The sequence below is a fragment of the Ammodytes marinus genome, assembly GCF_949987685.1.
Source record: "Ammodytes marinus genome assembly, chromosome: 25".
Classification (NCBI taxonomy): Eukaryota; Metazoa; Chordata; class Actinopteri; order Uranoscopiformes; family Ammodytidae; genus Ammodytes; species Ammodytes marinus.
In genome coordinates this window covers 1,667,756-1,739,844 of record NC_137229.1, presented here as the reverse complement: position 1 = coordinate 1,739,844, position 72,089 = coordinate 1,667,756, and the positions used below count along the sequence as shown (strand labels likewise).

The window sequence follows — 72,089 nt, the reverse complement described above, 5'->3', positions numbered from 1 at the left end:
TTATCAACCTCTTATGTTGAACGAGGGTTTCGGCTTCAGGCTCTGTGCGCGTCCCCATGAAAGGGGGCGTTTGACCCGTCATTTGACTCTGCTTCCGCACAGACTGGACTGATCTTGTGCTGCTAACTTTACACAAACGGACTGATTGCGAGCAGCTGAGTAAAAAAAAAAAAAAACTGCGTCGCTAACTTCACGTAAGAGGAAGAGTATGTCAGTCTGAATGATCACAGAACAGCAGAAAACAGAGAGCCGAAAAAAACTCTTACTGCAAATAAGGAGAGTGGAATGTTGTCAGAAATTTGGGATTCATTTATTTTACAGATCGTTCTCGCAGTGCGTAACGTGACATTATAAAGCAATTAAAGGTTGAACTCGGATTTAAACAGTACACCATTTAGCCTAGTTGATAATCCTACACTTAAGAATCTGATTTAAGTCTGACATTGTCCCCTAATGAATAGCATAGCCTATGTGGAAAATCACTTTAGTTTTGGGCCACTGTCCACATTAAAATGAATAAAATTTAGATTTAGGCTAATAGCCCTTTATTTGCATCTTATAAATACCATTAAAATAAATAGCCTATATACAAAACCTGTAGTCTGTATTTTCCGGACAAATATGAATCTACTGTGAGAAGCTTAACCTGCGAGTCTGCAGCGATGTCCGAACTGTGACAGCTGTCACCTGTCACGTCCCAACTGTAATCGCCACCGATAAAAAGAAAGAAGCCTACAGTGGAATAATGTTGCAACCTGTGATTTTATAGAACGCTTCATTAAGAGCCAGTGTGTGTAGATCGCCAGGTAAAATCATTTGAGGTGAGAGCATAGAGTGGCGCTGCATACAGTAGGTCTAGGCTATTTTACATTTTCTGCATCAATAACTATGTGGCAGCGCAATGTTACAGTTCACTCTAATGTAAGCCTTATGTCACGGCTTCGTTTCGTTCATTAACTTGCTGATCAATAAGTTTACTGATTTAACTAGTTTACTCGCTCAGACATTATAGTCAGGTCCGCGGGATTTCAAAATGTGTAGTTTCCTTAAAGGGCAGCGCTCTAAGAGCTGAATTTAAGCTCAAACTCTGAAACAAAAACTGGTCTGGGCAGGTTAGCCGTGCAGCCTCTGTTACCACGGTGATCTAGCCAGGTAGAAAGAGAGCCACCTTTCGTGATACTGAAAACTAAGGCTTTAGACTCAACAGACCACGCTCAGCCCTTAATCTCGCTTCGTAGTATACCCCTCTGGTGGAAACACTGAGCTCACATAGGAAACAGTTGATTTAGACTTAGTTTTCTTCTCAAAGTGCACCAGATTGATAGCCTGGAAATCCAGACCCTGATATCTTGAACGATAGAGGGTCTGGCCACGATCAATAGTAATTTCCAACTCAAGGGGCGGCTCCTACTCGTGCATTTCAAATGCCACTGCACGCAATTGGATAGCACTACAACCAATCAGAGCGATGCACAAGGTGATGTATTAAGCCCCATTTGTTTAGCCAACAGCGGTTTAACTGTTAAATTCCATCTTTGATGTTTACTATTAAGGCTTCGACGGTGCATGCACGTCACTGTCGTCATCCGGTTACGGCCGCCCCAGAGCACCATACAAAGGGCTCTGGCGCGCCCATATCAGATAGAACTATTTGATTTGTAGCTCAGGATTTCATGACATATTTAATGAGCTTCAATGGAGAGTTCCCAGACCAACAGGCGCAGCAAATTTAATTTGCCGGCGCCTAATGGCAGGTCTGGAAATGCCAGGCTACCAGATTGATGAATTTTACTTTAAAATGTTCAAATGTTCCCCCGGACCCCTCTGGAAGGTTTAGGGTCACCGACAGAGTCTCCCAAATTCTGTGCTTGGTTATTGAGAGTCATTAGACAAGGGGTTGTGTTCATGTACAAGTAACAATGTGTTAATTCATCAAGAGAAACATTGGGGTGTTATCTGGCTCAGAGAGGGACCAGTCACTCATATGAGACAAACATAGTTTTCATATGTTTGTATTGCAAGACTGGTGCTGTGTCTGAAATTGCGCACTTACACTGAGTGCACTTCATTATCCCTACAGTGCACTTACTTTGAGGCGCAGTGCTCTCATTTCTACAGTGCACTGTGTCTAAACTGCCGTCGCGCACCTACCGGAAATGAGTTTGACAGTTTAACGGTTCTTCTTCGGTGGTATTTTTTTTTTCTGCTTGATCATCTCTAATAATTCGCCCATCATTTTAATAGCTTTACATTTAAAATATAATCAATCAATTTCTATCGATTTTATCTATTTTTTTAGCGCTGTATAGTAGCATACTAATCAAAACTGTAAATATTTAGATTTTTTTTCAATACTACATAGTGTATATATATATAATTGATGTCCGAACTCCGAAAGGATGTTGAGACGGCGACGCTTTCTTCTCCTCCTCCTGGTGGAAAACGGCAAGTTTATTTACATATTAAATAAATAAGACATATTCATTTACATATTCAATATTATTTTACATGTACACCGAGTCCCACCGAGTGTATTTGGTGACCACTTCAATTTGATGCTCCAATCCAATCTAATAAAACACTTCTCAAACCTGTCAAGATAGGCGATGTATGCCTATTTCAGTATTCATAGTACCAATCAGTACAAGGTCAACTCACTATTGTTAACACAAACTTCCTAAATAATAATGTCTTATAAATGTAAATGTATTTTCAAAACAATATAGTGACAATTTAACAGTTAAAGCAGAGGATAGTTACAGACAGAATAAATAGTTTGATTTCTATTATGTAGCTATGGATCATTTGATTTAATTTAAATATATTATGGCCTGGCTCTTGGCCACAATATGGAGACACAGAGACATTAAGTGTTAAAATAATGATAATTTATTGTAACAAAAGTCAAACAACTAATAAGGACCTGCAAGAGAAGAGAGGAGAAAGACTGTTAGTAACAAATAGGTAATGTTTTTCTTGATTTCTGTTCTTTCTTCAGCATCCAAACCTTGGTCGGTACTGTGAGGTTAATGCTACAGTGCCAGTACTGGCACTGTACTTTGACGAGGTGAGTGACCTGAGGGTGGACTTCCGCCTGTCTAGGGGGACCTTCTAGTCCCTGATGGCCTACCTTGGCACTGCCCTGGACCACGGCTTGGCAAGTTGCACTTCTTACCGGGTGGTGTGCAGAGCCTTTGCCATGCCCAGGTCCACCGTGCACATGCTGGTTCACAGGACCAGCAAGAGAGTGGTCGCCCTCCTGCCTCAGGTCGTCAGGCTGCCAGCTGAGGGGGATTTGGGTCGCCTGGGAGCTGGCTTTGAGCGTTTGGCTGGGTCAGCAGCCTTCTCCAGGGTGGTTGGCAGCATTGACAGCTGCCACGTGAGGGTGAAGCCGCCCAAGGAAGACGCAGCCTGTTATTTAAATAGGAAACTATTTTATTCTGTTCAATTCCAGGCTGTGGTTGACAACACAGCAACCTTCTTTGACGTGTTTATCGGGTTCCCTGGATCAGCACACGATCCTCGGGTGCTGAAACACAGCCCGATCTATTATCGGCAGCAGTACCCTCCACCAGGCTACTGTATCATCGGAACGTTCCTGGAACAGCTGATAAACCTAATGACGCCATTCAGGATGCCTGCCAACTAGCTACAGGTGCGGTTTAACAGTCATCTGTCGAGGGCGAGATGCGTTGTGGAGAGGGCATTCGGCATCTTAAAGACCAGGTGGAGGTCCATCTTCTTGAAGGCGCTGGAGGTGGACGTGCTCTATGTGCCGGAGGTCATCGCCTTCTGTGCTGTCCTGCACAACCTCTGCCTCACCAACCTGCTGGAGCCGCAAGATGTGGAGGAGGGACCTGCTGAGGACAACCAGCACCGCAAGACGCTGTCTGTGGAGCAGAGGAAAGACAGAGGATGGCGAGGCTCTGTTTGGCATGACTATGCTTAGTTAGTATGCTTTAGTTGTTGAATCAGTTCATTAGTTGTTAAATCAGTTCCTCTTTTTTATAATTATCAATACTGTATTTTAGATGTTAAGTTTACAATGTTCACATGTTCATAAAATGTTAAATGAAAATTGTATTAATCTATTCATTCATCAAAATGTAAATCCAGTTGACTGCATATCGCACATTGTAAATATTTTCCATTTGTTTTCTTACCTGTTTGCCATTAGAGGAAAGCACAATTATGCCATATGTTCAATCACTTTGGGTACTCTGAAAAGCGTATTGCAAATAAAATATATTATTATCCAGGGGAGTTCATTATTTATGGTACTAAACATCACCTTTAAACCTAGACCAACAACAAAATGATATCTTAAAAGAAGACAGAATCATTACCTTAACATTTAATTCATTTATTCACAAATTTTTCTAAAATGCTGAAAAACCTGTCGTCCCTCCTCTCCAGCTCTCGCTCTCTTCTTTCCTCTCTCTCCTATCAGCTCCCTAAATAGACTCTCCTCCCTATCCACCGCCTCCCGACACCTCCGCTCCTCTCTCTCCACTGCCTCCTCTCTCTCCATCACCTCTCTGTACCTTCTTTCCTCTCTCTCTCCACCGCTTCGATCCACCACCTCCTCTCCTCCCTCTCCAACACCACCTCCTCAAACTTCTGATGCTCTGAAAGCAGATCCATCACATCGACCCTCCGTCTTCTCGGGGTCGATGTGCTGGATCGCTCGGGCGTTAGCGGGGGAGGTGGGGGGTGGTGGCAGCAACATCTTGGGAGGATGAGGCAATGAGGACCACTGATGGCCGGCCCCCTATTGCCTCATCCATTAAGTTGTACCACTTCCAAGATGTGGCAGTGGTCTCACCCCCCTCTGTGCTAACCCCCGTTCTGGGGCATTTCAGTTCCTAAGGAGGAAGAAAAGCAGGAACAGAAAAACACACTGGTTTAGACCATGTGATATTAGTCCTGTCACATTCATTATTGTTTTAAGTGTATGCCCATGATTTACGTTCAGCAGCAGTGCTGTTGTGAAGTGCTGTTGTGCTATGTATAAATTGTAAATAGGACCAACTATATAACAGTTCACATCCATAAAAAAATAAAACAAATATGTGTAATTGTACTTACATTTGTACAGCGCGTCGGTGTCAACGGTCTCACTCTCCGCCATTTTCAGATTTGAAATTCCCGCCCCGCCCCTCCGCTACGTAGACAAGATGGCGGCCGTTGAGCGTGGAAAGTGTTCATTGGTCCGCACTCAAGTTTTAGACCGTTTTGGCGCACTAAGCGTTTTTTGTAAAGTGCAATCAAAAAAGCAAGTGTAAGTTTAGAAGTGTGCGATTTCAGACAGCATTACTCTCAGGGGGGCCATCAGGACTTCCTGTATAGGGGCCCAGAATTTGGTGCAACGCCCCTGCGTGGGACAGTGGCGGCTCGCCCATAGAGGGCGATAGGGCGACGCCCTCCTTGAGCCATATCAGCAAAAAACAAAAATATAATAATGATGATTTTTTTTTTTTTGTATTAATAATCATAATTTATGATTTCAATACAGTTTTTACCTGCATCTAAGTCTGAATATCATTGTACAATCAGCGTCTGTGCTCTGTTCCGTCACTCTGGGGCGATGTCGGGCTGGTTGAAAATCGCCCCCAGCGCTCAATGTAAAACTTTTTTTTTTCAAACTGCAAGCCTCGCAATGCAATCTCTATGGGTTCCGGGGGTGCTCGCCCTAACGTGTTGTCGTCATACGTACAGTAAACAATAAACCAATTACAGTGACTGATACAGTCACATGTCCAGTATGCAACCCAGAGCGGTCATATTCAAGACCAACACAACTTTATATCAACTCAGGCTAGGCTGGCAAGCTACTTACTTGATCGGACTCGGACTAGGTCTTTCCCAGACAAAATGTAACCATCAAGCAAGTATCTACCAAGATGGATTGGGGGATCGTATAAACGCGGATTTTCACGGGGCTCGTTTGAACGGCTAACGAGGCTAGCAGGATGCTAATGCGCTAACGCTCTGTCCTGCTGCCGCTGCATGATGATTATGGACTGTATACTGGCTTTTTATCCATCCTGATGGCAGCACAGAGACCGCATGGATAACTTTGGGTGTCACCCCTATGCATCATCTCTCAGAAAAGGTAAAACAAACATTAAACATCAATCTGCATATACGAGCCAGCGCCGTTCAACAGCTGATCGGCTGTTGAACGGCGATCAGCTGTTGATCGTCGTTTAGCTGACAGCTGCTTTCACCGTCCGACATAAACCCGCCTACCAAGTGCTGTAGACAGTAGTAACCCAAACCAATGTGATGATTAGCACTGTTAATGTTGCACATGCTATGCCAGCATCCATTTTTGTCTCCTAACTTTTAAAGGAAGCCTATCTGAGGAGCACACTGGTAGATGACAAGTTATCTGTGATGGCCACAGCCGGATAATTAAATCATTTTAGAGCTAAAATAATTTTATTCAAGAAATTAACTAACTTAATTTCCAAAAATACTGTACAGTACAATGCTTGTCTAATGTTGCCAGAGTGGTTATGCCAGATGAACAGGAAAAACAAACTGTTAAATGCAATATGACATTGTCATATTAGCTATATGATTTAGGTTCATTTTGGGTCATATTTCCCATCATGGCAACAATTGCCCCCCCCTGAGATTATTGTCAGGAGCCGCCACTGGCGTGGGACTAGCCTACAATGTAAAACATAGCAAAGTATTAACAGCCTTTATAGTGTAAATTAAATGGTGTAGTGTTTAAATCTTCTGACTCAAGTTTGGCATTCAATTCCTTTTAATGTCACGTTATGCACAGAGTGAACAATCGGTAAAATAAATGAATAGCCTGACAGCATTCCACTCTCTCCTTATTTGCAGTAACAGTTTTGCTTTCAGCTCTCTGTCTGCTGTTCTGTGATTAATCAGACTGACAAACTCTTCCTCTTGAATGAGTGAAGTAAGCGGCACACTTCTTTTTTTTACGCCAGCTGCTCGCAATCAGTCCGTTTGTGTAAAGTCAGCGGCACAAGATCATGGACATATAAAGAAATGGACACCGGACTGAAACACGGCGCTCATTCATTCCTATGAAACTGCTCATTGGCGCAGGGAAGCCACAAGGAAGTGATATGCGGAAATTCATGCGGTCCATGGTTCATGGCGATAGGTCCATGAGCATGACGTAGCGGCATTATGGACCTATCAAGAAAGAGGGCGGCAAGCGTAGCAATGACGTAGCGGACTGGTAGCGGATGTAGAATCATTCTCGTTCTGTAGCATCCGTAGCATCTAGCATTGTAAGCTAAAGGTCTTTATTATACTATCTATGGTCTTAGCGAGCAAAGTTGTATTGCTTACCGACCATGGTCGTATAAGTCACTAACCCCCCGATGAACCGCTATATGTGATCTTTGAATTACACTCCGTTTTTGTAAAGTAAAACAGTGGTGAATAAGTTCTAAACTACGACTCTGTTCAGCTGCCCACGGCTGCCCCCTCCCTCCTCCTCCCTCGAAAACAAACTGAAAGCCGTTAAAAGCCGTTGGGCTAATAAGACGCTTGAGGTGGCGTTTTGAAATGAAAAAACTTCAGTTTTAATAGTATATGGTCTAATGATAAGTATGAGCCTATGTTTGATATTCAGAAAAATTTTGCGGAGACACAATCTTGTTCGCCGCTTGTATTGTGTGGACGGGGAAATCTACCTCAGGACAGCATGAAAATAAGCTCCACCCCCCAGCCCCATTCACAGCATGCAGTACTAATGGTTTGGCCACTTGTCCATGCTGGTTGCTCGGAGAAGGCAGTGTCCTGGGGCCCTGCACAAGATCAGTCCATTTTGTGCGGAAGCAGAGTCAAATTACGCATCTAACGGCCCATTTCGCGCACAGAGCCTTAAGCTGAAACCCTCGTTCAACATAAGAGGTTGATAACCGTCTTCGTGATACCGGTCATCTCTGAGCGAGGGTTTGCGTTATGTTGAACCAGATCAATAAGAACGAAGCTGTACCAACCTGCTCTGTGTAACTGGATTTCAGGCTTCAAAACAGCGTCCAGTAGTTTGTTTTGTCGGTCGATCTCCTCTTTTAAACGACAGCGTTCCTCCTCGTGCTCTGCTATGGTTCTTTCAAACAGCCCAAATATCTCTTCAGCGGCCGCAGCTAGTCGCTGCTTCACCAACGCTCTCACCATTTCCGACATTTTCACACAGTAACACTCGACTTTTTCTGCACAAAATCCGTCACAAACAATGTATTTCCATCAAACCGTCTCTCTCTCCCGAAACACAACAGACGCCATTTTGTTACAAGTTAGTCAGAGTGAGGGCGGTCAATCATTTCCGGAGGCGAAACACTTCAAAATAAAAGCCTTCTCCTTCCTCTGCAATTCATCTCACCTCCAAAACTAAACTTTACAATACATTTCTCACAGCAAAAACACTGGGAGCATTTAACAACGAGAAACACAAACATTAACACACAACACATGCTGACCTAAATATATAGCATTTCATAAAAGATTAACTTTTTATTAAACTTTTTTAATCTTTGTAGTTAAAATGATATGAGGGATTTCACATGAGCCTTGAGAATGAGATTTTACATTATTTTCATCTGATGCCTGTACTGCACCATATTATTGAAACAAGAGCGAATGAAAAAGCAGCAATTTCTAAAAATATATTTTATTATTTACTTATAATAACAATGCTTCAAATCAAATCAGTTTTGAAGTATAGCCCAATATCACAAATATACATTTGCCTCAGTGGGCTTCACATTGTATACAATATAACAGACAGTATAAAGTAAAATTAGGGCTGTTAATCAGATTAATCACAGGATTCTGTGGATTAATCACGATTAATTCTACTATTCGAAATAGGCCCGAAAAATTACCATTTTCTCTGTATATTGTTGTATGAAAGAAAATATAAAGGACAGAAGGTGAATATATACATTTAAATTTCGTTTCTTTATTAATTGAAAATCCAAATGATGGTGTAAATAAATTATAATCAACTAAAACATATGCAACCACACCATACTTCAATTTGGCTGTCTCTATTCCTATGTCTTTGAGCAAATATAGGATAGGCTATAGAATGGCCTTTATTTGGTGAATCCATGGTTTTGCATCCCTGGATACAACCTGATTGCAGTTCGTGTGTGTGTGTGTGTTTGCACGCGCGACCACGTTCTATGGGACTGTTAATTTGTAACAGAAAGCCGACGCTATGTTGATGTCAAGTATCAATCACACACACCTCTGAAAACGGCAGACGTTTGTTTCCTCCCCAGAACGGAGCAGAATGTTTCTCCTGTTGCTTCCGAGAGCAACTGCCGCTCGCGACACAGACGTGGCCGTTAGCAGCAGTTATTGGTCCGAGGTTAGCAGTTTAAAACACAGACTTGCGTGCTGCTATGTTTGTCCGCGCGCAGCTACTGATCCTGGGTCAGCCACAACGTTAGAGTGACTGTTGTACAGAGCAGGTGGGATGCATGGGGTTCACCCTGCGTTAACACGTTAATTTTGACAGCCCTAAGTAAAATATAATAAAAGTGAAAATAGGGTGGATGCAGGACGACTTCAGATGCTTAGGGGGGACCTGATCCACACCGTCTCGTCTCCACCAGGGAAAACTGGAAGAGGACAGACAGAACCAATGAGCGAGTCAATTATTTCCGGAGCGGAAACAGTTCAAAATAAAAGCCTTCTCATTCCTCTGCAGTTAATTTCACCTCCAAAACTTACTCGCAACTAAGCTCTGCAAACATGTCTCACAGCAAAAACACTGGGAACACTTAACAACGAGAAACACAAACATTAACACACAACACATGCAAAAAATATATAGTAGCATTTCATAAAAGATTAACTTTTTATTAAATCGCTGTAATTAAAATGATATGAGGGATTTCACATAAATCCTTAGAGAATGAGATGTTACATTATTAAGAGTGAATGAAAACGCAGACATTTCTATACATATATTTTATTATTTACTTATAATAACAATGCTTCTTATCAAATCAGTTTTTAGGTATAGCCCAATATTACAAATATACATTTGCTTCACATTGCATACAATATAACAGACAGTATAAAGTAAAATATATATAAAAGTGAAAATAGTGTGGATGCAGGAGGACTTCAGATGCTTAGGGGGACCTGATCCACACCGTCTCGTCTCCACCAGAGACAGAGGATAATGCCCTGCTGCCAGCAGTTTTCTTGACTCTGGGGACAGACAGGAGCTTTGCAGTCGTAGACCGTAATGCCCGTGATGGGACATAGAGAGTAACCAGGTCAGACCGATATGTAGGTGCAAGCCCATTTACTGCCTTATAGGTCAGTAGCAGCACCTTAAAGTCTGATCTGACATGGATGGGGAGCCAATGCAGTGAGGCTAAAATGGGGGTGATGTGATCAAATTGTCTAGTTCTAGTCAAAAGCCTCGCTGCAGCATTTTGGGCCTTTGGAAGATCTCGAGTACTTGACCTAGGCAACCAACCCAGACAGTAGGACGTTACAATAATTCAGCCTAGAAGATACGAAAACGTGTATTAATATTTCTACGTCAGTCATGGACAGACTGCATCTTATTTTGGATATGTTTTGTAGGTGGAAAAACGCAATTTTGGTAATTTATTTGATGTGTTGATCCTAAAGAAACACATAAAATCAATTAATAAATCAGCCTACTACCACCTAAAAAACATATCAAGAATTAAAGGGCTTATGTCTCAGCAAGATTTAGAAAAACTTGTCCATGCATTTATCTTTAGTAGACTTGACTACTGTAACAGTGTCCTTGCTGGCCTTCCAAAATAAATCTATCAGACAGCTTCAGCTAATTCAGAACGCTGCTGCTCGAGTCCTCACTAGGACCAAAAAAGTAGATCACATTACCCCAGTTCTGAGGTCTTTACACTGGCTTCCAGTCACTCAAAGAATTGATTTCAAAATACTGATGCTGGTTCATAAAGCACTAAATGGTTTAGGGCCAAAATACATTACTGATACGCTGATAAGTTATGAACCGTCCAGAGCCCTTAGGTCGTCTGGGACAGGTCTACTTACAGTCCTTAGAGTTAGGACTAAACAAGGAGAAGCAGCTTTTAGTTATTATGCGCCAAATCTCTGGAACAAACTCCCAGAGAACTTGAGGTCTGCTGCAACTCTCAGTTCTTTTAAATCGAGTCTGAAGACTTTTTTGTTTCCATTTTAACCTGCAATTTTCATTTTATTTGCTTCTTTTATTTGCTTTTAAATGTTTTTAAATCGAGTTCTCATTTTATTTTTATTTGCTTCTTTTATTCGCTTTTAAATGTTTTATAATGTGTTTTATGTATTCTAATCTTGCCCCTGTAAAGCACTTTGAGTGGCCTTGTGTGTTTTCACTTTTATATATATAAATAAATTTGCCTTGCCTTGCCTTAGGGCTGGGTATCGTCAAGGGCTTTGCGATACGATACGTATCACGATACACTGGTCACGATATGATATATCACGATATATTGCATGTCTTATCACGATATATTGCGATATTCCATAAACAAGTTGCCTTGTCAAACATAACAGCACAATATATTGATATTGCACAGACAAATGAAGTCAATACTATTTAATTCACAACTTCCTTTACTATTTACTTATTTTTTTTGGTTTTGGCAAATAATCAAACACTGCTGCAGCTGCCATAACATCAAAATAACAAATCCAATTCACTCTCGTACTAACTGTACAGGACACAATGAAAATGAAAACACATCAATGTGCTTTTGTGACACAGTGAATCTTAAGTGTTCTAAACAAAACCTATTTAACTTCAATAGTCAGTATCCTAGAGGCTCAGGCCTGACAGCAGACATGGGTTTGAATCTGACCCGTGGTTGTTCTCTGCATTTCTTTCCCTCTCTGCCCCATTTCATATCTGTGTCTCTGCACTGTCAATAAAGCCTTGAAAAGCAAAAAAAAAAAAAAAAATCATAAAAAAAATGTATTAAAAAAATATCGATTTTTTGTTATAGAAAAATTGACACAAAACTAAGTATCGCGATATATCGATATTTCGATTCTTTGACACAGCCCTAGTTGATCCTTGGCTGTTATTATAATTACAACAGAAAACAACACATGAAATGTAGAAAGTAAAATCCCTGCAATGTAAGGGTGAGTATGATTTTAATTAACATTAGGACATTTTCCCATAAGGATTTGACAGTAAGTATTTTAGCAAAGTGTACACACACACACACACACACACAAAACACCACCCTCTGACATACCTACAGTACCAACACACTAATATTATTTTAGCTGAAATCATTAATTAAACTAAATTTCCAGTAATTCATCCATATGCCAAAAATGAGTAAGTGGCTCAAAATGCTGATGTTGGTGAAAATGACAAATGTTGGTGACTTAGTGCCAGGATGAAAGCAAAACATTTTGGTCAAATATATTTTACCAAAAATTTCAGAATGTAGAAAAAAGTGGAGGTTCCCAGCCGGTTTGGGAATCTAATAAGTTTGTTTTTTCACCGCCCCAGAGAGCAACGTCATGACGTCACTGTACGTTGCGCGACATTGCTGCACTCCCGGCTAACCTTCACCCTTTAAGCACAACAACAGCGGCAGATACGTCTTATTTTTACATGAGTTGCCTCTCGCTTTGCTTTATAAACCAAACATGATCTATCCAGCGTATTTTCAGTGGTTGATTTGATCCCTATGTTTGGTTATTAGGTTAATAATAATAGCCTGGTCTTAACTAGGGCGTAGGCTCCAGGGAGCAGGTGGAAGCTTTGGCCTTGGTGGCTAGCAATAGGGCAATAGAGTTGGCCTATAATGGTTGATAACATCAATCTGGCGTCGTTCTGCTGGCTGCCAATAGGGAGGAGTAGAACTGGGATTTTATTTTTGAGAAAGCTTCCTTGTCGGCCTCCAAGTGGACAGTGAGCAGGATCTTCTGTAAAGCCGCTCCAGCTGACTGCCAGAGGCCTTGATGGCAGGAAGATCAGAGGTGAACCAAGGAGGTGGACCAGACCAACCAAAACTACATGTCTGGTTGGTCGGGATAATCCCTCCCTCGTCCTCTGACCTATGCCGTTCGCTGTTCCAGTCGGGCAGGAAGCCGACTGTCTGGCCCTTTCTAGAACCACCCCCTACACCCTATCCCTATCCACTATCCCTCCGTTTGCGCGTTCGCGAGGAGGGCCCGCCATATTGAGTGTCATCCCAAACCACCAAGCCTCGAGTGTGAGTGGGTTATAAAGCCCTCGATCACCGAGTCTGCATCGATGGTGGCTTAGCCCTACGTTTGACACAGGTGTCCGCCAATCAATTAAGTCCGGAATGGGGGAGCCAAACCTACAAATGAGAGTTCCATGGAGTTTGTTTCCCGAATTATAAATGAAACGTTCTCTTACCTCAAACAGACATTTGATTGATTATTTTTATGCATAGCCCTATATGACGGAACCGGAGGGTAGCCTACAATATCGGAATCAACATGTTGTTTTACACTTGTTGATTTGATTATCCCACTTGTCTACCGTTAGTGTATTTTCAAGGCGTGGATAAAAGATAAAACGAAGCAGATGAAGAAAATGCCCACAAGTTAATAAGGGACAGTGATTATTATTTCCTTAAATTGTTAGTAAGATTTGTGTTTCTGTTACAGCCGATGAGGGGTAGTAATAGCGGCGGTGACGTCAGTCAGCTGGAGCGCATGACTTTTCTTATTTATGACCACCCTTGCAGTGCATTATAATTTATGCACGCTAATTAACTGCCGCGATTCGTGGGTCGAAATGGCAGATTAATGTATCATGACAAGTGGAATACATGCTTTAGCAGACTATTGGTCTTTTCCCTGGTTGTGTATGCTGCTGCGCATGTAAACTAAAAGGATAATTAAACAGCGGATAAAAACACCCACCCGTTTTCTCCACTACAGACTGAGCTGGTAAAATTAAGAATATGCAGTTACAAAATGTTTAACAAAAAATGAATTATGCAGCCAAAAAATCATGGGAGTGTTTGTTTTTATTCAATGCTACATTTTACTCTCACATGCGTAGCTGAATATGAATGTAAAGAGTGTTTCAGGTCAAATATAAATGTGGTGGAATTTTATTTTAGGGTGAGAAATAAAGACTTAACAGTTTAGCTAGTGTTAGTTAGTCTTCCTGTTTCCGTCTGACAGAGGCGAGGGCTTGCCAAAGCCGCGCCGTTGTTATACCCTCCCCTTAATGATCGAGTGGCACTTCACAGCCGCGAGGGTGACTCCACAGCAAGTCACACTCGCTCACGGAGTGGGAGTGCCTAGGGAGTCGTTTGGGAAAGGGCCTCTGTCTGTCTGTCTGTCTGTCTGTCTCACACACACACACACACACACACACAGACAGACTCTCTGATGGTGGGAAATCAAAGAACTGGTTTGCGACTGGGAACCTGCTCAGAACCAGCCCAGATTTTATGTCGGTTGGAAGGGGGAAATGTGACTCTGGATGTGAGTTTCTGGCTGGTTCCATTTGTTATGTTTAAGGCTGCAACAACGAATCGATAAAATCGATAAAAATGGATTACTAAAAGCGTTGGCAACGAATTTGGTCATCGATTTGTTGAGTCGCGTGATTAATACGTCACTCGTAGGCGCGGCACTGTTTACATCCAGCCCCCGGCAGGTTCATGCACGCCCACAGTGAGCCTTCCGCACGTGAAGCGGTGCGGGAAAGCTATAGTGTGGACTGTAGGCCTATATAAAAGTGTTGTACCTTTGCTGTATTTGGGTTAAAAAAAACTCCCTCAACTCAGTATCCGTCTAGTCCAAAAAAACTCTGTCAGCTGCTGCTGCTACAGATGGTGTGCAGACGGGCTCGGACAGTCGGCATCGGCGCATCAACAGTCATTCAAAGCAGCGGCAGTAATCACAGAAAGTCACGGCAGTTAAAAATAGTAATCCAGTTTTAAATTCATGTTAAAATCGGAAGGATATAGAGCTAGTTAGCTTAAAAAAAGTAGCAAACATGTCAAATGTGATGTGTTCAGGCCGGCTCAGTAAGATGATTGATGTGTTCAAATGCAACACAAAAAAAAAGAAATTTGAGATTTTGGCAAAAACCTGTTTTCCAAGCAATATAAAATAGATAGTAAAGATGGAATTATGACCTGTTTAATGTCCTATCTTGAGCTATGATCATATCAGCAATTAAAGCAATAATACAAGTTCTATTTCAACAAAATAATAGAAAAGTATCAATAGTGATATCAATAAAGACTTGGATCATTAAGGAGTCTCGAAAATGGTATCAATATCAATAAAAATTAACGATCTCCCGTCATCTGAGAGAAATTAAGATGATTTAATTTTTTTAACCGTTAGTAGGGGAGAACGGGGTAATTTGTCACACGGGTTGGTTGTCACAATCATTATATCTCGGAACCAGAAGGTGCCGTCTGTGAAATTTTGGTATGTAAATATCCAGAATTGGGATCAGAGGTCACCTACATAGTCTTCCTTGGAGTTAGACTGCTGAATTTGAGGTGAGACGACTGTTTGTGTTTTTCATGTCAAATTGAAAATATTTAGCTCCTCAGTATTTTTCTTCTAGGCTTTTACACAATGGGTTTATAACAAAACACTTGTTACCCATACAAAGTGTGAAGGGTAAACTATTGTTTAGATTGTGGTTAGCAAGCTAATTAGTTGTCAGATGGTTGCTGGCCTTGATGCTAGCAAGAAATTCAAGTTGGGGTTGGTCGTCACATTTTTTGGGGGGTTGGTTGTCACATGTTATCTCAAGGCTGTAGCCAGAAAAGGAACCCAATAACGAAATAAATTGTCAAGCTGTATCCTCACTGACACCCCAGAGAAGGAAAGAATAGAGCAGGAAAAGGCAGCTTGCATGCAACAAAATCAAAACAACCCAGTACATCCCAAACTAGACCAGCTGCCAAGGCTACAGTAAGTTATGTAGGCCTATTTGTCAACTTGACAATGCAATTAAACTTTCAAATTTAGTTCTACTTTCTTGCCTTCTTTTTAAGATTATTCCCATTAAGATAACATTGTGACAAACAACCCCATAGTGTTTGACAACCGACCCCTTGATGGGGTTGGTTGTCACAATGTGTAAGGGTGTCTTTGATGATTAATTTCTTCTTTATTACAATAAGATAGAAAAAGTGAGGGGGACACATTTCAAGCCAACACCTTAAGCTTCAATTTAATGTAGGAATGACTATTGAAAGATGTTTAGGTGATAAGCAATTCTCACAAGAGAAAAAAGTCTGCCTACTTACCCCGTTCTCCCCTATTTACCGGTTAAAAATTATCGGTTGACTAGTTTACCATGGACATCCCTTATATACTGTATAAAGGTATATCATACATTGTATGTATTTTTTTTGTGTTATGCCAGTTAAGTTTATTTAAATTTTTTTATCATTTAATATTACTTTTAATAGTTCAGGGACGTCGGAGTAATAACCTGGTGTTTTGACACTTCACTCTGCACTGTGAATTTGAAGTAATGTTCCGTTTTTGATTAAAGATGAGGCAATTACAAATATTTCTTTTTTTTTATCCGATTAATCGATTGATCGAAAAAATTATCGACCGATTAAACGATTATTAAAATAATCGTTAGTTGCAGCCCTAGTTATGTTTGTGTTTGATGAAGCTGTGAGGTCTGAGCTTTCTCTTCATGATCTTCACTCTTCACAGGGACAGGAGTGAAGGAGAACTTGGTGATATGTTGAAGCTGCTCTCCCTCCTGAATGCTCCACAGTTCCTCTGGTTCCTCTTTCATTTGTAGATTGAGCTGTTCAGTTGAGCTGATGGCTCCAGGCTCTGCCTCTCTGTTCTCCTCAGTTTGGTTTTGATGAAGCTGTGAGGACTGAAGACAGACAGCCTTGTGTCTTCTCAATGCAGAATTCCACATGAATCTTTGCTCACAACCTTTGCAGCTAAATCGTTTCTCCCCTGTGTGGATAAACATGTGATTCGTAAGAGATCCCTTCATTGAAAATGTTTTACTACAAACTGAGCAACTATATCGGTTTTCTCCTGTGTGTAATTTCATGTGCATCTTCAGAGTCTTATTGTGACTAAATCTTTTCCCACACAAAGAGCAGATGAATTGTTTCTGTCCAGTCTTACGTCTCTTATCACTTTCAGACACTTTATTTTTCAGAGCCTTTAAACCTGACTGAGGTTCTCTGCTCTCCTTAGAATCATAATCTCTGTCTTCAGTCTCAGGTTGTAAATGTGGATCTGGATGTGAGTTCCTGGCTGGTTCTGGTCCTCCACAGTCCTCTCCATCAGCTGCTGGTTCCATGTGTTCAGTTGAGCTGCTGGCTCCAGGCTCTGCCTCTCTGTTCTCCTTAGTTTGGGTTTGATGAAGCTGTGAGGACTGAAGACAGACAGCCTTGTGTCTTCTCAATGCAGAAGACCACATGAATCTTTGCTCGCAAGCTTTGCAGCTAAATCGTTTCTCCCCTGTGTGGATGACCATGTGAATCATAAGAGTTCCCTTCTGTGTAAATGTTTTACTACAAACTGAACAACTAAATGGTTTCTCCCCTGTGTGGACGACCATGTGTTTTGTAAGATTTCTATTCACTGAAAAAGTTTTACTACAAACTGAGCAACTAAATGTTTTTTCTCCTGTGTGTATTCTCGTATGTCTCTTAAGATCACAGTTTAAACTAAATATTTTCCCACAATCAGAACAGCTGAATCGCTTCTCTCCAGTCTTATGCCTCTTATCACTTTCAGACACTTTATTTTTCAGAGCCTTTAAACCTGACTGAGATTCTCCGGTCTCCTTAGAATAATCCTCACTGTCTTCAGTCTCAGAGGAGTCTTCAGGCTGGTCTTCAGTCTCAGGTTGTAAATGTGGATCTGGATGCAAGTTCCTGGCTGGTTCTGGTCCTGCACAGTTCTCTCCATCAGCTGCTAGTTCCATGTGTTCAGTTTGTGTTTGATGAAGCTGTGAGGTCTGAGCTTTCTCTTCATCATCTTCCTCTTTAATGTGTGGGGGCTCTGGTGGCTCCTCTTCTTTAACCACCAGCAGCTGAAGGACATCTGGGGAGAATAATGAAACTTTTTATAAAAAACTGTAATATCCTGTTAATAATCAACTCTCTGTGTTAAAGAGTTTTGCAAAATATTGTCTTATTTGTAAAGAACATCAGTCCTGCTTTTAACTTAAATAGGAATGCTATCAGAAGTTATGTGTTCAGGGGCGCCCTTAGCTCAGTTGGTAGGGCGTCCCCCCCATGGGCCTCGGCCAGCAGCGGACCCGGGTTCGATTCCAGCCCGCAGTCGTTCTCTGCATGTCACTCCCCTCTCTGCCCCATTTCACCTCTGTCTCACACTATCAATAACGCATAAAAAAAATGCCAAAAAAAAAAGTTGTGTGTTTATCTACTGGTCCTTTAGAGTAAATCTGAAGGAAGTGAACTGCCTGGACACCCGACAACACATAACCCGACGTGACGTCTTTGCAACAGTTCCTGACTGTTGAGTGCATTTTTTACTTTACGTAGATTTCACCACACTTACCTTGATGCTATCGCTATCTGGTATAAACCAACCAAGTAAGGAATACACATGCATGCCGGATCCAGGTTTAACGTTTGTAAGAGCCAATTAGCGCTCTGGTATAAAGTAGGAACCAATCTTTGGTTCCACAGTTGCTACCCAGATATAGAAACTGTTTTTGACCACACACAACCCAGGTTACGTTAGGGTTTATGTTTGTATGTTGGTTTTAGAGTTTGTAACTAAATAAAGTGAAAAAAAAGGTTTTTAACTTGGACTTTCATTCACCAATACCGGACAAAGTCAAGAAGTATATCCGCGGAACAGCATCTCGGGGCCTAAAGCTTGGGCGATATGGGCTAAAATCAATATCTCGATATTTTTTTACTATATCTCGATACACGATATATATCTCGATATATTTCAAATCTCCTCTAGAGCACATCCTAAATGCTCAATTTAATTTATTTTTTGCATAACATCACACCAGTAATATGATTTAAATAGTCCCTGCAAAATGTGTCTGCACTAACGATGCATTATTAGGCTCCATGAATCAACATCTTGTTTATATTCTTTAGTGCTTTCTATTGGAACAATTTGAAACTTGCACATGGCAAAGAGTTTGCACATTGTATTGATTATTCCACATCCTTCCACTCCCATACAATGGATCCAGCATTATTTTATTTGGAAACAGTTTTTTCCATCTTCTGTTAATCTGTAAACTGAGAAAACTAATTATGACTCATTACAGTCACTAATTGTTTATCACCACTAACCCCCTGAAGATAGCAGCCACACTTTAAATGCAGAACAGGTTTTGCTCCATAATAGTAGTCTGTGTATAAAAGGCTCTGACATTTATAATGGTTACTGTCGCTTTAAGAGCAGTTGCTCCCAGTCTAGTGTATAAATTAAGTTTCGTTTTCTGCCTGTTAGTCCGAGAGAGATTCATGCAAGCGTAAACAGCAGGTGGCTCATTGTCCCTCTGTTACCTGCCTTATTGTTTAATTCTCCTGTATTGAGTTCATGAGAATAAAACTGGAAGACAATCAGAGGATTTAAATAAATACGGCTGAGAATAATATAGTCTAAAGAAAGCAAAGTCTCATCATCAGTCCTTGCATTCTAACCGATGCACCATTCCTGGATGCTATTCATACCTATTGATCTAGCCCTCCTGCATTATCACTAAAACACTTTGTTTTATTGTATAAAAATTAGGGCTGTCAAACGATTAAAATTTTTAATCAGATTAATCACAGGATTCCGTGGATTAATCACGATTAATCACGATTAATTCTACCATTCGAAATAGGCCCAAAAAAATTCCATTTTTTCTGTATATTGTTATATGAATTGAAAGATAAAGGACAGAAGGTGAATATATACATTTAAATGTAGTTTTTATTAATTGAAAATCCAAATGATAGTGTAATTACTGCAAATAAATTATAATCAAGTAAAACAACCAACTTAAATGTGGCTGTCTCTATTCAGCAAATATAGCATAGGCTATAATGGCATGTATTGAGTGAATCCATGGTTTTAAATTCCTGAATACAACCTGATTAAAGTTTGTTCGTGTGTCTGTGTGTAGAAAAGGCCCCAAAGTTCATAAGTTAGTGTTTGATATTTTTTACAGTGTGTTAAGATGTGTTTTATTCAGTGTGGATAACTGTCAGTTTGCTGCCGTGACGTCAGTCGGCCGGAGAGTCTGTTTAGTAAGTTTCCTTTCTCTTCTCCCTCGGTCGGATGTGTGAGCGTTGCCGCAGTAATCGATCATTCCACATGTGAAACGTGTTTATTTGAGTTTATGGGAATCACCCGTGAGTGAGTAAGTAGCCTACATGCAGTCCCGATCGCTGTTATAAATTAGGCTATAGTTTATGCATGTTATTAACGGCCACGATTCGCGGGTCGCAACAGCTGTTGTAACGTCTCCTCACGAGTCACGAGCGGAGTTTAAGCCTGTGTTTCTTTTCCTGCGATCTATGCTGCTGTGTCTGTGAAAGAAGGAAAATAAAGAGCGGATAAAACATACTCCTCCTCTCCTCGTCTCATGCTTATAGTCTGACGTGTTTGGCCATAAGTGCTGTTCTGGCCGACACCTCCGAAGTGAAACCTGTGATACAAGCAGATCAGCGCGGTACCGATAGGTACATCCACCAGTTTCCTCCGCTACAGTGTGTGTGTGTGTGTGTGTGTGTGTGTGTGTGTGTGTGTGTGTGTGTGTGTGTGTGTGTGTGTGTGTGTGTGTGTGTGTGTGTGTGTGTGTGGCCGACGTTGTTGTCACGTAGGCTACACACACCTCTGAAAACTGCAGACGTTTGTTTCCTCCCGTGAACGGAGCAGAATGTTTCTCCTGTTGCTTCCGAGAGCAACTGCCGCTCGCGACACAGACGTGGCCGTTAGCAGCAGTTATAGGTCCGTGGTTAGTAGTTTAAAACACAGACTAGCGTGCTGCTATGTTTGGCTGTGCGCAGCTACTGATCCTGGGTCAGCCACAGCGTAAGAGTGACTGTAGTGTAGAGCGGGTGGGATGCACGGGGCGGATCATTCTGCACATGCGTTAAAAAAAATTAAAGCATTATTTCCAGAAATTAATCACCCTGCGTTAACGCGTTAATTTTGACAGGCCTAATAAAAATACTCGCAAATGTAGCCTACTTTACATAGACTTTTAGTTAATAAACGGTGTGCACCTCCCTTGGTGCTGACATGGACATATTGTAAGAGGCTGCCCGTAATAAATGTGATGCCGTGGTTGTGTGACGTTGGACCAAAAACTCTCCGTGAAGTCGGAGTAATCCGCCCCCGGCGCTCGTTTGCCTTCCTCTCATAAGGACCAGGCTCTGTACATCAGCCGCTTATGCTGTAAAGCGCCCGCCTCCCCCGTTCTTTCGCATGTGTAGCCACTAGCCTTCCTCTCATAAGGACCAGGGCAGGCTGTGCTGTGTACAGCGGCCACTAATGCTGTCATGTGCGCCCGCCTCCCCCGGTTGTTCGCCTGTGTGCTTCTTCTCATAAGCATGGACCTACAAAAAAGGTCCATGCAATGAACGACGGCCACCATCGCCGTCATGTGAGCCCCCTCCACCCGCTCGTTCGGCTGTCATAAGAGCACAAGAGCCCTCGTCTTTTTTTCTCCCCCTCTCGTTGTTTTCACATGGCGATAAAAGTAACAGTAACAGTAACACACACAGGGCGCACTGCAGACTACTCACAGATGCGTGCCCAGGAGACTCTGGTTGGGAGGGGGGAGTGAGTGAGTAGCCAATGCATGTAGTCTGAGGCAGAGAGCCACAGGAAAGAGCAAGAGAAGCGAACACCAGCGAGTATGCCGGTGGCGGCTGCGGCTAAAAAAAAGCACATTATGTGCCAATTTGTATTCGATGGTCGCGATAGGGTCAATTTATACATCCCCTGGAGAACATCTCGCGATACATGGCATATATTCGATATATCGCCCAGCTTCCATTTTGAGCCCATTCCAATCTGGTTTTAGGGCAGGTCACAGTACTGTCTCTGCTGTGACTTTGGTTGTAGACAACATTGTTACAGCATTAGACAAGAAAAAGCACTGTGCAGCACTTTTTATTGATCTTTCAAAGGCCTTTGATACTGTTGACCACCATTTGCTTTTACAGAGGCTGCATGACATTGGCTTTGATCAGTCTGCATGTAGCTGGTTTAGGGATTATCTCTCTGATAGACAGCAGTCAGTTAAACTGGGAAGATACCAGTCTGAGTTTTTAACTGTTACAAATGGTGTCCCACAGGGCTCAATTTTAGGTCCAGTTCTTTTCACAATTTATATAAATAACATTGTTTCATCGCTAAAAAACTGTCACGCCCATCTATACGCTGACGACACAGTACTGTATTGCATTTCCGATTCGGTGCACCAATCTATTGAGAACCTACAAAGCTCTTTTAACACCCTGCAGGACTGTCTAGTGAACCTCAGGCTTGTTCTTAATACAGACAAAACCAAATATATGTGTTTCTCCAGAGCAAAAACTACACATTTTAATGATCTTATTATTCACACAAATAATGGATCTCATATTGAAAGAGTCACTGAATATAAATATCTTGGCATCTGGATAGATGAAAAACTCTCTTTTACATTTCACATAAAAAATCTTGTCTGTCGTCTGCGACAAAAGATTGGATATTTTTATAGGAATAAAGCCACCTTCCCGTTGTTCAGTAGGAAAAGGATTATTGAGGCAGTTTTTATGTCTGTCCTTGATTACGGTGATGTGGTCTACCGGCATGCATCACATTCATGTCTTAAACTCCTAGACTCAGTTTTTCACTCTGCTTTAAGGTTCATCACAGGAGATGCTTATGACACACACCATTGTCTTTTATATGAGAAGGTTGGGTGGCCCTCCCTTAAAGAGAGACGTGATGCACATTGGCATGTTTTTATTTACAAAGCCTTGACTGGGAAGCTTCCTCGTTATTTAACAGAAATGCTGCTTGTTTCAGATGGGCTTTATCAGACCCGCTCCACTGACATGCTTATGCTTTATGTTCCACAAGCCCGGTCTGAGCTGGGAAAGACAGCTTTTAGCTTCAGTGCACCTGACTCCTGGAACAACTTACAGCTAAAATTAAACTAAATACATTCATATCCTTTGGCCAATTTAAACAGACTATCTTGGATCTGCCAAACTCTACTTGTAACTGTTTTAATTAGACTATATTGTACTTTATGCCTTTTAATTGCTGCCACTCTTCCCCACTCTGTAAATGTTTCAATCGTTTTGTTTTTTCTTCTCTTCACTTGTGTATTTGATGTTTTTGCATTGAATATTTTGTTTGTATTGTTGTTTTGAATTTGTTTTGACTCGACGTCATTGAAAATGAGGGTCACCCCTCAATTGGTCTCTCGAGGATAAATAAAAGTTAAATGAAAAAATGAAATGAAAAATATGCATAATAACTTAAAGAGTAAAAAACACATGTTATTAGCTAAATCATATCTAGGTCTACACATTATTCAACATTAGTTTGTCAGATGTCATTTTCACCACAGTTATTACCATCACAGCACATATTTTGAAGTAAAAATCATAAATGACAACAAAATAGCACAATTGTTTTAATTATTTTTAAGATTGTTCAGCTATTGTTACAATTAATTTAGAAAAATCATGATTGTACCATGTAAGTAATTGATTGAAAGACTTTTTGGTGGAATAGATTCTCATCTTCACAATGGGAAAATATTATCTTTAAAAATTTGGTCACATCTGTCTGTGGAACTAAATTAGATATTTTGAAGACACAGGCTAAGTTCATAGTTTCCTCTGGTTGTTAGAAACAATATGGCAAAAATGATGTATTATTTAGATAATTTCAGCACAGCCACTATCAGGATTGTTTATATACAAGATAGAGAACTGAAACATATAGCTATCAATACCTATCTAAAAATAATGTGTTAGATATTTTAAAACTCTCGACACCACAAGTGGCTGTAGTCGAAGAGTTACCCTTAAATGATTCACAAGTTTTCAAAATCCTTGAAACAAGATTGCTTTTCCCAGTTTTTTTCTTGAGTTTCCTCTCTGCCAGTTGAGAGAAGTGTGGTGCACTGCACAACCCACACAAGATGGCGGCCCCGTGTGCCGCGGCTGAGACGGGCGTGTCGTATCTTGTGTTCTATATCTCTATGTATGCACGTAACTCCCTCTTTTAACGGATCTGCATCGACAATAACAGCGAAGCTGTACCAACCTGCTCTGTGTAGCCGGATTTCAGGCTTCAAAACAGCGTCCAGTAGTTTGTTTTGTCGGTCGATCTCCTCTTTTAAACGACAGCGTTCCTCCTCGTGCTCTGCTATGGTTCTTTCAAACAGCCCAAATATCTCTTCAGCGGCCGCAGTTAGTCGCTGCTTCACCAACGCTCTCACCATTTCCGACATTTTCACACAGTAACACTCGACTTTTTCCTGCACAAAATCCGTCACAAACAATGTATTTCCATCAAACCGTCTCTCTCTCCCGAAACACAACAGACGCCATTTTGTTACAAGTTAGTCAGAGTGAGGGCGGTCAATCATTTCCGGAGCTGAAACACTTAAAAATAAAAGCCTTCTCCTTCCTCTGCAATTCATCTCACCTCCAAAACTAAACTTTACAATACATTTCTCACAGCAAATACACTGGGAGCATTTAACAACGAGAAACACAAACATTAACACAACACATGCTGACCTAAATATATAGTAGCATTTCATAAAAGATTAACTTTTTATTAAACTTTTTTAATCTTTGTAGTTAAAATGATATGAGGGATTTCACATAAATCCCTTGAGAATGAGATGTTACATTATTTTCATCTGATGCCTGTACTGCACCATATTATTGAAACAAGAGTGAATGAAAAAGCAGCAATTTCTAAAAATATATTTTATTTAGGGCTGTCAAGCGATAAAAAAAAAATAATCTAATTAATTACAGGCTCTGTGATTAATTAATCTAAATTAATCGCATACTTATATGACACTTGTATGCCTGTTTATAAACAGCTGTATAGCCAACAGTTTGTTTTGCTCTCTCTCTCACTCTCTCTCTCTCTCTCTCGTAACTTCTGTCTCCTCCCCTCAGCCAGGTTATAGCCAAAAATATTGACAGACACACACACAAACACACACACACAAACACACACAAAAGAGGAAAAAAGGCAGGCTGCTATATGCTAGGAAGAGTCACGTCCGTTTATGCGTTAAGCTAGCAAACAAAAGTGAGACGGAAGATACTGAGAGTGTTGAACCTACATTGTTAATTAGGCACCCACTAAATCAATAATGCACAGACACTGCGGAGAATAACATAAGATAACTTCCTACCTTCATGCATATTTGCCCGAAGCTTCCCATAAAACGTCCATAGAGCCCTCTCTATGCTTCTTTGCACGGGACTAGAGGTGCAGCTGCGCTATCGTCTCACCCCTTTTGCACCTGGTCAAAGGGCACTATAGAAGTGCAATTAATCTGCTTAAATTTTTTTAATCGCGTTAATTTTTCTGTGATTAATTAATCGAAATTAACGCGTTAATTTGACACCCCTAATTTTATTATTTACTTATAATAACAATGCTTCAAATCAAATCAGTTTTGAAGTATAGCCCAATATCACAAATATACATTTGCCTCAGTGGGCTTCACATTGCATACAATATAACAGACAGTATAAAGTAAAATTAGGGCTGTTAATCAGATTAATCACAGGATCCTCTGGTTCCTATTTCATTTGTAGGTTGAGCTGTTCAGTTGAGCTGCTGGCTCCAGGCTCTGCCTCTCTGTTCTCCTCAGTTTGGTTTTGATGAGGCTGTGAGATTTGATTTGATTTATTAGGATCCCCATTAGCAACACACCGGAGTGAGAGCTAGTCTTCCTGGGGTCCGAAACATACAATATAGACAACAGACAATCACTTGTTTGACATTATGTCAAACCGAAATAGACAAATAATAACAACAATATTACACAACACTATGATTTAAAAACATCATAATTACAAATATAACAAAAGAAAATAAAGATAAGAAATCTACAAAAGGAAATGAAACATTTAAAATGTATACATTACATATGGACCAGATGTTTTTTTGCAGACTTTTTAAAGTTGTATTTGCTATTAATGCTAAAAGTAATGTTTTTTGGCAGTTCATTCCATAATGAAATTGATCTGTAAATTATAGTATTTTTAAGTACATTGGACCTTGGTCTAGGTAAAGCTAGATGTCCATTACTTGCACCTCTAGTGCTATGACCGTGTGTGTCAGACACACTAACTAAACCTTCAGCAAAGAAGGCAGGTATTTTGGTGGTTATGACTGACCTTAGGAACATCAAGAGATTAAGAGAGATCTTTTGTTTTACTGTGAGCCATGAAAGGCTAGAATGCATTACATCAGTGTTAGTGTGAATGGAGCAGCTCAGTGCCAAACGGGCTGCTTTGTTCTGAGCTACCTGAAGTTTATGAAAGTCTTTTTTGTTTACAGATGACCAGATAATTGTACAATACTCAAGGTTTGACAAGACCAGAGCATGTACAACTTGTTTGATTATAGATGGTGTAAGATACAATGAACATTTTCTTGTCATGCCAATCCCTCGACCCATTTTTGTTACAACGTTGTCAATGTGAACTGACCAGGACAGTGAATCAACAATGGTAAGACCTAAGAGTTTTATCGTGTTAACTTGTTGAATTGGTGTACTACCTATAACTAAATTTAACTGAGGTTTTTTTGCCAGCATATATCTTGAGCCAAACACAATAGATTTTGTCTTTTCAGTGTTGAGAGCCAGTTTGTTCTCATTGACCCAGTTAGACACATCATTTAATGAACCATTCAAGTTAGCTGTAAGCTCATTACACAGAGTGTCAGCACAGAAAACAGTGGTGTCATCAGCATACATTACAATATTGACATTCTTTGTGCACAGAGGCAAATCATTAGTAAATATGGAGAACAGTAACGGACCAAGGCAACTACCTTGTGGCACACCACATTGTATGACCTTTGAGTCAGAAAAACTGCCATTGAAAAAAACCTTTTGTTTTCGTCCTGTAAGATAGTCCTCTACCCAGGCTATTGCTGTAGATGAAAAGCCATAGCTCTTAACTTTTCCAATTAGCAGGTCATGGTCAATTAGATCGAATGCTGCACTAAAATCAAGCATAACTGACCCCACTAATTTCCTACTATCAATATTAGTCATCCAGTCGTCAGTCATTTCTGCAAGTGCAGTGCAGGTGGAATATCCTTCTCTATATGCATGTTGTGAGTCAGATATTAATTTATTACTGGTGAAATAATCCTGAATTTGTTTAAAGACAATTTTTTCAATTAATTTGCTCAATTCTGGTAAAATACTTATAGGCCGACTATTGGGGCCATTAAAAGCACAATTCTTATCTTTTATAAGTGGAATGATTTTAGCTTCCTTCCAATGAGCTGGATGCACACCTTGGGTTAGACAGTTGTTAAATATATGGGCTATAGGAGTAGCTACATGGCTGGCAGCTAATTTCAACAATTTACCATCAAGATTATCAGTGCCAGAGCTGTTACTGTCAGGTAGTGACATTAACATTCCCTTAACCTCTTCAATGCTGATGAGGTTAAACTCAAAGTGACAGTTACAATTTTTCATTATTACCTCTTTAATTAATCTGTTTGATGCTACCCCATCACTTGCCTGCATGTTATTGCGGATTTTATCAACTTTACCTATAAAGAAATTATTAAAATGGTTCGCAATATCATAGGGTTTAGTTATGAATGCTCCATCATTATGAATAAAGGAAATAGACGTTTTAGATTTTCTCCCCATAATATCATTCATTGTGGTCCACAGTTTTTTCTTGTCATTTTTAACGTCGCTAATCTTTTGTTTGTAATATTCCTTCTTTTTAATTTTATTTAATTTTGTCACATGATTCCTTAATTTACAGTATTCTTGTCTGGCTAAGGGGCAACACAGTTTATTAAACATTTTCTTGGCATTGTCTCTCAAGGTCATCAAATGTTTCAGCTCATTGTCAATCCATAGGGCTGTTTTAGCTTTAGCAGTAAATTTCCTTAAAGGAGCATGTTCATTCACAATTTTCATAAAATAATTCATAAACAATGCGAGTGCCACTTCAGGATCGATCTCATCACAGACACTGGACCATTGTACTTTTTGCATCTCATTCAGAAATATTTCTTCGTTGAAATTCTTGTATGATCTCTTATAGATTATCTTATTCCCCCCCTTGGGGATTTTAGATTTTCTAGAAATAACTACCAAGTTATGATCACTAAATCCAACAGATAGTGATACTGCTTTAGAGCAATGCAAAGGATTGTTTGTATAAATATGGTCTATACATGTTTTTGAGGTCTTGCCAAGCTTATTTGTGAATATTCTTGTTGGAACAGACATGACTTGAGTTAAGTTACAGGACTGAGTCACTGAGTATAGCTTGGATTTCAACGGGCACATAGTATCCAACCAATCAATGTTCATGTCACCAAAAAAATATAATTCTCTTTTTTCATCAGAGGCTTTGTCTAACATTGTACACATTTCATCAAAATACTTAATGTCAGCACTCGGCGGTCTGTAGCAGCATCCAATAAGAAAAGGTTTTAGATGTGGCAGGTGAACTTGTATCCATATAGCCTCAACATTGCTACACAACAGGTCAGCCCTATATACTGCAGGAATATGGCTTTGGATGTAGACTGCTACACCCCCACCATTTCTATTTCTATCCTTTCTGAAGATATTGTACCCTTGTAATGAAACCTCTTCATTTTCAAATGAGGGGTCCAGGTGTGTTTCTGATATACTTAGAATATGTATATTATGCAACTTTACTAAACAACCAATTTCATGCATTTTGTTTCTCAGACTACATACATTAAGATGAGCCATTAACAGGCCTTTAGTTGGTAGTGTACTCATATCAGCAGTCAGAACAAGCACGATGCATACATCCTTGTCATTTTATTTGTAATATTATGTAAAATTACTGATATTTATCTATGAAACCAAGCCATAATGAAATGGTCTTATTGTTCTTGTTCAATATGTTACTACTATATTCTTCTCTCTTGTTGACGACCAGGGCGAGTGATGAGCTTGTCATATCTAAGAACCGCGTAGTCCCCATTCTTTCGAGCCTCCAGCATCTTAGGAATCAGCTCCCTTCTCTTTTGTCTCACTGCCTCAGGGTAGTCTTCATTGATGAATATTTTGGAACCCCTCAACTTGTTTGCGTTCCACATGACTCTGAGGACTTAGTACAGGCAGCCTTGTGTCTTTTAAATGTATTGTACCACATGAATCTTTGCTCACAAACTTTGCAGCTAAATCGTTTCTCCCCTGTGTGGACAACCATGTGTTTTGTAAGACTTGACTTAGTTGTAAATGTTTTACTACAAACTGAGCAACTGAATGGTTTCTTTCCTGTGTGGAGAACCACATGATTCATAAGATTTGCCTTCTGTGAAAATGTTTTACTACAAACTGAGCAACTAAATGGCCTCTCCCCTGTGTGGACGACCATGTGCCGTGTCAGATGTGTCTTCCTTTTAAACGTTTTACGACAAACTGAGCAACTAGATGGTTTTTCTCCTGTGTGAATTCTTATGTGTCTCTTCAGACTCTGATTGTAAGGAAATACTTCCCCACAGAAAGAGCAGCTGAATTGTTTATGTCGAGTCTTACGTCTCTTATCACTTTCAGACATTTTATTTTTCAGAGCCTTTAAACCTGACTGAGGTTCTCTAGTCTCCTTAGAATAATCCTCACGGTCTTCAGTCTCAGAGGAGTCTTCAGGCTGGTCTTCAGTCTCAGGTTGTAAATGTGGATCTGGATGTGAGTTCCTGGCTGGTTCTGGTCCTCCACAGTCCTCTCCATCAGCTGCTGGTTCCATGTGTTCAGTTTGTGTTTGATGAAGCTGTGAGGACTGAGCTTTCTCTTCGTCATCTTCCTCTTTAATGTGTGGGGGCTCTGGTGGCTCCTCTTCTTTAACCACCAGCAGCTGATGGACATCTGGGGAGAATAATAAATAAACTTTCCTTTTAAAACTGTAATGTTAACAATTAACTTTGTTTGTTGACAAGTATTGCAAAATATTGTCTTATTTGCAAAGAAGATCAGTTTGTCATGCTTTTGACTTAAATATAATGTTATCAGTGGTTAATGTGTTTATCTACTGGTCCTATAGAGTAAATCTGAAATAATTAAACCATCTGGACACCCTACAACACATAACCCTGACATGTGACGTCTTTGCACTTTTTTTTTTACTTCTCACAATATGTACGGTCACAGTAACCTTTGACCTCCAAAATCTTAACAGTTCATCCTACATCTGTGCAAAGTTTGAAGAATGATTCTGTCTGTCACTATAAATTAAGCCTCTTTTCCACTGAGTGGTAGAATTTGGTTTGGTACGGATGTTTTACATTTCAATTGTCAAAAGTGGGAAAAAGTTGACCACACTTACATCGGTGCTATCGCCATCTGGTATAAACTCTGCCTACCAAGTAAGGGTCCTGAATGCCAGATCCAAATTTACCATTTCTTACTGTATTGCTTGGTGGAACCAGTGTCTTAGGTCCCTCAAGAGGCTGTAAGCCTCAAACTCTGTGGTGGACACCGGTGGTCAGGGAAGCCGGGTCCGACTGAAAAAGGAACCCTTCAGATAAATGTTAAGATATGTAGAGATAAGAAGGGCTGCAGCCTCTGCCCTGAAAGAGGCAAAGCAAGGTGCTGGAAAGAAGGTTCGGCCGATAGTTGAACTTCAGATTGAAGAGGAACAATGTGGATTATGTCATGGCAGTGGAACAACCATGCATGTTCACGCCTCCAGCTTTTTATGCCTTAGCACCGGTTAGCTGAAGCCCAGAGGCAATATGTTTTTCGGGTTGTCCATCTATCTGGGCCATTCTTGCGAACTGGATATCTCTTTAACGCTTTGAGGGATTTTCTCTGTTTTCCAATTTTATTTAAAGGTTCAAAGTCATTGTGTTAAAAAAAACACCAGTTTTAAAAGTTGGATAAATGCAAGATGTTCTCAAGTCAATGAAAATTCATATTAACTAAACGTTGTGATTATGAATTTTGCCATAATGGAGCCGCCATGCTGCTTACAGGGCCTTAATTACTTTACAGAGAGTTGAAACTGACACTGACCTTTGCTGGTTTGGGTCCAATCATCATCTCTGTCTTCAGTCTCAGGTTGTAAATGTGGATCTGGATGTGAGTTCCTGGCTGGTTCTGGTCCTCCACAGTCCTCTCCATCAGCTGCTGGTTCCATGTGTTCAGTTTGTGTTTGATGAAGCTGTGAGGACTGAGCTTTCTCTTCATCATCTTCCTCTTTAATGTGTGGGGGCTCTGGTGGCTCCTCTTCTTTAACCACCAGCAGCTGATGGAAATCTGTGGAGAATAATGACATTTTTTATTTTAAACTTCAATGTCCTATTAAAGCTCCCATATTGTGCAAATGCACTTTTCCGATGTTTTTGAACATAATTATGGGTCTACGGTGTGCCTACAGACTGCCAAAGTATCAAAAAAAAATAAAGCTCTCTCCTTTTCTCACTCTCCCCTTTTCTGAAACCCTCCACCTCTCCACCCAATATACTCCAGTCAGAATTCTCCCCGTTTCTGACGTCAAAAACTGGAAAGCCAGAAGCTTCCACTGTGCAGTCCACCCCCCTATTTCTTATTGGTCCACGGCCCCGAGATCCTCTCGAAAAATATTCCTTCACCCCCATGTTGTTTGCTTGTTGCTAAGTGACAAGATGCCTGTAGTACGGCAAAACATGATGAATGTTGCATAATCCACTAATTTATCTTAACCACAGCAGCCTCGTTTTTAATAACACAACGGATAGGAAGCTACTTGTGCTTTTTTTCAAACAGTGAAACTGAAATTCATTTTTTTATTGGTATTTTTGCCTGACTGGTGTATAGCTATTAGCTTTGGGACAAGCATTCAGCTTTTGCTCATAAAAACATATTTATATTCCCCACACCAGTCTGGAAATGTCTCGTTTTTAATAGGACAAAGGATTGGAAGGTATACTGAAGAAGTCTGACTTTGAAGATTATTTTTTTACTGATTTTAGTGGTATTGTTAGCAGCTAGCTCCCGAGCTAGCTTCGCAGTAGCCACCATCTTTTGCAGCATTTTTATTGTGAACATGCCATTTCCATTAGCGTGTGGCTGTCAGTGCATCTGTATGAACATAGTCTTTCATGTAGACAAGGATAGGTCATGTCAAACTGTTCAAAGTGCGTTACTAGCACTAGACTTGGTTCTTCTCATGGGTAGGCTAAACCTAACTGTGCTAACAGGCTAGACGTCATCATTGTTTACAAACAGACAGAGGGCGAGGCGTATCTGGCTTAGCTTCCGGACAAGGGGCGGGGGGAGCTCAAAGATTGTATATTTACAGCTGCAGCTCTTTTTTAAAAATAGGCCATTGTGAGATTAGCTGAACATCAGCATAGTACAATAAATTATCTGAAAGTTTTTGTTCAGCAAACAATTGAAGAAAAACTTATTAGGGACCACTAAGACCATATAATATGGTGTATAATAGAACCGAAAAGTGTATGATATGGGAGCTTAAACACGTAAAGGTGCACTATGCAGTTTCAGAGGAGGGGGATGTGTTTACATTCACAGAGCTTGCCGTTCATTTGCAACACATGTTTTCTCTTCATGTAATTGTTAGTATTAAATAATTCATAATAAATCGAAACTAAATTATTTTGAGTCACATGGGACAAACGTGAGACTAGAATATGTTTGTAAACCAAACTGTGGGCCCAGCTGCTGTAAACAACAACAGTGAAACAGTAACTTTCCAGGAAGCTTTCTAACTTCAGTGTTGGAGCCTCACGTGAATGGAATAACATCTCAACATGTATCAGAGACCTAAACACATATCGGTCATTTAGTTCTAATCTGAAACAGTGGCTCATTGATAATATGTCCTGCCAGCACTAAACTTGACCCGCCTGCTCATGCCTCCTTGTGTCAGTGTGTCTGTCTGTGAATTTGTCCTGCGTCTTGCAACACTTACTTTGTTTGCTTGTTTGTATGCGTTTGTGTAGCTCGTTCTGTCTCTCCTGTGCTGCTTCATGTACTATTGTCATGTCGACTTTTTGTTTGTTTGTTGTGCATGTACTGTCTGCTTTGGTGGGCTACTGCCTTGATGTCTAACACATCTGATGTTGCTATAAGTCCTAGTCTACCTTTTTAATTTGTGTTTGTCTGATGCTGACTCTTGTTTGTCCTGCATGCTTTATGTATTTTAATGCTTGAACTACTGAATACTTGTATGTGGTTATAATTAATGTTTTAACTGTTGCTTTTATATGTTTTTTTTGTTTTTTTTATTTAATTTAATTTTTTTAACTCTTTCTGTTATTTGCTTATTTGCTTTTTAGGTTATCAAAAAACGGTATATTACTGAAAACACGAGTGAACAATTTATCCAGGCATTTTCTCTGTCCCCGCTCCTCCCCTGTATCTCAGTTAATGAGCTTGTATGTAACTTCAACTCAAAAATTACAAATGTTATCGATGCTATTGCACCCACCAAGGTGAAAATCATCTCTGGTAAAAAAAGGTCCCCCTGGAGAAATACCCCTCAGGTCAGAATTGAAAAAAGAGAGTGCCGTAAAGCAGAACGCAGGTGGCGAAAAACAAATCTAAATGTTCACTATAACATCTTCAAAGAGAAACTACGCACGTTTAACCTAGAACTAAGAAATGCAAGACAGTCTTTCTTCTCTGACATCATCACCAAAAACAGCAACAATGCACATGCCCTGTTTGCTGCTGTTGACAGGCTAACAAACCCTCCTGTGTCAGTAGCGTCTGAGCATCTTTCCACGAGGGCCTGCAATGAATTTGCCTCCTTCTTTACTGAGAAAATTCATAAAATAAGACAAGCTGTCACTGCATCAATACCAGGTTCAAGATATGTTTTATCTCTGTACCCATTTAAAACTAATTCAGATGCCATGACAGAGTTTTTTCTGATAAACAAGAAAAACCTGGAGGACATTATACAACACCTGAACTCCTCATCCTGTTGCCTTGACATTCTGCCCACAGGCTTCTTTAAAACTGTTTTTAGCTGTATGGCCTCAGATGTCCTAGAAATTGTCAATATGTCCCTTCGCACTGGTGTATTCCCACAGGCCCTGAAAACAGCTGTCATCAAGCCACTCCTAAAAAAGAAAAATCTAGATACATCACTCATGAACAATTATAGGCCGATATCCAACCTACCATTTTTAAGCAAGATCATTGAAAAAGCTGTTCATCATCAGCTAAATAACTACTTAGCAATGAATAACTGCTTTGATGTCTTTCAGTCAGGTTTTCGACAACACCACAGCACTGAGACTGCTCTGGTTAAGGTCCTCAATGACATCCACTTAAACACAGACAGTGGCAAAAGCTCTGTATTAGTTTTATTGGATCTCAGTGCTGCGTTCGACACAGTTGACCACAGCATATTGCTAGATCGACTTGCAAACTGGGTTGGACTTTCTGGAACTGTGCTAAACTGGTTTGAATCATACTTAAAGGAAAAAGACTACTATGTGTCAATAGGCAATTTCACATCCGAGCGAACAAATATTACATGCGGGGTCCCCCAAGGTTCCATTCTTGGGCCTCTTCTGTTTAACATATACATGCTACCGCTAGCTCAGATTATGAACAAAAACAAATTATGCTACCATAATTATGCAGACGACACACAAATTTACATAACCATATCACCAGGAGACTATAGTCCGATTCAAGCACTAAGTAAATGCATTGAACAAATCAATGACTGGATGTGCCAAAACTTTCTTCAATTAAACAGCGACAAAACTGAAGTAATTGTCTTTGGTGCCAGGGATGAACAATCAAAAGTCAGCGCACAGCTTAAATCTGTTATGTTAGAAAGCACACACCAAGCTAGAAATCTTGGAGTAGTGATAGATTCCGACTTGAATTTCAAAAAACACATTAAATCAATTACTAAGTCAGCCTACTACCACCTAAAAAATATATCGAGAATTAAAGGGCTAATATCTCAGCAGGACTTAGAAAAACTTGTCCATGCATTTATTTTTAGTAGACTTGACTACTGTAATAGTGTCTTTGCAGGCCTTCCTAAAAAATCAATCAGACAGCTTCAGCTAATTCAGAACGCTGCTGCTCGAGTCCTCACTAGGACCAAAAAAGTAGATCACATTACCCCAGTTCTTAGGTCTTTACACTGGCTTCCTGTCACTCAAAGAATTGATTTTAAAATATTGATGATGGTCTACAAAGCCTTAAATGGTTTAGGGCCAAAATACATTACTGATCTGCTGATACGTTATGAGCCGCCCAGAGCCCTTAGGTCGTCTGGGACAGGTCTTTTAAAAGTCCCCAGAGCTAGGACTAAACAGGGAGAGGCGGCATTCAGCGTTTATGCGCCCAATGTCTGGAACGGACTGCCAGAGAGTCTGAGGTCCGCTGAGACTCTCAGCTCTTTTAAATCGGGTCTCAAAACGTTCTTGTTTCCCTTTTAACCTGTAATTTTTTTTTTTTTTTGGTAAAATGTTTTAATTCTTTTATTTAAATGTTGTATTTTTATCCATGTTTTAAATTTGTTCCTTTTTTTTTGTATTTGTATTCTTTATTTGATTTTAACCCTGTGAAGCACCTTGAGTGGCCCTGTGCCTGAAATGTGCTCTATAAATAAAATTGCCTTGCCTTGCCTTACAGATCCTTGCAACATGGGGCCGTGCATTATCTTGCTGAAACATGAGGTGATGTTCATGGATGTATGGCACAACAATGGGCCTCAGGATCTCATCACGGTATCTCTGTGCATTCAAAATGCCATCAATAAAATGCACCTGTGTTCTTCGTCCATAACAGATGCCTGCCCATACCATAACCCCACCACCACCATGGGACACTCGATCCACAACATTGACATCAGCAAAGCGCTCACCCACACGACACCACACACGCTGTCTTCCATCTGCCCTGAACAATGTAAACCGAGATTCATCCGTGAAGAGAACACCTCTCCAACGTGCCAGACGCCATCGAATGTGAGCATTTGCCCACTCAAGTCTGTTACGGCGACGAGCTGGAGTCAGGTCAAGACCCCGATGAGGACGACGACCATGCAGTTGAGCTTCCCTGAGACGGTTTCTGACAGTTTGTGCAGAAATTGTTTGGTTATGCAAACCAATTGTTTCAGCAGCTGTCTCAGTGGCTGGTCTCAGACGATCTTGGAGGTGAACCTGCTGGATGTGGAGGTCCTGGGCTGGTGTGGTTACACGTGGTCTGCGGTTGTGAGGCCGGTTGGATGTACTGCCATATTCTCTGAAACGCCTTTGGAGACGGCTTATGGTGGAGAAATAAACATTCAATGCACGAGCAACAGATCTGGTTGACATTCCTGCTGTCAGCATGCCAATTGCACGCTCCCTCAATGCTTGTGGCATCTGTGGCATTTTGCTATGAGACAAAACTGCACATTTCAGGGTGGCCTTTTATTGTGGACAGTCTAAGGCACACCTGTGCACTAATCATGATGTCAGATCAGCATCTTGATGTGGCACACCTGAGGTGGGATGGATTATCTCAGCAAAGCAGAAGTGCTCACTATCACACATTTAGACAGATTTGTGAACAATGTTTGAGAGAAATGGTAATATTGTGTATCTGGAATGAATTTTAGATCTTTAAGTCCATCTCATGAAAAATGGGAGCAAAAACAAAAGTGTTGCGTTTATATTTTTGTTGAATGTATCAAACAGAAGCAAAGCCATAACTTTTATGTAACTGTCCAGTTGTTGTTGGGCCCTGAAGAAGACCACCTTTCCCACCCAGTGAACACATCCTCCTCTGAAGGAACAGATAGTGTGACGGTCTTGGTGGCTCTGGGACGCCAATAACCTAAACAGTGTGCCCAAACACCGGCAATGTTTGGTTTTTCATAATATGTCCCCTTTAAACAGTTTATTTCAGATCCAAAGTTATTGTTGCCAGGGATGCACCACATCCTGAAATATGAATACATATTTTAGTTGGAGACATTAATGTCAAGTCAATTTGAGTAAAATGTGTCACAACTCACCCCACTCTCCCCTACTTGTACAGAAGTAAGAACAACCAAAACTCAACTGGAACATAGGTATTTAATCAAGAACATAAAACAGACAAGAGTCAGAAAATAGGATTCACACGGCCGTCAGACAGACCATCAACACACCCCAAGAGGTGGTGGATGTCTGCCACCAAACAGAAAACCTACAAACATTTCAAATTAATACAATGAGGGAATATTGGAGAAGTAAATAGTTACAAATAAATCTGCCATCACAAGTAACAGTTTTTAATTGAATGTTCAGAAATATGTCAAAAAATTTTACGTCAAATTTTTTAAAACTTTTCTCTCAAAGCTCATATTTGGTACGTAATTAGCACTGTGACATTTGTTTCCAATGCCAGGATCACTAGTTCTACTAAATAAAGTTCCCAAAAAGTCCTCTCTTCATGTGTGATTATGTTTATTTGTATTTTACAGCTGAATGTTTTCTCCCCGTTGAAGTCCAAGTGTCGGGTCAAATGTCCTTTCATCCTGAATTTACTACCACAAACCGAACACTTTAATGGTTTGTCTTTTCATGTCAGATTCTAGTTACTGCTAAGCAATTTGCCACAAACTGAGCAGCTTGCCTCTTTAGAAAATACTTGTGAAGAAATCTTTTACGGCACTCAGAGCAGCTGAATCATTTGTTTGCGTAAGGTTGTAAATCTGGATCTAGCTGTTCAGTTGAGCAGCTGGCTCCAGGCCCTGCCTCTCTGTTCTTCTCAGTTTGGTTTTGATGAAGCTGTGAGTACTGAAGTACAGACAGCCTTGTGGTTTCTCAATGAAGAATTCCACATGAATCTTTTCTCACAAACTTTGCAGCTAAATCGCTTCTCCCCTGTGTGGAGAACCAAATGAGCTGTAAGATTTCCCTTCAGTGCAAATGTTTTACTACAAACTGAGCAGCCAAATGGTTTTTCTCCTGTGTGAGTTCTCATGTGTCTCTCCAGATGATCATTGCGACTAAATCTTTTCCCACAGAAAGAGCAGATGAATAGTTTATGTCCAGTCTTACGTCTCTTATCTCTTTCAGAGACTTTATGTTTCAGAGCCTTTAAACCTGACTGAGGTTCTCTGGTCTCCTTAGAGTAATCATCTCTGTCTTCAGTCTCAGAGGAGTCTTCAGGCTTTTCTTCAGTCTCAGGTTGTAAATGTGGATCTGGATGTGAGTTCCTGGCTGGTTCTGGTCCTCCACAGTCCTCTCTATCAGCTGCTGGTTCCATGTGTTCAGTTGAGCTGCTGGCTCCAGGCTCTGCCTCTCTGTTCTCCTCAGTTTGGTTTTGATGAAGCTGTGAGGACTGAAGACAGACAGCCTTGTGGTTTCTCAATGAAGAATACCACATGAATCTTTTCTCACAGACTTTGCAGCTAAATCGTTTCTCCCCTGTGTGGAGAACCAAATGAGCTGTAAGATTTCCCTTCAGTGCAAATGTTTTACTACAAACTGAGCAGCTAAATGGTTTTGCTCCTGTGTGGATGAACATGTGTTGTGTAAGCTGTGACTTCTGAGAAAATGTGTTACTACAAACTGAACAAGTAAATGGCCTCTCCCCTGTGTGGACAATCATGTGTTGGGTCAAATTTCCCTTCATGGTAAATGTTTTACTACAAACTGAGCAACTAAATGTTTTTTCTCCTGTGTGAATTCTCATGTGTCTCTCCAGATGATCATTGCGACTAAATCTTTTCCCACAGAAAGAGCAGATGAATTGTTTACGTCCAGTTTTACGTCTCTTATCACTTTCAGACATTTTATGTGAGTTCCTGGCTGGTTCTGGTCCTCCACAGTCCTCTCCATCAGCTGCTGGTTCCATGTGTTCAGTTTGTGTTTGATGAAGCTGTGAGGACTGAGCTTTCTCTTCATCATCTTCCTCTTTAATGTGTGGGGGCTCTGGTGGCTCCTCTTCTTTAACCACCAGCAGCTGATGGGCGTCTGGGGAGAATAATGAAACTTTGTTTGTTTGTTTAACTTAAAGGGGACATATTATGCAAAAACCTGGGTTTAAATGTATATTTACGAGGTCTACTAGAAAAGGTTTTAATGGTTTATTGTACAAAAAAAACATTAGTTTTCTACCATTTCCCATTTCTTCATCGCCTTTTCGAGCCTCTTCTGCTCTCTATCTCGAAAGGTTGGTATTGACATCTACCCCCCTTCGCAAAAATCCTAGTCTGCTCTGACTGGTCAGATCTACATGGGCGTGCATGCACCGCCCTGCTCATTTACTCTATACCTACCTACATGGGCATGGCACACGCCCAGCTGTCAGTTTTGTTTACTTTTGGCCAATGCAGCATGGAGACCAATGTAAACATGTTTAGCTTCCTTTCTACAGCAAATGGCAGCACACTTACCACTTCTAAACCAAAAGCTTTACAACTGAACCTGGTCAGGCAGGAGTCTGAGCTGAAAACTTTGAAAATTGCATCACGATTTCTGGTTTCCCTGACATTATCCTCAGGTAAATACAGTTTAAATATGTCACAGTCAATAACAATATGAGCTAAGTATTTATGCAAAAACCTCCTAACTTGTAACATACAACGTTTTATGTATGTCTCTACAGGCTAAACTGGGGAATTATCTACAACCCAGTGGAGTGAAAAAGCTTTGGTTGTGAAGCCATGCTGAGGTAACATGTAAACATGTACAGTAACGAGGCAGGAAAGGAATGTATCATGTCAAGATTCACTGGAAAGGCATTATCTTTTGTAAAAAAAAAAAGTATAGAAATAATTAGTCAGAGCTGCAAATTATCTGACACCCTTTCAATATCTAATAGGTAATGTATCATTTGTATTGTGATCACTCATTTATAATAAAGTTCTACTGTTAAAAAATGTATTGTGTTGCTAACTGTCACTGTTTGTTTCGCGTAGTAAAGGATTACTTGAAACTCACATTTTCATAGTCAGGATGTTGGACTAGTTTTCTGACCGATCTACATGCATTGACTTATACGTTTTTTAATTCAACCCTTTATCTCTCTGAAGATTTCTTATAAAACAGTATCATTACATTTTAAAAAGACCAAAACCATACTTAAAAATAAAGCAGTTTATTCATAGCCAGTGAAATGGAAATATAAAGTGTACAGTGTTTCCCCCAGAAAATGTCTTAGTCAAGGTGGTCACTGCCCCTGGCCATGGGAGGCGCATCGCGGCGCGGCGAAAATGTTGGGGGTATTTTGCTCAAAGATCCCAATGCATCTGCATGTAAAGAAATAAACAACTGTTCATTTTAATACAAAAATACAACAGACACTGACCTTACAGTTGTGCAATTTTGTTGCTATGTGCAGGTACAAATGATGTGCAAACATGCAGACAGTACAAAGCACAATTAAAGAAAACCTCTACTGTTTTGGTGCAATACTATACAGACACACTAAATACAAATAATGGACCATACACTTAACATGTGTATGCACATCAAAGTGCAAATTCAACTTTTTAAAGTTCCTTTTTGGATGGGGGCTGTTGTGCGATTATTGTGGACAATAGGCGTTAAATGAAAAAAATAAATGAAAATGTATTAAGTTATGTGGGGCACACGAGCTAGCTCTGAGGGACTGATGAATCTGCAACTTCTTTCCAGCGGGGAGGTGTTTTGTTGAGCAGTTCTCTTTTTTAGATAGCCAGTTAGCCGATCACCTGTCAAACGCACAGGTTGCCAAGTAGGCTACACGTCAAAAACGAGTTGCTTGATTGTATGTAAGCTGTGAATGAACAGAAACTGGCTGATGAAGTATCATAGTACCATTGTTGCTGTGCAGGCCGACGGTGTGTGTGTGTCTGTCTGTCTGTCTGTCTGTCTGTCTGTCTGTCTGTCTGTCTGCCTGCCTGTCTGCCTGTCTGTGCGTGAGTGCACACGCATGTGAGAGAACTTTTGGCATCAGAACATGTGTGTAGCCCACTTCTCTAATTTGTTGTAGAGCATTATTACTTGCTGTAACTTGGTGCTGTATCTCTGGACTGTACCTCTGATGTGATTTTGTTGTTGCTGCAGCGTGAACTATGGATGTTTATAGGCCCTACGCTTAATGCATTTGTTAGCCCCCCCCCACCCAATATCACCACCAGCCGCTACTGAGAATCTGCATTGTTTCTTTTCAATCTGAGGTTTGACTATCCACCAAACCCTCCTTTCCAGCACCTTGGAGTTGGCTTTACCAGAAGGCTGAATAGTTTGTTCCCCTGTTAGTGTCACACACACTGGACCCCTTTTTGAACAACGGAACCTCCATCCTGGTCTGCCATTCTTTCGGCACTGTCGCAGACTTCCACACAAAGTTGAAAAGATGTGTCATCCAAAACGGCCCCTCCACACCCAGAGCTTTCAACATTTTCTGTACGGCTCTCATCAACCAATACATTTTTTCACATGCCTCTTTCCCCGTGTCACGACGTCAATATCGGGTAATAGCCCACCACTGGATATATCATTGACGCTTTGAGGGATTTTATTTAAAGGTTCAAAGTCATTGTGTTAAAGGAAACACCAGTATCAAACGTTGGAAGAGACATTCTCAAGTCAATGAATATTCATATGTAATAGTGATTATGATGTGTGCCATAATGGAGCATCCCTGCTGCTTACAGGGCCTTCATTACTTTACAGAGAGTTGAAACTGACACTGACCTTTGCTGGTTTGGGTCCAATCATCATCTCTGTCTTCAGTCTCAGAGGAGTCTTCAGGCTGGTCTTCAGTCTCAGGTTGTAAATGTGGGTCTGGATGTGAGTTCCTGGCTGGTTCTGGTCCTCCATAGTCCTCTCCATCAGCTGCTGGTTCCATGTGTTCAGTTTGTGTTTGATGAAGCTGTGAGGACTGAGCTTTCTCTTCATCATCTTCCTCTTTAATGTGTGGGGGCTCTGGTGGCTCCTCTTCTTTAACCACCAGCAACTGATGAACGTCTGGGGAGAATAATTAAACTTTTTATTTTAAACTTCAATGTCCTATTAACACTTGAAAGTGCACTATGCAGTTTCAGAGGAGGGGGTTTGTTTACTTTCACAGAGTCTGCAGTTAGCTCACTAAACGTATTTTCTCTACATGTATTTCTTAGTATTGTATAATTCATCATCATATCACTCTGCAGTTTCAGAGAAGGGGGATTCTTCAGTGTTTTCAGTAAGCAGTGTACATTAAAGCATTTCCAGCCGGCTACTGTTCCTCCTCACCTCCACCAAAAAAAACATTACTCTTTCCACTTACGTCTGTCGCAAAAACATTAAACTGCGTTATTGTATTATACTGTTATAAAGTCAGTTTAACTTAGAGAGTTTAAGATCTTAGCACACCCCCACCCTCGCGTCTCTGAGGAATGTGCCCGCTCCACGCTGTGTGTGTGTGTGTGTCTCAGCGGTCGCTGTGCACAAATACACAGACACAAGCATGCACTCGTGGCGGACGAAGCGATGTAAACCACCTTCGAATGTGTTTTTTGTGAGCCGATCTCAATGCGTCTTCAATGCATCCTGAGTGTTTCCACCTGTAGTTAGAGCTTTCCACTTGTTTTTGCATCACTTAAACCAAATCTTAATTCCAGGTGGAAACAGCGTCTGCTAACATTATCTGGCTCCTAACTTTTGCCTTAAAAAGGTGCTGTAAGCGGAATGGTTCTTTTAGCTAACTTCCTGTCAGTTACTGCAGTTAGCAGTCCCCTTGGTCGTCCCTACATCACCACATTAATGCACTGCGGTCTTCAAGCAGCGAGTTATCTAGCATCATCTCAGATCCATAAGAGTGATAAAACATGATAAAAACCATCAAAACAGACATTGGGAAGGATTTTTACCTGCGCATGAACATTCACCCATCTGTTGCTCTGGCGTGCACCAGCACTGAGACCATGAGTGAGACGGGTGTCGCTTTTTATATGCCGATTACATGCAGAGCAGCTGACTGAGAGATCAGCTTTATGAAACGCGCACATTATGCAAGTGATCACTGTATAAATAAAGAGCGATTTAACACTTATATTAACATAATTAAATCGCTTACTTCACCTTTAAGTTACAATTTAGCTAACTAGCCTACGTTAACTAGCTGCTGATACCCCTTTCGTTTCCAATGGTGGCTGTCATTTCATTACCAATGTAAAGTGTCATCAACAGTTTACACTGGTGCTGAGTCATGATTCCTAAAAAATAAAAATAGCCAAAACATGTGATGGGTGACATGTTGAATGTGCAGACATTTTTGAACAATCCAGGATGCCTGAGAGCCTTACTGCATTATTCTATTATAATTGTTTCTCCACGAACATGAATGTTGTCTTTTCCTTAACAGAAAAAAATAGTATTACCACTATAAATTGATGCTGAGAAGCAGGGGCGTAGGAACGAGTTTAACATTGGGGGACACACAAGCGAGCGCGCGCTGAGCGCGCGAGCAGATTTTTTTTGCCCTTGCAAGATCTCTGTGCCTGCTTTTTGGCACAGCTAGGGGGGGGGGGTTACCATGATAGCACTACTTCCAGAAGCTTTCCACATCAACCATCTGCCACCTTCCATGGAAAGCAAAAATATGACATTTTCAAATTTGCTTTGAAAATAATAAATAGATCAAATATACAGAATAATTTGCATAACACCTGTTGAATCCCTTCACAAAGACACCTCAGAACTTGATGAAATATCACCATATCTATGAATTGAAAATCCACTTATGCAGAAACACTGATATTAAGGAATTTTCCAGACAAAAGTAGTAAAATAACAAGAAAAAAATCCAATGTATAAAACAAACAACAATCAGTATAGGGGAAGGTGGGGTGATTTGTGCATTTTGGAAGTTGCAAAACCCCTTGTTTCTAGAAAACCGTGGAAGAAATTGGAAATGTGACCACATATTTAAGAAGAGCCATCCATTTGACTCATCCTGTAAAGAAGGGAGACACAAGGAATAAGATATAAGCACATTTAAGCTCAAAAAACTGTGTTTTGCCTTTCAAAGTAAAATTTCCATGATCAAGGTTTTTTGATTATTGTGTCTGAATAATTATAGACACGTTTGAAAACATTTGACACATGTTTTAGTGCTTTGGTATGCTACACTTTGAGTCTATATAGTTAGCACAATGTCAACCCTAAATTGCTGCATCATGCCTATTATCCAAAATTCTGGGGATGGGGTGATTTGTGCGCAAGGGCCTGGGTGAGTTATAAGTAAGTAAGTAAGTAAAATGTATTTATAAAAGCACATTTATGACAGTTTGCACTGTCCAAAGTGCTGTACATAGTGCATTCAGTAGGTAAACAATGAAGGTAAAATAACAATAACCAAAATAAAAGACGTAAAGCCCATACATCCACATAAACACAGATAGTAGTGCAGAGGTAAGTAAGTAGTGCAGAGGTTAATGGGGAGGAAACACCAGGGTGTACATATGGGTTTTGAGCCTTGATTTAAAGGCAGAAATGTAGGGGGAATCACATTTGTCAGGTGGCAGTTGGTTCCACAAGCACGGAGCAACTAGTGCAAAGTACATTTCTGAGAGTTGTGCCAGTGGCATGGCTGTATACGCTGGTCACCAAAAGAAAGTGATAGTCTACAGTAGCTCAGGAGAGAGTGACATCTCAATTCCACTTAACGACACCACTGATGAGAGTTCAGATGGCCAGAAAGATGATGATGGTGACTTTGTCATTGTGACACAATGACGCACAAATATTTGTGCGACAAGACAACTTTTTTTCCGAAAGCTATATTTCTTAAACAGTTTATTCCAGATCCAAAGTTTTTATTGCCAGGGATGCACAACATCCTGAAATATATGTACATATTTGAGTTGGAGACATAACTGTCAAGGCCTCACTTTAAAATCACTTTGAGTAAAAAGTTGCACAAATCACCCCACCTTCCCCTATATGATATGCAACAGTGTTTCCCGCAGGATTTTTTTCAGCAGCGGTGGCGTGGTCCCTGAACGTCCTAGGGGGGTCCCTTTACATTTGAATGCATTGATCTAGTGCACTTTGAGAGGAGAATATGCACTAATTACTATTCAGATAGATGGGATTATTGGTGTTGTAACTTTGCCTTTTTTTGTCTTTACTTACAGATTTTGACATTTTTGTATAGAAATGAATATTACACAAAATGCCACAACGCAGAAAATGATTTGCACAATGTATAGTTCTTGCTTAATGCTTAAACCAGGCCTGCAAACTCATAAGAGGTGAAAAAGGTGACAAACACCCGACCCCTCTAGAGACGACTCGGTAAATCAGGGGGGGGGGTTCCTTTATTTGATTTTTTGGGGACATGGAACTAGACAGGGACATTGGGTGCTATAAATGGGAAGAGGTTCAGTAATGTCCAACACAGAAGTAGGCCTACTGGTTATTATGAGCAATTGATAAGCAGGACCTAAGACTTTAATATTTAATAATGTGATAAAAATATACAAAGGCCTATAGATACAAATAAAACAAAACTATTCATGAATTTCAAGGGTGTAGGTTGTGATTAAACCTTGGTTTGGGACACATTTTAATGTGGAGGTCTGGGGGTGTCCCCCCATACATTTTTGAGCATTCAACACTTCCTGCATTCTGGTGAATTTGTATGCAACAAATATATGTAAAGTAGGCTAATTGACAACATTTAGGTTCCTGGTGACAAAAATAGAATACAATACAATGCAGTAATATCATGCATTCTGTATTGCTTTCAAATATTTATTCTCCTGTATTGTTCAAATATTTGATTTAAACTGTAAGAAAAAAAGGTAATTATTCGTCTCTATCATTGAGAATGTAGTGGCTGGTGGTATTTTACTTGCCTGCAATCTTCTAATATTTAAAAATAATAAAGTGCAAAATGAGGGTATAATCCTCCTTCTGCTTCCTTAAAACTAGTGGTAGTGACTAAGTGTGCAGTGGAGAGAGAAATATAGGCCCTATACAGACAGATAGAGGGAGGAAGAGATAGCTTTATTTTATAATTTAGCTTTTTGATTTGTGGGAGTGATCATCGCTGACTTTAGACTGACTCCCGCTGTCTGCTCCGTGAGGCTCTAGCCCATCAGCTGAGCGAACAGCTGTCCGACACCGAGATGAAAAACGAAACTCAAACTTAACTATCCTGTCCTGCCTGGACTGGTGGAGCAGCCAAATATAAATGAATAGGCCTACATATTGTAGTCTACTAAATGAGTTGTGGAATTTGCACCAGTAGCCTACAGTAGTCCACATTCTTCGCTCAGCCACTAACTGTTTCGTTAGTGAATGTTCCGCGATCTGTCTGTATGTCTCGAGCCCGGATACACAGAGCCCTGACGGAAAACTGACTAAAGGGACTCTACAGTGAGCCGCTCCCCTCCGTTAGTTTCTGTTTTCCGCCGAGTAAGTTACATTCACCTCCGACGCATAGACAGCGTTTATGTTAGGCATTGCCCCGGTTCTAAAATGAGCTACGTACCAAGAAAAAAAAGAAAGAAAAAAAGTAGAATAATGAGGAGGAGGATTTTAATGGCAGCGGCGGAGAACGTGGGGGAAACACTGAATCATACTTTGAATGTTACTGTGTGGGAGATTTAATTATTGCAAGTTTAGTTTCCAAATGTTTCATGAATAAAAAAGTCACCCTTTTTTCTTTTCTTTTTTTAAAAATCGCACCTTGCATCGACCTGAAAACCCATATTTACTGTAGGCAGCCCGAGCCCATAGAACAGAAGGCTTTTAGAGAGCGCATGCTGGGTAACGTTCAGAAGCAGTGAACCTCTGATGTGCCAGCAGCAGCAGCATGAGAGAGGCGGACTCAGCACTAGGTTTGTTTACAGGCTTAAATTAGCGATACGATACACAGAGAGCTGTTTAAGACCCTGTTTCCACCTGGCATTAATATGTGGTTCTGAGGAATCCGATCGTTATATGTAAATGTAATATGCTTGTTCACACCTGGCCTTAACAATGCGTCTTCTATGCGCGTTTGCGATCCGGATTCGAATTCCCCGCGCTGTATGGAAATCAGCTCGTACATCATTTCCGCTTATAGGCTACTGTTGTTTTTAATCGGCGGGGGCAGCAGTGCCCCGCCCTTGCCTAGTCTGCCGGAAATAAAAGAAGAAGAAGAAGAAGTGTTGACCATCCACGACCATAGACATTATAAATCCCTTTATAATGTCTATGGTCACCTCGGCAAGAGTCTTGTGTTTTGGTGAAAATGTGAGCACAGCACTGTTTATTGTGTGGTGTTTTCCTCGTCAATAAATTAATCACTTGGTTACACTGTGTCCCACTGCGTAGCTGCCGCAGCCAGCACTGTTCGCTCACTGTCTCTATTATGAGTTGCACCGAGCCGTCTCTGTGTGTTTACGCCATAGATAGTAGTAGGCTAAATACACGCTCACAACAACACGGGGGGAATAAATAAAAAAGCGGCTGGTTTGACCGAGCAAAAACGAGAGACCGCTGGCTTGACCACAGTTGGTCGAAAGAATCATTTCCGCCTTGTGTAGTCACCTCGGCTAGAGTGAAGAGAGTCAGTGTGTTTTGGCGAAAATGTGAGCGCGGCACTGTTTATTGTGTGGTGTTTTTCCTCGTCATTAAATGAATCAGTTGGCTACACTGTGTCCCATTGCTACGATGTCACGAAGCTGCCGCAGCCAGAGCTGTTCGCTCACTGTCTCTATCAGTTGCACAGCCGTCTCTGTGCTCACAACAACACGGGGGGAATAAATAAAGAAGCGGCTGGTTTGACCATGCAAAAACAAGAGACCGCTGGCTTGACCACAGTTGTTCCACACATAGACTTTATTATTTACCTGCAACGGTGCGCTTTTATGACGTGAATTGTCGCGTGAATGAGTACGCCTTTCCGCCCAGTCACTCGCCGCAGTTGAGTGGGCGGGGCCTAATGTGTATGAGATACGCATACGTGTTTCCACTGTTAATGGGTATGTGGATATGTGGTCTCAAACCACCTCCGAATGTGGATAATCTCAATGCGCATTCAATGCGCATTGAGCGTGTTTCCACCTGTAGTTAGCGCGATCGGATCCTAAAAACCACATATTAATGCCAGGTGGAAACAGGGTCTAAGTCGGTTTGGATGAAGTAGGGCCTAGTCGTGAATGAGCTTTTGCGCAGAGCATAACAGAAAGAACAGGTTAAAGGGTTAGTTCAGGATTTTGGACCTAGGGCCTGATTCCCAAGTTAGCCTGAGTGTTATTTATCATTGGAGACAGTTTTCAACACATTTCATTCAGTCCTTCGAGTTGCAGAGTTGGCTCGTGCTAGGCTAGCGCACGGGATTGGGGTCAAGCAGAGCTGCTACTAAAACAGTCTTACCCACTCCACAGTACACCCGAGGCTAATCAATTATAACGCTAGACTATCGATGTAAATGTCTGTGTTGATAGAATAATGTTAGAAATAAAAACAACCTCGCATTGCATGAATTGTCGCATTTTGAGGGACTACTTTCTCAGCAGAAGCGGAATTTTACTTTGCTATGTAACCGAATCACTACAGCAGAAAGTAAACAGAGCAGCATGGGACAGAAACTGAAACGAACGACTAGGCAACATGGTGCGTCAGTGTGCATCCAGGAATTGTACAAATAAACCCTACAGATGGACACCACAAAGTTTCCACAAATGTCCAGTGCAAGATCCAGAAAGGACGCAACTGTGGCTTGTTGCTGCTGGCTTGGACATCAGTACACCGCTGGAAACTGTTCGCGAACGGTGTATTTGTAGCGATAATTTCAGACCGGACGACTTCGAGAAAATAACAATAAGAAATCCCTGAAAACGAATGCGGTGCCATATCCGTCTTTTCAGATGCACCAACAGGCACTGATGAACAGGTAATAACTTTTGGTAGGCTACTCTAGCTAATAGCTTGCCCCTTTCATAATGTTAGCCTACTGATAGATTGATGATGACATGCATTTTGGAGAGTGACAACGTTAGCTAATGGTATAGCTACAGGTACCTGGCTGGGCTAATTGCAAACTCCCGTTGTTCTGTCCCGGTCCTCTACTGCAGCTCCAGCGGGGGCTGTCCGTCTCTAAAGACGCTCTTTCTCTTTCTGCCCTTTGAGCATCCATCTCTCCCAGTTCTTCATCAGTGTATTCCGGCTCGTACAGGTACGGTTTGGCGGATACAACAAATTCCTCATAATCATCTTCAAAAGCAGACGCATCGCTAAGTCCTCCAAACGTGGCCATATCTTGTTTATTGAATAGGCTAATAAAATTCCTTCGTGCACTGTAGGCTACTCTGCGTCTGTAGCAATGACAGCGGCAGGTGAAATACCTAGATCCGGTAACCTAGGTATCAGTCCGCCGCTGCCGCATATAAACACTGCTGCTGAGACACACCGAGTCTCTCAAAATGCAATATGCAAGGTTGGTTTTATTTCTAAAATTATTCTATCAACACAGACATTTACATCTGTAGTCTAGCGTTATAATTGATTAGCCTCGGGTGTACTGTGGAGTGGGTAAGACTGTTTTAGTAGCAGGCTAGGTTTGACCCCAATCCCGTGCGCTAGCCTAGCACGAGCCAACTCTGCAACTCGAAGGACTGAATGAAATGTGTTGAAAACTGTCTCCAATGATAAATAACACTCAGGCTAACTTGGGAATCAGGCCCTAGGTCCAAAATCCTGAACTAACCCTTTAACGTGTGAAAAAAGTCACCGAGTAGCGTTCTAACTGCCTTTGCAAAGCAAAGACTTCCCGAACAGTCTGAGCCTCAGAGCCGGTGGCTCGATGGTGTTGTGTGCCCTCAACACAGCGCTGAAATGGGCACTCCCGCCTGAATGCCTAAACTCCCAACCCTGCGCGCTACCTTAAAGGCTCGGTTCGGGGCAAAACAAACACATTTAGGAGGCCGGTGACAAGAAGCTGTGTTGCGCTTTCAAAATAAAAGCATTTTCAAAATCAAATATTTTTCTCCTCGCGGTATCATTTTTGGGGGGGACAAATGCGCCTGTCTCCAATATTGGAGGGGACACGTCCCCCCGTCCCCCCCGGTTCCTACGCCCTTGCTGAGAAGGCTCCGATCGGTTGATAAAAATCCACCAGAATGCAGGAAATTAAGTGTATTACGCTCAGGCATTTCTGGGGGAGCCCTTATAATTTGTCCCCTAAAATGTTGCAATTAAATCTAGCCCATGCCCCTGTACGCAGGTTGTATACAATATATTCATTGATATGTTGTTTTTACTTTTTGGATTAAAGAAGGCATGTCAGTAAACTCCATGTCGGCCCTTAGTGTGATTATCATATCGTCATAGAGTGGCCCTTTGTGAAAATGAGTTTGACACCCCTGATATGGGTAATGTAAGGTCTGTCTCACTGTATTCATTTTACTCTGAAATAACTTGAATGGAACTTTAGATGTTTGGGGATACGCAGCACAGAAGTCAGGTAGCTATGCTAAGCTATTTATGTAAAGTATAATGAAAAAATGTGCATGCGCACTACAGTAGGCCTATACAAAAAAAAGTGTGGGGGGGGGGGGTTTCCCTTTGGGCTAAGCTCCAGATGTTGTATGAACCTAGAAACGCCCCTGGTCGTTCTTGTAGAACGTTCTATAATGTTTAGCGTTACTCCCGCCTTTTCCGATTACAACGGGAGTCTAAGGGAATGACGTAACTCTCGTCAGCTAGATGGGCATATCTCCCTCCACCCAATGTCACATCAATGCCCTTTTTAGTAAGAGGAAATGAGGCGGAGTAACAATCTGACAAGATTATCGACAATAACAGCGAAGCTGTACCAACCTGCTCTGTGTAGCCGGATTTCAGGCTTCAAAACAGCGTCCAGTAGTTTGTTTTGTCGGTCGATCTCCTCTTTTAAACGACAGCGTTCCTCCTCGTGCTCTGCTATTGTTCTTTCAAACAGCCCAAATATCTCTTCAGCGGCCGCAGCTAGTCGCTGCTTCACCAACGCTCTCACCATTTCCGACATTTTCACACAGTAACACTCGACTTTTTCTGCACAAACTCCGTCACAAACAATGTATTTCCATCAAAACGTCTCTCTCTCCCGAAACACAACAGACGCCATTTTGTTACAAGTTAGTCAGAGTGAGGGCGGTCAATCATTTCCGGAGCGGGAACCCTTCAAAATAAAAGCCGTCTTCTTCCTCTGCAATTCATTTCACCTCCAAAACTCACTCACAACTAAACTCTACAATACATGTCTCACAGCAAAAACACTGGGAACATTTAACAACGAGAAACACACACACATGCTGATTTTCAAAAAAAATATATAGTAGCATTTCATAAAAGATTAACTTTGTATTAAACTTTTTTAATCTTGGTAATTAAAATGATATGAGGGATTTCACATAAATCCTTAGAGAATGAGATGTTACATTATTTTCATCTGATGCCTGTACTGCACCATATTATTGAAATAAGTGTGAAAGAAAACGCAGCAATTTGTTTAATGTCTTTTATTATTTACTTATAACAATATAAAATTACAAATAAAAGCTCCTGGGCTGTAATTATAATTACAACTGTTAACAACACATGAAAATGTAGAAAGTATAATTCACTCTCTCTCACACACACACACACACACACACACACACACACACACACACACACACACACACACACACACACACACACACACACACACACACACACACACACACACACACACACACACACACACACACACACACACACACACACACACACACACACACACACACACACACACACACACACACACACACACACACACACACACACACACACACACAGGTGGGAAATCAAAGACCTGGTTTGCCCAGATTTTACGTCGGTTGGAAGGGGGTAAATGTGACTCTGGATGTGAGTTCCTGGCTGGTTCCATTTGTTATGTTTGTGTTTGATGAAGCTGTGAGGACTGAGGTTTCTCTTCATCATCTTCACTCTTCACAGGGACAGGAGTGAAGGGGAACTTATGGCGCTTTTCCACCGCATGGTATCAGCTCGACTCGACTCGACTCAACTCGCATTTTTGGCTTTTCCACCGCAATTTCATGGTACCTGGTACCACGTAGCGGCTGCTTTTTTGGTATCGCCTCGCTCTAGGTTCCAAGCGAGCTGAGCCGATGCTAAAAGGTGACGTCGGCAGACGGCCGGCCACTGATTGGCCAGAGACTATTGTCTGGCCAATCAGTGGCCAGAGACTACCGGCTTCATTCTGTTGTTTATTCTCCCCAACTCTCCGGGACTTTTGAGTGTATTTACACCGCGTGCAGCCTTCTCTGGCTCTCTTTCATTTGATTTGCATCACAGATCTGAATTTATTTTCCATATATTCGCTAAGCTCACCCAGTGTTGGTTGTTGGGGAAGTTACTTATCATACGAGAGGAGACATGTAGGGCAGCTAGCAGCTAGGCTAATAGTAGCCAGCTGGGACAGACATGATAGCGAGCGATTACATTACAAGCCTCGGACTGAACTGATTACCTCAATAAAATATTCAGGCTGAGACACGGCTTGCATTTGAAAACACGTATCCTGAAACAAGCACTAAACAGTCAACTTTATCATGCCCGTGTTTACGTGCATAGGGATGTACGTGACGCATCCCTACAGCTGACTGTGTGGCAGAGTCACACATCGGGACAACAACCATCCCTTTTAATGGCCCGTAGCAATATTCTTCTACTTCTTTTAGCAAACAGATACAAGGGGGGTATTTCTTAAACATTTTTCATCCGTGTTTTTGGCGGTTGGTTCAGTGAATAGTGCAACAACTGCTTGCAATTTCTGCTCTGCTACTTTGCTCCGGAGTAGGCTTTCAGCCCCTTACGACGACCCCGCCCACGTTCAGCAGGTACTATTTGCGGTGGAAAACGACCCGTGCTGCTACCAAACCAAGTCGAGTTGAGTCGAGTCGAGCTACATTTGCGGTGGAAAAGCGCCATTGGTGATATGTTGAAGCTGCTCTCCCTCCTGACTGCTCCACAGTTCTTCTGGTTCCTCTTTCATTTGTAAGTTGAGCTGTTCAGCTGAGCTGCTGGCTCCAGGCTCTGCCTCTCTGTTCTCCTCAGTTTGGTTTTGATGAAGCTGTGAGGACTGAAGACAGACAGCCTTGTGTCTTCTCAATGATGTATTCCACATGAATCTTTGCTCACAAACTTTGCAACTGAACGGTTTCTCCCCTGTGTGGACAACCATGTGATTCATAAGATTTCCCTTCACTGAAAAAGTTTTATTACAAACTGAGCAAATAAATGGCCTCTCCCCTGTGTGGACGACCATGTGCCGTGTCAGATGTGCCTTCCTTTGAAATGTTTTACTACAAACTGAGCAACTAAATGGTTTTTCTCCTGTGTGAATTCTCATGTGTCTCTCCAGATGATCATTCCGACTAAATCTTTTCCCACAGAAAGAGCAGATGAATTGTTTATGTCCAGTCGTAAGTCTCTTATCACTTAAAGACACTTCATTTTTCAGAGCCTTTAAACCTGACTGAGGTTCTCTGGTCTCCTTAGAATAATCACTGTCTTCAGTCTCAGAGGAGTTTTCAGGCTGGTCTTCAGTCTCAGGTTGTAAATGTGGGTCTGGATGTGAGTTCCTGGCTGGTTCTGGTCCTCCACAGTCCTCTCCATCAGCTGCTGGTTCCATGTGTTCAGTTTGTGTTTGATGAAGCTGTGAGGACTGAGCTTTCTCTTCATCATCTTCCTCTTTAGTGTGTGGGGGCTCTGGTGGCTCCTCTTCTTTAACCACCAGCAGCTGATGGACGTCTGGGGAGAATAATGAAAAAAAAAAAATGTTAAACTTTAAGGCCTGTTAATAATTTAAGGAATACTTCACCCATACGGAACTGACGTTCTATCATTATAAAATAGCTATTATAATATAATGAATGAAGTTTCTTCCTGTGTCTTCCCTCAGTCTTCCCTTGTCCCAGCTGTCCTGTTAATCCTAACCCTACATTGTACCTTGTGTGATGTCACATAATCATGGTTCATTGAAATGCGCGTTGAGAGTCGTAATGAAAGCAGTGCAGGGCTGTACAGTGCGACAGTTTTGATCGCATTTGCTACTGAAATTGATCACGTGCGATGATGAATACAAGTCCAGTCGCACCAGTGCTAATGAGCAGATGCTGTCTGTTTGAGACACAGAGGAGCTATGCACAATACTGCTTAGAGGGCTCTACATTAACACTCTCCAAATGCGGGTGAATGTAGTCTTAGGCGAGTAAGTTATTAAGTCTACCCTCCACTTTGGCTGGTGAAAGATGTGTGCTCGGGATCTGTGCTTGTGCGGCGATTATAGTGTCTAACTTCACCAACGGTTAAAAACAGGAAGGAGACGGCTCTCTTTACATTAACGCAGTCAAGTTAGTGCGTGTGCAAACAGAACATTTCCTGTGTGCCTTCACAATAAAAGTTGGTTACTAGCCAAATGCGAGTTGACTCTTATTTTGAAGCAGGTAAGAACAGGAAGTTAGCGCTTCACAGCCCTGCAGTCAACCATGGACCTATAAAGAAAGCAGTCAACAGCAGTAACTATCTATGATTTAAACAAAGATTGACACAACCTATTTAACTTGGCCTAAATTGTACAACTATGTTTACTAATTTATTTAATAGGCTATATGTTCAATGTTTTAAAGTATGGTTTTCATTAAAAGAATGAAATGTTCTAAAAATGTTTGTTATTATTAGCCTAATATAATAATGATATGTTTATAAAAATATATAGGTATAGACATTATTTTTATAGTTTTATGGGGGGGAAATAATTCTGAATCAGCAAAAAAATTGCCATTGGCAGGTTAGACTCTTTTGTCTAAATTGCAATCAGTGCACCCCTATTCATTTTTCTACAATTATTACTGCACACTAGGATATCATATTCATTGAGAATCTCAAATAAAATCAAGATGACATGCTCAAAGGTAATTAGAGCTAAATGCAAGGGTTAGGGTCATGCAAGTTTTCGATCATACTTTGTGTGCTACCAAATTTATTTTTGTGCTACTGAATTTTTTTGCTTGCTAGCACCAGTGCTACCACTTTAAAAAATAAGCGTACAGCCCTGCAGTGTTTATTTAAGACTCAATATAATAAACCTAATATAAAATATATTTTTTAATGAAAGGCCAGTGGACAACCGATGCGTGGGCGTTTTGACAGGCGGAGCAACATCCGCCTACCATCCGCCTGCGAGTCGACAAATCAATCGACTTACTTTGCCCCCTTCCTTTCTTCCCACAGCAGAGGTTGAGGTGCAGAAAATGAAGTGAAAACTGCGCTTTTCCTTTAGCTGCCGCCGTAATGTTACAGTATTTGCATCCAAGCCCCAATCGTAGGCTAATACAAATGAGAGGCTTTATTTAAACGCTGTGAATGCGTCTCCAGTGATTGTGTCGGTTGTAGACAGAAACCAACGGGGGGAGCGGGAGGCGGCTCACTGGACAGTTCCTATAGTCGTGCAGTTTGTCTGCCGACATGGCTCTGTGTTTTAAGGCTCGAGACATGCAATCAGATTGCGGAAGTCTTTCCCATTGAAATCGCTAACGGGGAGAATATCCCCGGTTATTATTTTAGCCACAAACCCCAAAGTTCTTCTGCGCGGCGGCTCACTCGCTCACTGGCGATATCTCACGGTGAAATGCTGCTTTGCTCGGACGAAGGCATTGTGTGTTTCTAAGGTGATTTAACGTCATAGTCTTAGACGAGTGTTTAACTTATGCTGCATATTTTGCACTGCATTGTTTTTTATCAATAGTTTGAAAAAGTGGTCCCACACCAGACTCTTATGTGAAGCTGACACTTCATGCTGAAGTGACGCTCCTGAAGCGCGCTCACGACCAGACGTGTACAGTATACTTGCATACACGGTGAAATCTCCCATTAAAAAAACGGCATAACCTTCTGATTTTCGGATTTCTATTATATTTTTAAAGTCAACTTGAGCGCAAGTGGAAAACCGGTCATTCGGTCGACACATTCACATCCCTAATGCATATGGAGAAAGTGATAAACACAGCCTACCACACAACAAAGAATTATCAGATTTTTTTTATGTTTGATCATGATTCCTGCAGGTGAACTATCCATTAAACTGCCCAAATTCAAGAATGAAAACAATCATCAAACTACTGGACTTTAAAATACTGGCCGACCCCTTCAACATACTTTCAGTTGTAGGTTTCAAATTCAATATGTTTGCCTGGTTTTATATTATGTGTATGAGCAATATCAATATTTCATATCATTAACTAAAATAATAATAACCAAATCTAAAGGGAATATCTGTTACAGTATAGATATTCCCTTTAGATTTGGTTATTTTTCTAATACAGGTATTATAATTATTGACACTAAATTATGAAGAAAAAAAAAGTGTGTGCAGGGCCAGTGAAAATACACAAGGGGCCAGTAAAACTCGGATCCACTGGCCCAGCGGGTCAGTAGGAAAAGAAAGTTGTGTTGAACCCTGCATGCCCCTTTCCCCATGTCACAACGTCAATATCAGGGAAAAGCCCGCCACTGGATATCTCATTGATGCTTTGAGGGATTTTCTGTTTTCCAATTTTATTTAAAGGTTCAACGTCATTGTGTTAAAATAAACACCAGTATCAAAAGCTGGAGAAATGCAAGACGTTCTCAAGTCAATGATTATTCATATAGTGATTATGATGTGTGCCATAATGGAGCATCCATTACAGGGCCTTCATTACTTTACAGAGAGTTGAAACTGACACTGACCTTTGCTGGTTTGGGTCCAATCATCATCTCTGTCTTCAGTCTCAGAGGAGTTTTCAGGCTGGTCTTCAGTCTTAGGTTGTAAATGTGAATCTGGATGCGAGTTCCTGGCTGGTTCTGGTCCTCCACAGTTCTCTCCATCAGCTGCTGTTTCCATGTGTTCAGTTTGTGTTTGATGAAGCTGTGAGGACTGAGCTTTCTCTTCATCATCTTCCTCTTTAATGTGTGGGGGCTCTGGTGGCTCCTCTTCTTTAACCACCAGCAGCTGATGGACGTCTGGGGAGAATAATTAAACTTTTTATTTTAAACTTCAATGTCCTATTAACACTTGAAAGTGCACTATGCAGTTTCAGAGGAGGGGGTTTGTTTACTTTCACAGAGTCTGCAGTTAGCTCACTAAAAGTATTTTCTCTACATGTATTTGTTAGTATTGTATAATTCTATCATCATATCACTCTGCAGTTTCAGAGAAGGGGGATTTTTCAGTGTTTTCAGTAAGCAGTGCACATTAAAGCATTTCCAGCCGGCTACTCTTCCTCCTCACCTCCACCAAAAAAACATTACTCTTTCCACTTGCGTTTGTCACAAAAACGTTAAACTGTGTTATTATATTATACTGTTAAAAAGTCAGTTTAATTTAGAGAGTTTAAGATCTTAGCACACCTCCAGCCCCATCCTAGCGTCTCTGTGTGTGTGTCTCAGTGGTCGCTGTGCACAAATACACAGACACAAGCATGCACTCGTGGCGGACGAAGCGATGCGTCTTCAATGCGTCCTGAGTGTTTCCACCTGTAGTTAGAGCTTTCCACTTGTGTTCGGATCACTTAAACAAAATCTTAATCCCAGGTGGAAACAGCGTCTGCTAACATTATCTGGCTCCTAACTTTTGCCTTAAGTTACAATTTAGCTAACTAGCTAACGTTAGCTTGCTGCTGATAGGCCCGGACACACCGGCCCGATAATCGCCGTTGGAGAGGCTGGAGGGAGCGGGGACACAAATCTGTTTGGTGTGTGCCATGAAATCGGTCGTCGTAGATGTCGTCGGGCTTCTTTTGAGCCGATTGGCAGTCTTTCAGTTGGAGCGATTTGATTGGTGGAGGGCAAGCGAATCAGTGAAGCCCGGAAGTGAGGCGGGTAGCACAAACAGCTAACAACAGCTAGCCATTGTTTTAATGTGTTTGTTTGTTTCGTTCAGCGAGTACTCACATGAAATTGTTGTTGACTGCTCGACACCATGCTCGGCACTCTCTGCTAAAAATGGTGCTCTTTATGGTCCATAAATATAAATATGTATTTCTATATGTTTATGGTCCAGAGAGCTTTCCCATCATTTCCGGCTTCCGTATTTTTTTGGGCCGCAATACAGATTAGCGCCGCCTGCTGTTATGGAGACATTACGTCCCGTGCAAGCACAGAGCGTACGGAAAATCAGCAGTCGGCTTGGTGTGTTCTTTGCACTTTTTCGGCCGCGACGGGAAGACAATGGTGACTGCCGAAGACTGAATCGGCAGTCACCATTTTCGGGTAGTCGGACTGGTGTGTCCTGGCCTTAAGTGTCATCAAGTCATGAGTCATAATTCCTAAAAAAAAAAAATACCCAAAACATGTGACATGTTGAATGTGCAGACATTTTTGAACAATCCAGGATGCCTAATGGCGCTTTTCCACCGCAAATGTAGCTCGACTCGACTCAACTGGACTCAGTTCAACTTGGTTTGGTAGCAGCACGGGTTGTTTTCCACCGCAAATAGTCAGAGGTGGGCAGAGTAGCCAAAAAATGTAGTCAAGTAAAAGTAAGTTACTTTAAGATTATAATTACTCAAGTAGAAGTAAAAGTACTCATAAAAATTATTACTCGAGTAAGAGTAAAAAAGTATGCAGTGAAAAGACTACTCAAGTACTCAAGAGTACAAGTAGGCCTACTGCATTACTCCGGATTTATTTTTGAAATATACAGAGTAACACAAACAGTACAGAATAGACACGAACATAATATAAAACATGATGTTCAAATAAAGATATGTTAAATAACATCATTTTAAATAAAACAATAAATAAGGTATTTAAAAATCAAATGAATAACCCTTGAACTCAAACAATAATAAATTAATTATCTGCCAAATTAAATACATCACCCTTCAAATAAAATGATAATAAATTAGGCTTGTCCAAAATTATAGGGTGATATCAGGTAAAATGGGCCACTTTTTGGTAAATCGTTTGGGACAATAATACAACAACATATATGCCTTTTCCATGTGTTTTTATGATTACTTATGACTGTTTTTTATATTTTTGTGTTGAAATTATGTAATTTAATATAATTATTTCGGCCCTACAGTTCTTGAAACATCAGCTGTGCCAACTTTTTTTGCACGAGCAGTTTCAGGTAAAATGGGCCAGCTGTTCAGGTTAAATGGGCCAGTGAAACTGCAAAGGGAAATAGTAATTTATCATCAATTTTAATTTTACTTTTAATTAAAACCAATACACTTATAACACTGTTGCAATTGTTTTGCACATACACATTTTAAAACAAATTCCTACAATATGTCACTGGCCCTGAGAAAATTATCTAGGTTGTGTTTAGCCCCAAAAATATAAAACACACAATTAAACTTCGTTACACATCAAAACCTGCTGGCACACTCACTTAACGTATAGTGGCTGAACAAAGAGACCACTCTCAGACTCTCACACAGCCAGACTGGGGCATGCGAAGTGAGTATGCTACAGGGAGAACAGGACATGTGTCAAAGAAGAACAGTTTCTCTGTAATTGCGAGTGTGTGGGAGTCTGTGTTATATGCGTTTAACCTACATGGCACGGCCACGGACACAACATCGCGGACATTGTTGAGCCCATGGTTGAGCCCTATGACAACATGACAACACTTGTCATGTGACTGAAGTGGCTGCATTTGATTGGCAAGCTTTTGTAATGTGGTTTTTATTGGTTGAAATAGTCACGTGATAGAGATGTTGGCTGAAGACGTCCCCGGGGAGAGAAATCATGAGAGAAATAGCTCTCGCATGTAATAAATAAAATATATAAAAAAATAAGGTAACGACCGTCACGTAGCCAAATGGAACGGCGTAAAAGTACCGTTCTTTCTTCAAATATTTACTCAAGTAAAAGTAAAAGTATGTTGCAATAAAACTACTCCTAAAATTACAATTTATTCAAAAAGTTACTCAAGTATTTGTAACGGAGTAAATGTAGCGCGTTACGACCCACCTCTGCAAATAGTACCTCCTGGACGTGGGCGGAGTCATCATACAAAGGGGCTGAAAGCCAACTCCGCAGTCAAGTAGCAGAAATTACGAGCAGTTGTTGCACTATTAACTGAACCAACTGCCAAAAACACGGATGAAAAATGTTTAAGAAAATACCCCCCTTGTATCTGTTTGCTAAAAGAAGTAGAAGAATATTGCTACGGGCCATTAAAAGGGATGGTTGTTGTCCCGATGTGTGACTCTGCCACACAGTCAGTTGTAGGGATGCGTCACGTACATCCATGCACGTAAACACGGGCATGATAAAGTTGACTGTTAAGTGCTTGTTTCAGGATACGTGTTTTCAAATGCAAGCCGTGTCTCAGCCTGAATATTTTATTGAGGTAATCAGTGCAGTCCGAGGCTTGTAATGTAATCGCTCGCTATTATGTCTGTCCCAGCTGGCTACTAGGCTATTAGCCTAGCTGCTAGCTGCCCTACATGTCTCCTCTCGTATGTTCAAAGTAACTTCCCCAACAGCCAACACAACTGGGTGAGCTTAGCGAATATATGGAGAAAAAAAATCGGGTCTGTGATGCAAATCAAATGAAAGGGAGCCAAAGAAGGCTGCACGCGGCGAGACAAAATACACATAAAAGTCCCGGAGAGTTGGAATAAACAACAGAATGAAGAAGCCGGTAGTCTCTGGCCAATCAGAAGCGTCGGCAGACGGCCGGCCAGTGATTGGCCAGAGACTACCGTCTGGCCAATCAGCGGCCGGCCGTCTGCCGACGTCACCTTTTAGCATCGGCTCAGCTCGCTTGGACCCTAGAGCGAGGCGATATTAAAAAAGCAGCCGCTATCAGGTACCAGGTACCATGAAATTGCGGTGGAAACACCAAAAATGCGAGTTGAGTCGAGTCGGGTTGAGCTGATACCATGCGGTGGAAAAGCGCCATAAGGGCCTTACTGCAATATTTTCCATTATAGTTGTTTCTCCATGAAAATGAATATTGTCTTTTCCTTCTCAGACTCCACTATAAATTGGTGCAGAAAAGGCTCAGATCGGTGGATAAAAATCCACCAGAATGCAGGAAAGTGAGTGTTTTACGCTCAACCATTTCTGGGGGAGTGCCCCCATATAATTTGTCCCCCAAAATGTTGAAATGAAACCTAGCCATGCCCCTGTACGCAGGTTGTATATACAATATATTCATTGATATGTTGTTTTTACTTGTTGGATTAAAAAGAAGGCATGTCAGTAAACTCCATGTCGGGCCTTAGTGTGATTATCATATCGTAGAGTGGCCCTTAGGTAGGTAGGTAATGTAAGGTCTGTCTGACTTGTATTCATTTAACTCTGAAATAACTTGAATGGAACTTTAAATGTCTGGGACTTTAGATGTCTAGGGATAAGCAGCACAGCAGTCAGGTAGCTATGTTAATCTACAATAAACTGCCTATATTTTTTATTTAAGTAAAGCATTATTTAACAAATGTGCATGCGCAATAAAGTATACAAAAAAATGTGTGCGTGCACTAGCCTTTTCCCTTTTGGGCTAAGCCGCGGATGTTTTATGAACCTAGAAACGCCCCTGGTCGTTCTTGTAGAACGTTCTATAATGTTTAGCGTTACTCCCGCCTTTTCTGATTACAACGGGAGTCTAAAGGTGCGAACACACTAGGCACTTTACACGCGTACTACAGACGCGTATGAAATCGGCCGTTTTTCCATAGGGAACCATTGGTTTACGCGCGTACATGGCGCGTAAATGCGTCACTCGCGCTAAAGCAACATTTTCACTCGCGCTAAAGCAAAATTTTTACGCGCGTATATATTACGCGCGTATATATTACGCGCGTATATATTACGCGCGTATATATTACGCGCGTATATATTACGCGCGTATATATTACGCGCGTATATATTACGCGCGTATATATTACGCGCGTATATATTACGCGCGTATATATTACGCTCGGGGAAGACGTGGGGAAAGTAAACCAGGAGAATGGACTTCCTGGTTAATTCAGTGAATATGTGCGGCTGTGCTTTAGCCGATAAACAAAGTTAGCGCAGTATAGCATTAGTTAACTCACCCTGTTGTGTGCGGGCGGCTAGCGCCTCATATTATGAACCCAAACATGACGACTGTCCGCGGGACTTTCACAACAAGTAGCCTACACGAAGCACCGGTGTTGATCTACGCCAGCCACGGTCCCCTGTCACAGCCAGGTAGGGTAATTTTGGCTACTTGCCTTTATGTTGTGCCGCCCTGCACCGATGCTGCTGTAACTGTGTTTGTTATGTAGCTGCTGTGAATATTTCATTTTTTCATTTAACTTTTATTTATCCTCGAGAGACCAATTGAGGGGTGACCCTCATTTTCAATGACGTCGAGTCAAAACAAATTCAAAACAACAATACAAACAAAATATTCAATGCAAAAACATCAAATACACAACAAGTGAAGAGAAGAAAAAAACAAAACGATTGAAACATTTACAGAGTGGGGAAGAGTGGCAGCAATTAAAAGGCATACAGTACAATATAGTCTAATTAAAACAGTTACAAGTAGAGTTTGGCAGATCCAAGATAGTCTGTTTAAATTGGCCAAAGGATATGAATGTAATATGCAATGCTGTTTTAATGATAGGCTATTTGTGCTGTTCAGTTTGTCTTTTGGCACAGTTGTTGGCCGTGTTGTTGTTGTTTTTGTGCGGACATGCACGCTGTTGTGTCGGGTCGGTTCTGATCGCAGCCATGGTTGATAAGGGAAATACAATATCGGGAGGGAGACTAGGCACGTTACGCGCGTATAACCATTTTTGACACAAAATGATCAAGCAACATTTTAGCTGCGTTACGCACGTAAATCTTACGCGTGTAAAGTGCCTAGTGTGTTCGCACCTTAAGGTAATGACGTAACTCGCGTCAGCTAGATGGGCATATCTCCCTCCACCCAATGTCACATCAATGCCCTTTTTAGTAAGAGGAAATGAGGCGGAGTAACAATCTGACAAGATAATCGACAATAACAACGAAGCTGTACCAACCTGCTCTGTGTAGCCGGATTTCAGGCTTCAAAACAGCGTCCAGTAGTTTGTTTTGTCTGTCGATCTCCTCTTTTAAACGACAGCGTTCCTCCTCGTGCTCTGCTATTGTTCTTTCAAACAGCCCAAATATCTCTTCAGCGGCCGCAGTTAGTCGCTGCTTCACCAACGCTCTCACCATTTCCGACATTTTCACACCGTAACACTCGACTTTTTTGGCACAAACAATGTATTTCCATCAAACCGTCTCTCTCTCCCGAAACAAAACAGACGCCATTTTGTTACAAGTTAGTCAGAGTGAGGGCGGTCAATCATTTCCGGAGCTGAAACACTTAAAAATAAAAGCCTTCTCCTTCCTCTGCAATTCATCTCACCTCCAAAACTAAACTTTACAATACATTTCTCACAGCAAAAACACTGGGAGCATTTAACAACGAGAAACACAAACATTAACACACAACACATGCTGACCTAAATATATAGCATTTCATAAAAGATTAACTTTTTATTCAACTTTTTTAATCTTTGTAGTTAAAGGTGAAGTAAGCGGTTTATTTGTGTTAATATATATGTTATATCACTCCATATTCCTACAGAAATCACTTCAACAGAGTGTGGACGTCATATCACAGGTCTCCAAGTCATTCTGATTTGCAGTAATAGCTCAATTAAAATGTTGCAGTATCCCAATTTTTTATCCAATCAGGAGAGAGAACGCTACAAACCGTCAATCGTCTCACTCATATATAATATATACACTCCATGGTCTCACTGCCGGTGCACGCCAGAGCAACAGATGGGTGAATGTGGTTGCGCCTACAATGCCGCAGCAGGTAAAAATCCTTCCCAATGTCTGTTTTGATGGTTTTTATCATGTTTTAGCACACTTATGGATCTGAGATGATGCTAGATAACTTGCTGCTTGAAGACCGCAATGCATTAATGTGGTGACGTAGAGACGAGCGAGGGGACTGCTAACTGCAGTAACTGACAGGAAGTTAGCTAAAAGAACCATTCCGCTTACTCAGCCTTTAAAATGATATGAGGGATTTCACATGAGCCTTGAGAATGAGATGTTACATTATTTTCATCTGATGCCTGTACTGCACCATATTATTGAAACAAGAGCGAATGAAAAAGCAGCAATTTCTAAAAATATATTTTATTATTTACTTAAAATAACAATGCTTTAAATCAAATCAGTTTTGAAGTATAGCCCAATATCACAAATATACATTTGCCTCAGTGGGCTTCACATTGTATACAATATAACAGACAGTATAAAGTAAAATTAGGGCTGCTAATCAGATTAATCACAGGATTCTGTGGATTAATCACGATTAATTCTACCATTCGAAATAGGCCCGAAAAATTACCATTTTCTCTGTATATTGTTGTATGAATGGAAAGATAAAGGACAGAAGGTGAATATATATATATATATATATATATATATATATATATATATATATATATACATTTAAATTTAGTTTTTTTATTCATTGAAAATCCAAATGATGGTGTAAATACTTGTAGTATCTTCTCTGGAGCAGGGCCACTGCTAAGCTTTTGGGTGCCCTAAGCTTAAATTGTCAGTGGTGCCCCCCCCCCCCCCCCCCCTCCGAAATTGTTTGCCCTTGCAAGATCTCTGCGACTGCTTTTTGGCACATTTGCTGTGGTGATGAGTTTTGCGAACAGCATTTATTTACTAACAGAAAGAACAGCTTAACTTGTGAAAAAAGTTGCCTAGTATCCTACTAACTGCCTTTGCAAAGGAATTGAGTGATAGGATCATAGACGGATTATGAGATAATGGGCCCCTGGGCACACACTCTTAAAGGGCCCCCCACTTGTCCCTATCCAGTGAGGTACACTGAATTGTCTACACAGATACATACAATTAATGGCAAAAACATATTAGGGAAGTCAGTGTTTCCCACAAGATTTTGGGATATTGTTGGAGGGTCCGGGCCCCAATCTACTGTTTTTAAAGTTGCAGAGTAAAGAGTGCTGCCTGTTTAAGAAAAATCTGAAAAATAATGTTCCTTCTGCATCTCAGGATTTGATATCTCTCTAGTCTCTAAAATTTCCTCACAAAGAGCACCAGATTGATGCATTTTGCAAAAATTCGGGCGGGGAGGGGGGGGGGGCGACCCTCCAACAATATCCCAAAATCTTGTGGGAAACACTGACTTCCCTAATATGTTTTTGCCATTAATTCTATGTATCTGTGGAGTGTTAAGTACGTTTTTTGGACCGGTGCAACAACAACAACAACATGGTCCAGCTGTGCCAAAAAATACAGATGTAGGTACACTGTGTACAGAGGCAGTCATGTCACAAATATCATCAAAACAGCATGAAGACGCACCCCGATCGAAAATACACACATATTAATAGTAATTCAGCAACATACTAAACACAATAACAACAGCAGTGTGTGCTCAGCTGCAAAAATAAAGGCAGACATCAGCCTACCTGAAAGTGAAAGTGTGCCGGCTGACGGAGGACAACACCGGTTCTTCGCTGTACTATATTGGAATTCCACACGGACACTGCCGTCAACTTTGGGTTCATATTATCCTCAGGAACAGCACACAGCTGGGTGAGCTTCACTATGCTAACCGGCGCTATTGGCTAAAGTACAACCAACAGCTAAACAGATGCAAAATACACATATTTGCAGAATGTATTGGAAGCCCAATGTCCTCACTCCACACGCCCACCTCGTCTTGCAGACCACCGGGTCTGCAATCTCAACGCTGATTGGCTGTGGAGGCATGGCGCCCGATGAACATTTTCATCTTTTTCTGCGGCGCCGTGTTCGCCGCACAAGCCTTCGATTCACGCTCCTTCGATGACGCAATTTCTGCACGCCGCAAATGGCCGCGCTCCCGATTCACGCGCCTCTCATGAGGCGCGGCCACGCGCTGCGCAAGCGCCCGCCGCTGGACGCCGATTATTGGGTGGACGCGCGGCCACGCGCTAGTACATTGACTTTGTATGTAATCTCGCCGCGCGGCCAGTGCGGTGTGTTCCCAGCTTTAGAGTGACTGTTGTACAGAGCAGGTGGGATGTACGGGGGATCATTCTGCACATGTGTTAATTGCGTTAAAAAAAATGTATGCTTTAATTCCAGAAATGAATCACCCGATCAAAAGCAACCCATGTCTAAACGATTAAAAACAGTTAAAAACATCAGAGTGCCCACCACCCATCAGTGCACCAATGACACAATCTGCACCCGATGCCAGTGCAGTGAGGCTAGAATGGGGGTGATGTGATCAAATTGTCTAGTTCTAGTCAAAAGCCTCGCTGCAGCATTTTGGGCCTTTGGAAGATCTCGAGTACTTGACCTAGGCAACCAACCCAGACAGTAGGACGTTACAATAATTCAGCCTAGAAGATACGAAGGCGTGTATTAATATTTCTACGTCAGTCATGGACAGACTGCATCTTATTTTGGATATGTTTCGTAGGTGGAAAAACGCAATTTTAGTAATTTCTTTGATGTGTTGATCCTTGGCTGTTATTATAATTACAAAAGAAAACAACACATGAAATGTAGAAAGTAAAATCCCTGCAATGTAAGGGTGAGTATGATTTTATCCTTTAACATTAGGACATTTTCCCATAAGGATTTGACAGTAAGTATTTTGGCAAAGTGTGTACACACACACACACACACACACACACACACACACACACACACACACACACACACACACACACACAAAACACCACCCTCTGACATCCCTACAGTACCAACACACTAATATTATTTTAGTTGAAATCATTAATTAAACTAAAGTTCCAATAATTCATCCATATGCCAAGAATGAGAAAGTGGCTCAAAATGCTGATGTTGGTGAAAATGACAAATGTTGATGACTTAGTGCCAGATTGAAAGCATAACATTTTGGTCAAATATATTTTACCAAAAATTCCTGAATGTACATAAAAGCTGAGGTTCACAGCCGGTTTTGGGAATCTAATAAGAACCAGTTTGTTTTTTCACCGCCCCAGAGAGCAACGTCATGACGTCACTGTACGTTGCGCGACATTGCTGCACTCCTGGCTAACCTTCACCCTTTAAGCACAACAACAGCGGCGGATACATCTTATTTTTACATGAGTTGCCTCTCGCTTTGCTTTATAAACCAAACATGATCTATCCAGCGCATTTTCAGTGGTTGATTTGATCCCTATGTTTGGTTACTATGTTAACAATAATAGCCTGGTTTTAACTAGGGCGAAGGGTCCAGGGAGCAGGTGGAAGCTTTGGCCTTGGTGGCTAGCAATAGGGCAATAGAGTTGGCCTATAATGGTTGAGAACATCAATCTGGCGTCGTTCTGCTGGCTGCCAATAGGGAGGAGTAGAACTGGGATTTTGTTTTTGAGAAAGCTTCCTTGTCGGCCTCCAAGTGGACAGTGAGCAGGATCTTCTGTAAAGCCGCTCCAGCTGACTGCCAGAGGCCTTGATGGCAGGAAGATCAGAGGTGAACCAGGGAGGTGGACCAGACCAACCAAAACTACAGCTGTATCCCATTACAGAGACCACGTCCTTGGAAGGACGCGGTCTATGAAGGCCGATTCGAAGGCCGAACGAGCGCTGTTAAAGGAGACGGTCTCCGCAGGTCTCCGTTTACGAGCATTTCCGGTTTGTGTAACAAGCCGTTACCTTGCATGACGACTCGCCGCTCCTGTGCTGCCTAGCAACCCTGATTGCTGCCAATGGAAACAGCCTTGTCAACGGAGGAAAAAATAAAAAGAAGTTGCCTACCAGACGAAAAGAAAAAAAAGTACAAGAAAAAAAGAAAGGAAGATAAAAGTTGAGAAGATGGAGCAACACGTTGCTGTTTTGTTATTTTTTATTTAATTTTATGCAATCTCTGACAAAACACTAATGAATCATGGGATTTATAGGGCCGCGAAGGATCCATCTGATGCAGCCTTCAAAACTGTGAAACGAAGGCTGCATTTCTCGGCCGCATATGAAGGAGCCGACTGTCTGTCTGTCTGTCTCTCTCACACACACACAGACACAGACTCTCTGGTGGTGGGAAATCAAAGAACTGGTTTGCGACTGGGAACCAGCTCTGAACCAGCCCAGATGTTACGTCGGTTGGAAGGGTGGAAATGTGACTCTGGATGTGAGTTTCTGGCTGGTTCCATTTGTTATGTTTAGGGCTGCAACAACGAATCGATAAAATCGATAAAAATCGATTACTAAAAGCGTTGGCAACGAATTTGGTCATCAATTTGTTGAGTCGCACGATTAATACATCACTCGTAGGCGCGGCACTGTTTACATCCAGCCGCCGGCAGGTTCATGCACGCCCACAGCGAGCCTTCCGCACGTGAAGCGGTGCGGGAAAGTTAGTGTGGACTGTAGGCCTACATAAAAGTGTTGTACCTTTGCTGTATTTGGGTTAAAAAAAACTCCTTCAACTCAGTACCAGTCTAGTCCAAAAAAACTCTGTCAGCAGCTGCTGCTGCAGACGGGCTCGGAGAGTCGGCATCGGCTCATCAACAGTCATTCAAAGCAGCGGCAGTAATCACAGCAAGTCACGTCAGTTAAAAATAGTAATCCAGTTTTTAAATTCATGTTAAAATCGGAAGGATATAGAGCTAGTTAGGAGCAAACATGTCAAATGTGATGTGTTCAGGACGGCTCAGTAATATGATTGATGTGTTCAAATGCAACACAAACAAAAAGAAATTTGAGATTTTGGCAAAAACTTGTTTTCCCAGCAATATAAAATAGATAGTAAAGATGGAATTATGACCTGTTTAATGTCCTATCTTGAGCTATGATCATATCAGCAATTAAAGCAATAATACAAGTTCTATTTCAACAAAATAATAGAAAAGTATCAATAGTGATATCATTAAAGACTTGGATCATTAAGGAGTCTCGAAAATGGTATCAATATCAATAAAAATTAATGATCTCCTGTCATCTTTTAGGAGAAGCCCCCCCCCACTCCTCCCCCTCACCATCCAGAACGACACAGTGTCCACTGTGGAGTCCTTCAGGTTCCTGGGAACAACCATTTCACAGGACCTAAAATGGTGTCCCCACATCGACTCTGTCCGGAAAAAGGCCCAGCAGAGGTTATACTTTCTACGACAATTAAGGAAGTTTAATCTGCCTAAAGATCTGCTGACCACCTTCTACTCCGCCATCATTCAGTCTGTCATCTGCACCTCCATCACTGTCTGGTTTGGGTCAGCCACCAAACGGGACAGGGCCAGACTGCAACGGACAATAAAGACTGCAGAGAGGATCATAGGAGCTGACCTCCCCTCCATCCAGGACCTGTACCAGTCCAGGGTCAGGAAAAGGGCCGTAAAAATATCTGCAGACCCCTCACATCCTGGATATAACCTATTCAACCTCCTCCCCTCTGGTAGGCGATACAGGGCACTGCCTGCCAAAACCAGCCGACACAAAGACAGCTTCTTTCCCCAAGCAGTCACTCTGTTGAACTCTCAGATCTCCCACATCCTGTCGCTGAAGGTCCATTAACACTTGTGTTGTACCTCATGTATATTTTTCAAACTCAAATATTGTTAACACTACCTCAGCACTGATCTGCCTTGCACTGTACTTATATTTTTATATTTTTTTGTAATCTTAAATCTGACCGTGTATATATACCATATATATATTTATATTTTATTTAATTCTTAATCACTGACTGATTGCACCATTTCTTCCACATCTTGAATTGTTGTTGAGCATTTGTTTTTGTTCATTTGTAATATTGTTTAATTAACAGTATTTTTAATGTTTTAAGTGAATGTTGTACTTGGAGAGCAAATGGAGCCGAAATCAAATTCCTTGTTTGTTTACGCAAACCTGGCCAATAAAGCTGATTCTGATCTGAGAGAAATTAAGATGATTTAATTTTTTTAACCGTTAGTATTTACCGGTTAAAAATTATCGGTTGACTGGTTTACCATGGACATCCCTTATATAATGTATAAATGTATATCATACACTGTATGTTTTTTTTTGTGTTATGCCAGTTAAGTTTATTTTAAATTTTTTATCATTTAATATTACATTTAATAGTTCCAGGACGTTGGAGCAATAACCTGGTGTTTTGACACTTCAGTCTGCACTGTGAATTTGAAGTAATGTTCAGTTTTTGAATAAAGATGCGGCAATTACAAATGTTTCTTTTTTTTTATCCGATTAATCGAAAAAATTATCGACCGATTAAACGATTATTAAAATAATCGTTAGTTGCAGCCCTAGTTATGTTTGTGTTTGATGAAGCTGTGAGGACTGAGGTTTCTCTTCATCATCTTCACTCTTCACAGGGACAGGAGTGAAGGGGAACTTGGTGATACGTTGAAGCTGCTCTCCCTCCTGACTGTTCCACAGTTCTTCTGGTTCCTCTTTCATTTGTAGGTTGAGCTGTTCAGTTGAGCTGCTGGCTCCAGGCTCTGCCTCTCTGTTCTCCTCAGTTTGGTTTTGATGAAGCTGTGAGGACTTGAGACAGACAGCCATGTGGTTTCTCAATGATGAATACCACATGAATCTTTGCTCACACACTTTGCAGCTAAATCGTTTCTCCCCTGTGTGGCGAACCATGTGTTTTTTAAGAGTTGCCTTCAGTGAAAATGTTTTATGACAAACAGAGCAACTAAATGGCCTCTCCCCTGTGTGGACGACCATGTGCCTTTTCAAAGTTTCCTTCCTTGTAAATGTGTTAAGACAAACTGAGCAACTAAATGTTTTTTCTCCTGTGTGTATTCTCATGTGTCTCTTAAGATCACAGTTTAAACGAAATATTTTCCAACAGTCAGAACAGCTGAATCGCTTTTCTCCAGTCTTACGTCCCTTTTCACTTTCAGACAATTTATTTTTCAGAGCCTTTAAACCTGACTGAGGTCCTCTGGTCTCACTCTTCACAGGGACAGGAGTGAAGGGGAACTTGGTGATATGTTGAAGCTGCTCTCCCTCCTGATTGCTCCACAGTTCCTCTGGTTCCTCTTTCATTTGTAGGTTGAGCTGTTGAATCTGTGAGGACTGAAGACAGACAGCCTCGTGTCTTCTCAATGAACCATTCCACAAGAATCTTTTCTCACAAACTTTGCAGCTAAATAGTTTCTCCCCCGTGTGGACGCCCATGTGTTTTTTAAGAATTGTCTTCAGTGTAAATGTTTTATGACAAACTGAGCAACAAAATGGTTTCTCCCCTGTGTGGACAAGCATGTGTTTTGTCAAATTTCCCTTTAGTGAAAAAGTTTTACTACAAACTGAGCAACTAAATGGTTTCTCCCCTGTGTGGACGACCATGTGCCGTGTCAGATGTGCCCTCCTTTGAAATCTTTTACTACAAACTGAGCAACAAAATGGTTTATCTTCAGTGTGAATTCTCATGTGTCTCTTCAAATGAGTTCTGCCACTACATCTTTTCCCACACTCAGAGCAGATTTCCTTAGAGTAATCATCACTGTCTTCAGTCTCAGAGGAGTTTTCAGGCTGGTCTTCAGTCTCAGGTTGTAAATGTGGATCTGGATGTGAGGTCCTGGCTAGTTCTGGTCCTCCACAGTCCTCTCCATCAGCTGCTGGTTCCATGTGTTCAGTTTGTGTTTGATGAAGCTGTGAGGACTGAGCTTTCTCTTCATCATCTTCCTCTTTAATGTGTGGGGGCTCTGGTGGCTCCTCTTCTTTAACCACCAGCAGCTGAAGGACGTCTGGGGAGAATAAAGAAACTTTTTATTTTAAACTTCAATGGCCTATTAACACTTAAAAGGTGCACTATGCCATTTCAGAGGAGGGGGATTTGTTTACATTCACAGAGCCTGCGGTTCATTTGCAAAACATGTTTTCTCTTCATGTAATTCTTAGTATTAAATAAG

At 41.2% G+C, this 72,089-nt stretch overlaps 3 protein-coding genes across 3 annotated transcripts; all 3 read right to left on the bottom strand.

The window, feature by feature from the left end:
• Positions 1–12,849: 12,849 nt before the first annotated feature.
• On the bottom strand, positions 12,850–24,528 carry LOC307270159 (uncharacterized protein; the record flags this gene model as incomplete). The annotated part of the gene is made up of 3 exons (XM_080053327.1): positions 24,298–24,528; positions 17,800–18,081; positions 12,850–12,989 (listed from the first exon to the last, which is right to left on the bottom strand). Exons 1-3 carry the CDS (start codon positions 24,482–24,484, stop codon positions 12,850–12,852), a joined length of 609 nt encoding a protein of 202 aa, XP_079909453.1. The 5' UTR covers positions 24,485–24,528.
• Positions 24,529–24,710: 182 nt separating this feature from the next.
• Positions 24,711–51,257, bottom strand: LOC307270158 (uncharacterized protein; the record flags this gene model as incomplete). The annotated part of the gene is made up of 3 exons (XM_080053326.1): positions 50,989–51,257; positions 41,887–42,159; positions 24,711–24,724 (listed from the first exon to the last, which is right to left on the bottom strand). The coding sequence occupies exons 1-3, from the start codon at positions 51,173–51,175 to the stop codon at positions 24,711–24,713; spliced, it is 474 nt and encodes a 157-aa protein (XP_079909452.1). The 5' UTR covers positions 51,176–51,257.
• A 2,302-nt stretch (positions 51,258–53,559) lies between these two features.
• On the bottom strand, positions 53,560–63,399 carry LOC307270157 (uncharacterized protein; the record flags this gene model as incomplete). Its single annotated transcript, XM_080053325.1, has 4 exons — positions 53,560–53,594; positions 53,686–53,964; positions 56,944–57,087; positions 63,213–63,399. 4 exons carry the CDS (start codon positions 63,397–63,399, stop codon positions 53,560–53,562), a joined length of 645 nt encoding a protein of 214 aa, XP_079909451.1.
• Positions 63,400–72,089: the final 8,690 nt, after the last annotated feature.